We start from the raw sequence: 72,089 nt of genomic DNA on the forward strand, positions 1-72,089 counted from the left end.
CAAATGGTCCTTTTATAAGCTAGAAAAAACGGAGATAACGACTAAAACAGTTGTGCCATTTGTGGGCAGGAACGTAAGATCTCCTGACGAGGAGGAGCCGAGAGTAATCACCAAACAAAACATATGCCCCTTAGCATTTTGGCATCACTTGGTTATGGTAGATTCAAGATTCAAGAGGTTTATTCGTCACATACATATACATACTTTCATACATATATGCAGTGAATGTCAAGTCCACAATCAGCTCCTTAGTTTTGCTGACGTTCAGGTGGAGGCTGTTGTCCTGGCACCAGAGTGACAGGTCAGCCATCTCTCATTGCAGTCAGTGATCAGGCCCAGGACAACGGTGTCTTCAGCCAACTTGATGATGGTGTTGGAGCTGGACCTGGCCATACAGTCGTGTGTACAGGGAGTACGGTAAGGGGCTGAGGATGCAGCCATGGGGGATTATGTGTTCAGGGTGAGGGAGCTGGACATGTCCTTCTCCACGCTAACCACCTGGGGCCGGGCTGAGAGGAAGTTCAGGATCCAGGCACACAGCGGAGTATTCAGTCTGAGCTCCTTCAGCTTGACAGCCAGTCTGGTGGGTTCCAAGTGGAACAATACAAAAGAAAAATGCAATAATGCTAAGACACCTCAAATTGGCCAAAACTCTCTTCCCACATTTAACTAGAGAATAGTAAAAGACCAATAACAGTTTATCTACGAATACAATACACTAAAGAAAAACCTAAGTTGCACCGTAGGAAAAAAATCCTGTGTGAAGTCATTCTACAATTCTAACTAGAAAATAAAAAACATCATGAACCAGATTATGGAATAAATTAACATGGAGAGATTAAAAAAAAACCTAATGCTATGCAGATTAAGCAAAACATTCATTGTGTGAACATAATGAGTAACACATCCTATAAGTAAAGATAAACATAATTAGACATCATCAAGATCAACATCTTTACATCTCAACCTCTCAATGTCTCAACATCTCCTTCATCATCATAAGGTGGTTTCCAATTATCCAGTGATATGGAGACAACTGTCCCGCCATCACATTTGTAATCATCTTGCAAAGGATAGGTATTACGCACGCTAGACAGCAGCATAGCATCAAACACATCACCACAGGTATCAATATTTCCAAGAGCGTAGAAATCCATGGCCCAGTGCATCTCTTAGCCAGGTAAATGGGTCCCAAGTTGATGTTTTTCCAGTCCTCTGAAAGGTTGGGGACTTTCTTGCAATAAGATGCATGTACCCAGGTTGGTTGTCCTGCCAACTTAACTGCTGCTGCGGTGGTGGGGAGGATTGCCCCAGGAATCTAGCAGAGTTCCGGCTTTTCCCCCAGAAGTCACGCATCACCACCCAGTCACCTGGTCAGAGGTTGTGTAGTGGTCCTTCAAGTAGGATGGGTAGGGTCACTTGACCTGGGCACATAGACTTAAAAACTTGGGTGAGAGACATACATTATGACAACATTGTTTGGTCTAGGTCCACGATTGTAAAAGTGGGGTACGTGGAATAATTCTGTGATTCCCAAACAGTTATGTTGAATGCATGCACCCTAGTGTAACAGAATAATTTTATCACAATTTTAAATATGTAGGGGATAATTTCCATAGAATATTGATTAGGCTACAAAATAACAGACAGTGTCTAAATCATGCAGGGTTTTCAAATGTTCCTCGAATGCATTTCTCGAATGTTGCCTGAACATAATCCCATTTACACGATCCATTAATTAAGATCTAAAATAAATAACTAACTGGACAATCTGATCACAACTGGCTTACATGATATAATTCATGTGTGGCTTTAGTCAACAGAAGACAGAACTAATTGCATTGGTCCCACCATGTGATCATACTTGCATTGCCACCATTACCATGGCAGGCATGAAACTCAATCAAGCTTACCTTCAGTGGGATTCCATTAAGAATAACATGTCAGTTATCACTAAACAATATTTTAACCATGACAAGGCATCAGTTTGATAAGACCATCATGAGGTGTTTGAAAGGAGCATTTGGAATATAAGGCAGAAACTGGTGGTGGAAATGCCTGTTCCTGCATTGTTCTGAACACAATCATAATGTTTACTTAATTCCCTAACTATCCCTCATTTTTGACAAATGGTACTTACCATGTGTCAAACAAGCAAAGCAATGAAAGGCTAGCGGGGGAGATATGGCTCCCCCTGTGGATCATACAGTACCAAGTGGCTCTGGGGCGGGATGCCTGTGAGTAGAGTAAATTAAGGTTAGTGAGGAATATTGTGTCCTCATCTGTGGAGGAAACAACCAGTATTAGACAAGAGCAATATCAGGGATGGCGGCTTCACTGGCTGTATTAGCTCCAACATTTACTATAGAGATGGGGACAAGTATATTAATATAAACAACACAAATAGGAAGATCACAATGGGAGGGTTATGACATCAAAACATTAATCAGATATTCTGTATATCTCAGTTATCAGCTACACCACATCATATCACATTGGCCCTTACATATTCATTCATTCAAAATAAAACAAAAGACAGATTACAACAGATACAAACACAAAACACAACCAGTACAAAATAGACAAACACTGTTTTATACAAAAAATAGAAAACCCTCCTAATATTTGTACTCATGAGTTTAAATCATCGTAGTTGAGCTTCAGTAGCAAGAACTGGGCGGAGTGAAGCCACAATGGCTATCGCTGCCAAGCAGTCATGTGAATCTCTATAAGAGGTAAGAAGAGAAGTTGGAGATGGAGTGGTGCACCACCTCAAAGTGACATGAGCTAAGTGAAAGTTGCACATGCTGGCAATGGAGAGTTGTTGCTGGAGAGAAATTAGCCAATTTGTTCCAGAGCAAGATAAAGGCTACAGCATGTAATCAACCCAATAACCGTGGCACCAAGTTCCTGAGCATAGTATGCAACAAGACGTAATTCATCTCCATAAGAGTGCAACAACACTGCTAACATATACAAATCTCCCTTATCCACAGCAGGTGCAAAAGCTTGTTTGAAAGAGGCCCTGCAAACTCATACTCAGTACATACATCACACAATAGGCCTAGGGTTTGCGAGATGGGTGGGGTGTGAGTTATATGGGTGGGGATTTGACGGGCGGCTGCGATCTTACCCTTCACACTCCCAAAATTTTTATTCCACTCATATTAGCCGAGAACACATACACTCAACAAATCCTACTCCGAAAAACACTCCATCAGACCAGTCTCTGTGGGACAGGAGGGGCGTGAGTGATTCAGGTTCAACTTGCTTGGAGGACTTAACTGCAATTGCCAACAGAACACATTGAGCACTGGGGTTTTCCGGGGTGGCGGGTCGCTGGTAGGTTGGTGTGGGGGTGTGGTTGGCAGGGGTGGTGCTGCGGTGAGTGCTGCCGGGTGCCTTTCAGGGCCCCTGGGGGCCCCTTGCTGTTGTGGGTGTTGGTTGGGGTGCGGGGGCAGCTGTCGGCTGCACGGCTTGGGGGTGCTCAAGGGCTCATATATCTGGCGGTCTGTTGGCGTCGGCTGTGGCTAATACAGGGGATGAGCACAATCGGCTATGTGGATGGGTGCTCGGGGCTTGCAGCCAGGTGGGGTGTCTAGTCGGCTCTAGGGCGGGCGGTTCGAGCGGGGTGTCAGTCTGTCGGGACCTGGGTCCGGGCCTGAGGTCCGTGTCTGGAGCTCGCTGCGCCTGTTCTGCGCCTGCAGCTGTGTCTTGTGCCTGTAAATGGGGGTGGGTTGTATTTGTGTGCCTCAGCCTGGGACTTAGGCTCCCTAGGACTGGGTTATGCACCTCTGGGTCGGCACTGGGGCTTCCAGCTTCTCTGGGGGCCAGGGGGGTCTTATGTGGCTGCAGGGCGGGGTGCACAGGGCTTTCCTGCAGCCGTGGGGTGTCTATATAGCTGCGGGACTAAGTGGTGGCTTTGGGGCACATACAGCTGCTTGGAGGTGCCACAATATAATACCGACTTTATACACCAGAACCAATTGGGATAAATCCTGTACACCCACCAGAGGACACTTCACACACACACACACACACACACACACACACACACACACACACACACACACACACACACACACACACACACACATACACACACGCACACACACAGGCAGTCTCATCAGAGGCGCGCGGACAGCACCGGCACCTGCTTTGAACGCACCCTAGCACCCTCCTGGTTGCATCCCTCTCCTTTTCTTTCTTCATTTACTGCCATAACTATGACAGGAAGAGGCCACCTGGACCTAATTAACTTTGTTTTTCTGTGTACATGTTGTTGTTTGTTTTATTTGTCTCACACGTGGTAATTATCACCCTCTTTGAGTAGTGATTAGTTGTTTATAGACCCAACCGTGGTAAAATAGTTCACCAAAAGAGAGGGATTGGTGGCGGTTCTGTACAACAAAAAAAACTGTGCTCTTGTCACCCTACAGGTCCTCCACATGACAGAGTTATTGCAGCAGTTTTTGACGATTTAAGAATGAATAAAGAGCTGCATTACAGGTTGAGAACTTGAACTCCACTTGCAGACTAACTCTGTCCTTGATGCAATAGCATACAAATACTAAAAAGCAGGCCCTGCAAAACAGTGCAAGGGCTGGAAGAGCAAAAATTAAAACTGGAGGCCCCAGAACAAAAGTAAATGATGGTTTGCACTTTCGACCCTTTGTGCTGTTTAAGATGAATTGTTCAATTGTAACATAAACAATTGCTTTATAATATTTATCTTCATATGTTTTTGAGCTTGATGGGAGGCAGCAGCATTGGGGATGCTGTGAGGATAATCCTCCGGAAACTTGCAACTAAGGTCTGGTCATATGGCAGCCTGAAAGGCAAAAAAGGAAAGCTGCCCTTCCTGGGGACAGCACTCCACCATATTGTGTTATGTAAGATTTTCAAAGCCCCTTCCTCTTACTTATTCAGGCAACTGTTTTGAAGAGCTGGTGATAAACCATATCTGTACACATACACCACTGCAATGTTCCACTTTTTTAAACCTATAAATTAATCACTATTTTACATGGATGAATTACCGAGCATTTTATCAATTAGATTTGATTTATCAAAGATTCGATTTATTGGTAAGACTTCCTAAAATGTTGTCCTTTACATTGTACAGTATATGCTTATTAGAGAATATGACATTTATTGATTTCCTTCGCCATTTCCAAGAGTCACTGAGAAGGAAATCGAGGCATGTGTAGGGAATTCCCTTAAGCATGCACCTCACCGTGTCAAGGTGGTACCAATACCTGTAAGTAGTTTTTTCTCTGAGCAATTAACACTTAAAACTGCACTGCACATTGATGGTAGTCTTAAATTCGTAGTACCTGTTCCCTTATATCAAACAAGCCAATGTAGCTTCACACATTATGGCAACAAAGGAGGACATGCAAAATATTGGTGTAAAAGATTCCTTTTTTTTACTCTTCACTTTTTCCCCTACACCTAAGATGGAAACAGTGACTGAGCGCTCTCTCTCTCTCTTTCTCGCTCTCTCTCGCCACGCCCCTCTCTCTCTCACCCCCCCCCCCCCCCCAGTCCAGCCAAAACTTCTTTCTGAATGAAGACAGCAGCCCTCGGTGACGTGGATCCGGGTGGCAAAGCTGAACGGCTTGTTTCATGACATATTGTCTGAAACAGACAGTTTACAAAGAAGTGAGCTGTCTTATTTTCCAGTTTGTGTGTTAGTAGACCCATTAATGTATGTGCACAAGCACCTAAAAAGTGGGTCTGCATAAAAGGTCCCCTTTAAGTGCTGTTACAACGATATATTCACACTAGTCCATATACATATGGATTTGCAATAAGAACCTCCCCATCGGGTTGTGCAATCCCATCACAATCCACCAACAGATATACATGTCACCTTGACTCTGGACTGTGATTGGCTGCAGTGATTCCACTGATTGGTGGGTTTACAGTGGATCCAGGATCAGATAAATAAGGTAAAGGTGAATATACCGATTTGGAACCAGCTCTGGGAAGCAGATTCACTGTTTCTCTCAAACAAATCACAAAGAGGGGTTCATTGTGGGTTAATTAAAATGGAAAAATGATCGTATATTTGATCGTGCACGAAAATCAATCTAGAGACAGAGGATTCAGTTCAGAGTGCCAGAGGCCGACTGGTTTCCACCAGAAAACAGACCCAATATTCCGTAACAAAGCAGCACACATGATGCAAAGTGGATGAAAACAAGGAACACAACATTGAAAACTGGCACAAATTAACCAGATGGATGGATAAATGGATAGATGAACAGATAGATAGAGAGATGGAGAGATTTGACCCAAAATGTTAGATTTTTTTTAACTTGTTGCACCTTCCCTTGAACTAGTTGTGTTTCTTTCCCACGAGTAGCATAATAAACATTTTGATATAAAATACAAGCATCAAAGGTGTAAAAATAAAAGTCAAACTAGTTATGCACAGTTTGCTACTGTACTAGTGGGAAGGAAACACAACCAGCTCAAGGAAAGGTAGTTAAAATTAAAAACTACTAAAACTAGTTCAAAAATAGAAAACATGTTGTGTCAAAGTCCCAACATGCTGTGAATCAAATCAAATTAGTTGAGAGAAATTCCTTAAACTAGTTACCAAGTAAAGAAAATATATAGGTCTTCTCGGCTAGCTAGCTTTTTTTAGTCCGACTAGTGAGCTAGTAGGGTGTAGTCGGCAGCCATTAGTGAACTAGTTGCCAATGTGCACAGCTGAACATGTTGACTAGTGGACTGTCTCCTTATAAAACAGGTAGGACATGGCAGTAAACTGATATCCAATTGGTTTAGTTTTACAATCGGAACTTCTGAGCCAATATCGGGACCCCTGGCACCGTTCCTTAGTATTATTCCTTATTATCTTATACGATGGGGCTGTCTTGGGACGCCACACATTCCAAGACACCTCAATAGATAGATAGATAGATAGATAGATAGATAGATAGATAGATAGATAGAAAGACCAATAAAAACTGGAAAAACTCCAAAAACTACATGAGCACAAATGACTGAACGAAGGAGGGGTGGAAGTGACTTAGCAGAGGAATATTTTTAACTGCGCTCATCAGCAGACGCAGGTTTCCCTCCGTCACAAAGAGGAACTTGTCTGACGAGGACAATTTCGTGTTTTGCATCCAACTGTAAAACACCCATGACTGTTTTTTACCAGTTAGTGGGTTTTAGCAGGATTTAGCCTACACCCACAGGGTCCATCAACCACCTACCTCAACGTCCCAAAAACAGAGCAGTTATTGTTTGAGTGGAGTGGAGTTCGCGACTGTTCAACAAACCTGATAATCCTGCCTTTAAAGTCTGTTCAGATGACCGGATGGGGGAGAACGAGTCAAATCAGAGTGCTAAATCTGGGGAGGTTTCGGACTTTTTTTTTTGAGTCTGAGTCGAGTCTAGCAGTAGAACTACGCCGGCTACATGGTGAAGCGTCCCAAACACGTTGATGTTGTTGTCGAGAGAGGAGGAATAACAATGATTTAAATATTTCTGAACACACAGTTTGATAATAAGTTTTCTGTCTGAAAAAGCACCAATGCTTTTATTAGTTATTGTGTGAAAAATATAAATAACTTGTGATTTCTGCTCATTACTACTGGTCATGTTTAAATTGTCTGACAATGTGTCCTATGATCTCTGCACTTTAAGTTTAACAAGGTTTTGAAGTTATCTGGTCAAAGTGTTTTTATAGTAGTCTGCCATAAACAACTTTTAATAAAACTGAAATGTGAGCTACAACTGTAATTGTTGAAATTTGTCAGTGGGATGTGTTTGTACTCTGTTACATCACTTATACAGATTACATTTAAGTTTGTTCTTTGTATTTAAAAACAGGTCTTGATCAATAACCAAATCAGACGGCAGCTCAACGTCTCTACAAGTTGTACAAGTTGACTCATATTCAGTACACGAAGGGTTAGACACATTTAAATTGTTTTCTTCACTCTTTCCAAAACCAATTCTATCTAGTTTTATCTCGATTTTCTGTGGAAAAGGCTTGAGTAGCTGCGCACAGTTGGAAAAAAAAACGACCTCAAGCCAGGGGCGGAATTTTGATTTCAAAGGTGTCGGAGGCACAGTTAGTATAGGCACAAATCCTCAAAAGGGCTTTAGTTTTTCAGATACCCCTACCCGAGATAGAAAAAAATGCGACCATGTTTTTTCATGATTTGGATGTCCACTTAATGAATGGTAGTAACAAAAATATTTTATACAGCAAAATACAGAAAAAATTGATGAAATTGATCAATATACCGATTCTCTCCATAGGCAAAAAATTGCAGAATAAAACCAGATGGTGGTGTACCGACTTCATCTCATGTAATTTTTCACCTATCGCTTGGATTTTGTTCCAATTTGCACTAATAGTGCCCTAAAATCTGCTCTACACCTCAAAGCAATATGAATATCAAAAAATGTATTCATCATCGTCATCTACCATCCACCAGGACAACTAGGTGACTTCCTACATGAGACCCTCCTGTCATCAATTCCTAAGCATGAGTGTCCCATGCTCGTCCTCGGAGACATGAACATCCACTTGGACAGTGCGAGCTTGTTTGACTTCCTGTCTTTGGTTCACTCATTCGACCTAAGACAGGTCCCGACTCCACCGACTCACAAGGCTGGCAAAGAGCTTGATCTCATTCTCGCTCGGAGCTGCGGTCAACCAAAGGGTCACCCCTCTTCATCTCTCAGACCAATTCTTCATCCACTTCAATGTCCAGCTACCAGAACAACCCCGTACCTCCCCACCCATGGTTACCATCCGCCTTAATCTCCGCAACCTGTCTTCCACCCACTTCTCCTCTGGGCTCCCCTTTTTCTCTTCCGCCTCACGGCACTTTCTCCTCTCTGCAGGTTAATGATGCCACTGATTCTCTCTGCTCCACTTTGAGCTCATGTCTGGATAGCCTGTGTTCACTATCCACCAGACCTGATCGATCAACCCAGTCGCACCCTTGGCTGACTGACACCCTACGGACAACGCGCGCTGACCTCAGAGCAGCCGAGAGGAAATGGCACAAATCCAAAACAACTTGCAAGCTACCAGACACTGCTGTCCTCCTTGTCTTCCAGCATCACTGCTGCAAAGAAGGCCTTCTTCAACGATAGGATCAACGGTGCCACAGACACACGTAAGTTATTCTCCACCTTCAAGCCTCTGCTTTACCCTCCACCACCTCCTCCAGCTACTAACCTCACTGCTGATTGCCTTGCCTCCTTTTTTACTAACAAAGTGGCAGCCATCAGCAGCCAATTCACAAAACAACTTACTCACAACCTGTCTTCTCCAGCCCTAGGCTCATCGTTCCTTGGTTTTACCCCCCTCGCTGAAAGTGAGGTATCTAAACTACTAACATGTAGCCATCCTACTACCTGTCTGCTCGATCCGATCCCATCTAACCTCCTTCAAGCCATATCACCGACTGTCACCCTGCCAATCACACATATGATTAATTCTTCCCTAACTTCCGGCACTTTCCCCTCTGCTTTCAAAGTGGCTAGGGTTGCACCACTGCTCAAAAAACCTTCACTCGATCCCACTCAAGTAGAAAACTATCGGCCGGTCTCACTCCTCCCATTCCTTTCCAAAACCATAGAGAGGGCGGTCTCTAGACAGGTAACAGAATACCTGTCAAGAAACAACCTTCTTGATACACTTCAATCTGGCTTCAAAAGTGGTCACTCCACCGAAACAGCCCTGTTGTCTGTGACAGAGGCCTTAAAAACTGCTAGAGCTGCTGCCAAATCCTCGGTTCTCATTCTGCTAGACCAGGGGTGCTCACACTCTTTCGGCATGCGAGCTACTTATAAAATGAAGTCAAAATGATCTATCTAATACAAAAATGCAAAACATATATTTATTTATAAATATATTGAGGATTATTTATATCTACAATGTATGTTGATGTACATGGCTAACCGCATCAAATTTTTTTACATTTTTGTATGTACATTTTTTGTCATTACCCGAGTTTACTCTGATGACTTGCACCGAACTGAATCAGCCAGGGATGCATATTCCGGACAGTAGCTGCTGACAGCCAGCCTCAAGCACACTTCCAAATGTTCATCAGTCATGGTGGAAGATGCTGAGGTTGATTCACTCGCATCAAAAATTGCAACACTGTTTCACATGAACTCTTCTGGTCTTCTTCAGCCTTTTCCCACATGAAGATCATTAAGTTCAAGTACCAGTGAATCAACCTCAGCATCTTCCCGAAAAGGATAGCACATGAATGTAGCGACTGACTCGAGCAAAGAAAAGTCTTGAAAGCGTTTTTCAAACTCTGACAGACAATTGTCAATCTGCTCTGTGTAGCATACACTGTCAAGTTGCACACAGGCCTTCCCTTGCATCTCCAGCTCTGACGCCAGGTTCTGGAAGTTTGCCAAATCATGGCGCTGCAGCTTTGAGGCGAGATGTTGCATCTTTCGTTTGAAGGCATTAACTGAGCTGATCATATTGATTACTGTTTTGTCTTTTCCTTGCAGCTCTAGATTAAGGTCATTCAACATGTTTGTCATATCGGTTAAAAATGCCAAGTCTAACAGCCACTGACCGTCATTTAGTTGCGTGTATTCTGCATGCCCAGCTACACGGAAAAAGTCCTTAATCTCCGGACAGAGCTCTCGAAAGCTTTGCAGGAATTTCCCTCGACCAAGCCATCTCACGTCAGTGTGTAGCAACAACTCCAAGTGGTCGCAGTCAGCCTTTTCCAGATGTGCACGAAATAACCGTCTTTGAAGAGATCTGGCGCGAATAGAATAGGCGATCTTCGATGCAACATCCATGATCTCTTTCATGTTGAGCATTTTAGCGCATAACGCTTGTTGGTGGATTATGCAATGGTAATTTAGGAAGTCCGGGAAAACATCGTCCTGCCTGCACTTGGCAATAAATCCATTCAAGCGGCCAACCATTGCGGGTACTCCATCCGTGGTGATAGACACCATTTTGTACACTGGGAGCTGGGTTTTCTTGATAAAGTTTTTGAACGACTGAAATATGTCCTCTCCTCGCGTCTGTTCTTTCATGGGCAGTACTGTTAATAGCTCTTCTTTTGTAGTGATATCACTAAACACCAAACAAATGAAAATGCACATCTGGGCTGTGTCACTCACGTCCGTAGATTCGTCCAACTGTCGTGAGAAACACTCGCAATCTCCGGTGTCCATCCAAAGTTGCTGAGTTAAATCCTCAGCCATGGCTTCACAACGCTATTTCTGCCTTATTTTTAAAGACACAGAACAATGAGTTAGCTGCTTCAACGAATGCCTCTTTTACCATCTCTCCATCTTGGAAGGACTTTGTTTTTTGTGTGAAAAATGACTGCTGTCCGGACAACTGGGATTTTAGTTCCTAAACCTTTCTCTTTCTCAGCTCGCTTTTCAGCGGGAAGTTGGTGTCGTATTTTCCATGAACAATCCAAAAATGCTGCTCCACATTTCCCTTTTTTGGTATTGCGATGGTAGACTGGCAGATGAGACAAACGCACTTCGAAAATGTCATCGTGAAAAAAAAAGTCCTCCTCCCATTCTGTATGAAAGTGATAAGTTTTTGTGTTCTTACTTGGTCCAGTTCCCCCATTCATTTTTATACCCTTTCTTAGGTTTAAGAGAAAAAACCAAGGGCTAAAAATTGGAGGTAACTCGCTGACTAGCTTGTTAGTTTTGCTGCACTTAGCGCCGTTGTTTGTGCATGCGCAGTGACCTAAGTGTCAGAAAAATTCAGATGTCATCTGACTGGCTGCCCTGTATATCAATCAAGTGACGGGATGGATGATAGGCTGACATCAATTTTTTTTATGTCATCAATCTACCAATACTATCGCTGCGATCGACTGGTAGATCGCGATCGACGTATTGAGCACCCCTGTGCTAGACTTATCAGCTGCTTTTGACACTGTCAATCACAGCATACTCCAGAGTATGGAGAGAATGGACAGCATACTGTCCATACTCTCAAGTATGGGCATATCTGGCAGTGCACTTTCCTGGTTTGAATCTTACATTACTGGGCGCTCGTTCAGTGTGACATGGCAAGGCCAGCTGTCTGTGCCTCACAACCTCACCACAGGGGTGCCCCAAGGCTCGGTGCTGGGACCCCTCCTCTTTGCCATATAATCACCTCACTGGGCTCGATCATCCACTGGCATGGCTTTTCATATCACTGCTATGCGGATGATACTTAACTCTATCTGTCCTTCCTGCCTGACGATCCCACTGTCTCGACGCTCTCTCGGATTGTCTCGCTGACATCCACATGGATGAAGGATTATCATCTTCAACTAAACCTGGCGAAAACTGAACTGCTGGTCTTCCCGGCAAAACAAGGTATTTATCACAACATTGATATTCAAATTGACTCTCTATCTCTTGTTCCTACCAAGGCTGCAAGGAATCTAGGTGTCATTATTGATGACCAACTGACATTCTCGGACCATGTTGCCGCCGTCTCCCGGTCCTGCCGCTTCGGACTATTCAACATCCGAAAAGTCCGGCCATACCTGACCCAATATGCCACTCAACTGTTGGTACAAACCTTGGTGATTTCCCATCTCGACTACTGCAACGCTCTCTTAACAGGCTTGCCGGCCTGTGGGGTGAAAACACTGCAGATGATACAGAATGCGGCGGCGCGACTGGTGTTCAACCAGCCAAAGAGGACACACGTCACTCCGCTGCTCATCGAGCTCCACTGGTTACCTGTAGCCGCTCGCATCAAGTTCAAGTCTCTTATGCTTGCCCACCTACTTAAATGCTCTTGTAAAAGCACATGTTACCCCCCGGATACTGCGCTCATCAAATGAGCATCGCCTGGCTCTGCCGGCCGTACAACCACGGCAATCCAGGTTATTCTCATTTGTAGTTCCACGTTGGTGGAACGAGCTGCCAAAAACAACCAGAGCAGGGACCTCCCTCTCTGTCTTTAAGAAGCACTTGAAGACCCAGCTCTTCAGAGAGTACCTCCTCTCCTAACTTAAAATTACTTAGCACTACTTAGCAGTATCTATTGTACACTAATGTCTCTGTTTCAATGTAGCTTGAATGTTATTCTCCCTTGTAAGTCGCTTCGGATAAAAGCGTCTGCTAAATGACTAAATGTAAATGTGAATGTAATTATAAAACTAGAGCCTAGGGGCTTTTAAGTACAAAGTTGTCATTGGCAGAAATTTTCACACGGACATCTTTTTAAAACTGTAAGACTTAAGACTGTGAAAAGTGGAGGGGTCCAATACCACCTTCTGAAAAAGTGCTAGGGACATGTCTCCTGTGTCCACCCACTAAATGATGCCACTGCCTCTCGCCCAAAAATAGAAAAATGCTGCACGGCTGACGTGGCCAGTTGCTGCACATTGATATAATAGCGAGAGAAGTGTGGCTTCCAAACGAGCGGTGAAACACAAACAGAGCGACGCTGATGCTCTATGCCTCTACGAGTGTGTGTGTGTGTGTGTGTGTGTATTTGTGTGTGTGTTGTTGAATTGTCATGGTGGAATCGATCGACTTCAATCGCTTCGACGTGTTGGGGGTGACGCATCTATCGATCGTTCTTTTTTTTAATCTGTTGATCTATTATTCTATCTATTTAATATTCTATCGTATTTTTATCTATCGATCTATCCTGAACTATTTTTCAAATGCCATACCATTGACAGTAGTTGTTTTAATCCAAATATAAAAGGTCTTATTCTCCTAAATGTGGTAATCTGTTAATTGTTTTGTTAAAAACTCACATGTTTTATACTTTATTGAGCTGTCAAAGACTTTACAACTGCCATTCAATGTTTTTTGTGTTCTGCATCTGCTCCTCTATATGTGGTTTTACATTGTTGGTGGTGGGGTCCACCCCAGCTGCGGTGAATTAGCTAAGGCAGAGTAGCGAGTTGTAGGAGTTGGAGTTGAAGTACATTAGAGGGACAGCTCAGCTTGGACAGTTTGGTGGAAAAGTGAGGGAGGCCAGATTGAGATGGTTTGGACCCGTGTGTAGGAGAGATGAGAGTTACATTTGGAGAAGGATGCTGAGGATGGAGCTGCCAGGCAAGAGGAAAAGAGGAAGGCCAAAGAAAAGGTTTATGGATGGACAGGGAGGACATGCAGGCGGTTGGTGTAAGGGAGGAAGATGCGCAGAACAGAAGGTGTTGGAGGCAGATGATCCGCTGTGGCGACCCTTCACGGGAGCAGCCGAAAGAAGAAGAAGAAGAAGAAGAAGAAGAAGAAGAGTAGCAAGTTGTAGTCAGTCAGCTCTCAATGTGAAAGAACATTCACAAAAAAAATAAAAATAAAAAAATATCCACCACCACCTCAAGAGATCAAGAACAGTAGAATGTTTAGTGAGCATTGTGTTTAAGGGTTAGGGTTAGGATTAGGGTTGAATGTATTGAATTATAGATGAAGTGGTTTCTGGGTGTTGTAAGAAAAAAAATATATAAATATATACATATACTATAACTATGACATACTACATGTACCTATACTACTCACCAGGGGTCCTCACTGAGCCACACACATAGGCTCCACTACCTACTGTTCTATATGTAGCATACTGTCCCGCATACTGTGTCACTTTTCAGGGTTTTCGTGATGCCGTATTGCTGCGCCGTACTGTTGTATACTGTGCTGTATTATCCCAAACACTACCTCACTTCATTCACATGCCACTTTAATGCACATATCTGTATATACATAATTGCCTATTCCATATACATAAGCATATTCCCTCTATCTATTCCATTTAATTTCATTTTATTTGATTGTATTTTATTTTATTCTATATATTTTTATTCTATTCAATAAGTATTCAACTTACTGTATTCAGTTTTAGGAGTCAGTTAGTTGGTCTATTAGAAAGCAATTTTTCCTAGGACATATTGTGTGCTACCAACAGGTGCGTTGCATTACATTTCAGTGCATATATGTATGAAAGTATGTATATGTATGTGACGAATAAACCTCTTGAATCTTGAATCTTGAATCTACTATAACTACAACATTACAGATTGAACTAATCCTCGATAGCAAAACTATATGTGTGTATACTACAGTATACATTACATTAATTTATTTATGTACATTACTATCATTCATATTTTGGGTAATTATGAAATACAGTTTCATTGATCAGCCAGAGCCAAAATTAAAACATGTATAAAGAAACTGGGTGTAACTACGCAACCAGTTAGAAACCTGCACTGAAACGGTTAATCTGGCGCACACACAGCGGGGAGTCTGAAACTAGATACTCGGGGGAGGGGAAATAACAAAGGAGGGACCGCCCCGCAAAGGGGGGTGTGTCGCTTGGAACAAAGTGACGAGGAAACAGAGTTTCGGCGGACTCCTGGGTGAAATGTCGGCTAGATGAGACACGCAGCTTAGGACTCACTACGTCGACGTATTAAGTTGTTTTTTTTTTTTGGTAGATTCTCAAACCGTCCAATAAACTCTCCGTAGCTCAAAGTTCCAGTTTCATCGCATCATTCCAGATTTGGAAATTTTGAACAGGACAGTGTTATGGTGTGGAATGTATATTTAGGAAATAGCATAAAAGCCAATCCAACATTCGATTGATAATATGTTTGAATAATACTTGCAGTGAGGTTGGTATCGCCCAGAGTGAGAGAGGTGGCAATTGATCACGCTGTTTAAGGAGTTGGTGTTTTGCTTCAGGGAGAAAGGTTAGGCTGTGTGGCCAGCATATGTGTCTATTTATTTATTTTCCTAATTTGCTATAGTTCGATCTAGCTATGAGTTGAGCTTTCAGTTGTTCTAACTTGATCTCATTAATTTTTTTATTTTTTGTATGTAATATCGTCATGTGTATTGACCATACCATTATAAATAATCTCTTCTTTCTTTTGTGTGGCCTGATGCAGCAGCCATATGATAGGGAAGTCAGATTGGAACAAGAAAGGTGACCCCACACCACCTCTAGCATCTTCAGGTGAGCAGCCAGGGGTGCAACATCCCTTGGATGTTTCGATTGGGGGTCAGGCATTTAGTCTGGGTGTGAGATACCATGGTTGGAAAGGCCCCAGAATGCAGCCTTATTATGAAAATGAGGACATTGAACATTATTTGACAATGTTAGAGAGAATTAGACAGGCATGTCAGTGGCCTCGTGAAGAGTGGGCTTTGCATCTGGCCCCACTTCTGGGAAAACCCAGGCTGCTTACGTCTCTATGGACATTGGTGAAACAATGGAGTATAGCAAAGTGAAGACTGCTGTTTTAAACAAGTTAGTACAGAGACTTACCACATGAGGTTCCGTTCCAGCGTGGTGGTGGAAAACGAGACTCCCAAGGAGCTGCAGAGTTGCCTCAAAGACCAGTGTCACAAGTGAATGACGCCAAAAGAAAAGCCGGAAGAGCAAATTGGAGATACTATTGCCGTGGAACCTTGATCCAGAGCCACGCATGTGGGTTAAGGAGCGTTGGCAGAAGCTTTTCTTGCCACTTACCGCTCCTTAAAGAGATATGCCAGTGCTGGATCCAGTCCAACAAGACCTTCATCTGGTAAAACTTTAGGGTGGGGGGTGGGGGGGGGGGGTAGAACTAGAAATTTGAAGCCAGGTCCCTCAACCCAAGATAGCATCTATAGGACAGAGTTCAGAAACCAAGGTACCTTAGTTTATCACTCCTGTGGTCAAACGGGTCACTTCAAGGCAGATTGCCCAGGTCAGCATGTGAGCAAGGCATACACGTGCTTTGCACCCAAGTCATTTCTCAGTCAGAAAGAGGATGAGGAGCCCGAATGCCCTCATGAGGAAAAGCATACTGTTGGGTGTTTTTTTTGAGGACAGGCCATGGATTGCACTTTTGGATACAGGCAGTAACCGTACCTTGGTTAGAGAAGATTGTTTCCCTGGGGATCTATCATGTTTAGTGCGGGAAAGGTTAAAATATGGTGTGTTAATGGGGATAAGGTAAACAACCCCATAGTTGAGGTACCCATTCTGATTGAAGGCCAAGAGTACTTACTTGATGTGGGGGGTGGTGGAAAAGCTGAAGTCTGAGGAAGAGCTGGAAACATCACTGCATGAAAAAAATCCCTCAAACGGGAGCTTTTTTGATGTGCAGATCTCTTATTTCTACTTTACATGACTTTTTTTTTATCCAGAACCCATCCGATTTGGAATTGGATGTGTGTGTGTGTGTGTCTCTTTTTTTTATTTTTTGGTGCTGGAAAAGCTCCCATACCAGGTGATGTTAGACAGGGACCTCCCAACCCTCAGGGAATTGATAGCCAGTGTAGGGACAGAGGAGGCTCTTTATAGCTTTAGCAAAGGAATGGTTGCAGTCACCAGGTCTGAACATAAGAGACCATTGTCTGAGTTAGCTGGGGGGTTACATGAGTTACCTTTTGCAGATGTGGAGATCGCCAATGTTGTGGGAGCAGGACAAGTTAAGGTGAAGAAGAGCAAGAGGCAGAGAAAGCAGGATAAAGTGAGAGGAACTGGCATTGGTGAGCATGTACCAGAACCTGACAAGTTAATTAGTTCTGTAAGAGTATAATAGTAATTGTTCTGAGTTAATTGTAATCATAAGTAATGTTTCACAGTTGCAAAGAGAAGACCCATCGCTAGAGCACATTTGCAAAATGTGTCTCTGACTCAACAAGAGTGACAGAGAAGCGGGGAAGTGTTTATGATGGAGGCAGATCAGTTGTATCGCCAGAGTAGGGGACCAACTAGTGGTTCCTCAGAGTGTGAGGCCTATTGTCCTTCAGCTAGGCCATGCTATTCCATGGCATGGAATGGTAGGCCATTTAGGGCAAGTGAAAACACTCTCTTGGATTTAATCTGAGTTTTAAACACTTGGGAACTGAAAAGTACGTTTGGATTCCATCCGTGCACCTTCTTTGACTTTGGTTTAGCTATCACACACACACACACAAACACACAAACTTGGATTGACTTCATTCACACGCACGCACGCACGCACGCATGCACACACACACACACACACACACACACACACACACACACACACACACACACACACACACACACACACACACACACAGTCATGTATTTAACCATTCAGCCAAAAACAACATTACCTTGCCATGACCTGGTGTGTGTGTGTGTGTGTGTGTGTGTGTGTGTGTGTGTGTGTGTGTGTGTGTGTGTGTGTGTGTGTGTGTGTGTGTGTGTGTGTGTGTGTGTGTGTGGGCGCATGCACACGCATGTATGAATGCTTGCATAAATGCAACGTCTATCTAAGGCTGTGTGTGTGTGTGTTTAAAACAGCTCTTGTGGGAAAATGGAAATTAGATGTGTGTGAGTAGTAGGGTTATTATTACAAATTCAAATAAAAGCATTCTAAATCACTCCTCTGAAACAAACTGCAGTAAAAAAAAATCAGATTTTAGTTATTTGCTGTCTTTGTATTTTATGACAAAGTGGAGTAGAAGTCTTGTTCATTTTAGCCCAGAAAGCCCATCACAATCGGTCGGACACCACCCACCAATACACCATCCTTGCGGTCCCACTGACACAAGATTGGCCAGTGTCAGTATAGAAAATTAACCAATAGGCCACTGCCCCAGCTTTATGGGCCGGTAGGGGTATCGGCCCCAAGATGCATCGGCCCACTGGGAAAATACCGGGTATGCCAGATTAACAGTCGACCGCTGCTGTTGTGACATTAGATGGCACTGTTGCAGGCCCAGCCCAGAAGTTGTGGTGGCGGGGTGGTGGGGACTGGTTCCCATATCTCGGGAGAGGAGAAGCTCTCGGCCTCTCAACAGGTTCAGGGTTCTCCTACGGCAGCAATGCTTTGGGCTCTGAATGTTCTTGCGGCTGCAGGGCTTCACACACATTGTCAGCGTCTGGTTCCTGCCAGTTACCCCTGGTTCCTTTGGGTTCCTGCAGGTTCCTGCGGGTTCTTCCTGGTTCCTGCAGGTTCCTGCTGATTCCTCTGGCTTCTACCAGGTTCCTGTAGGTTCCGAGGAGGCAGTGCAGTGAAATCCTCCTTACTGTCCTCCGCCCTGTAGAGGGCAGTGTGGCAAACCCCCACCAGCTTGCTCAGCTGACCTGGGTTGGTGGTCAATGTCCCATCAGGCAGATGAGACATTGACCACAGGCCTTCAGCCTCCTCTAGGCCACTGTTTTTTCCAGGTTAAATAAAAACCTTAGTGGTGATATTCAGCTGTAGCACCTCATTCGAGATGAATGAGGCACTCCTGAAATCAACACGCTGGTGAAGAGCAGCGCCAGCGCTGACACCTGCACAAACAGGCTGTTTACTGAGAGGCTGCTCTCCACCACTCGGGCATCGCAGCACTCCTCATTGAAGACCACCACTGCCCCACTAATCCGGGAGGCGAAAGGACAGGTTCTGGGGCCAGACCTCCCGGGCCACAGCCTCCAGAACCTGCCCCAGGCCCAGGTCCAACGGCACCCATACTCTGTGGGCGAGAGACACAGCTGCCATTGGGCTGAAAGCCATTACAGCAAAACCTGATGCCAACAAAAAATAAAACAAACTTAATTCAAAGTTACACAAAAACATACACAAACAACTACTACCAGAATAAACAACAGAACAAAGACAGGAAAACCAGTAAACAAACATCCGACTCCTCAGAGACAGATAGAATATCCTCTCTCGCTCTCTCTCTCTCTCTCTCTCTCTCTCTCTCTATCTCTCCACCTGGACAATAACCATGCATCATCGGAGAGGAGAAGGGAGGAAAGGAAGAATGAGAGGAGGAGAGAAGGAAAGAAGGAGAGAAGGACAGGAGAAGAGGGGGGAAAGGTGAGGAGAGGGTAAGAGAGGAGGCAAGGAAAGGTAAGGAGAGCAGAGGAAAATAAGAGATGTAACTAATTCCATACAGAAAGTGAGTCTGGCTGTTGCCCTCTTTTGGTCAGATGGATAACTACTTTGAGAGAGAGAGAGAGAGAGGGAGAGAGAGAGAGAGAGAGAGAGAGCAAGAGCATGTACTTGATGGAATGTTAATGGCGATTGCTAATTATTACACATATCAAACTCTCTCTCTCTCTCTATCTCTATCTCTATCTTGTGCTTGTACACACATACATACACACACACAGAATGTAGGTGTGTTTGTGTGTGTGTGTGTGTGTGTGTGTGTGTGTGTGTGTGTGTGTGTGTGTGTGTGTGTGTGTGTGTGTGTGTGTGCGTGTGTGCGTGTGTGTGTGTGTAACAAAGCTTTATGTGAAATTAAGCCCTTAATTTGTGAGCGAGCTGATTCTGGAGCTTTTATTTTGAAAGGTTGACGACTCGGACCTGGACTTGGATTTAAAGCAGGGGTTCTCAAACCGTGGATCCTGACCCATGGGAGGGTCGCCAAATGTATTCTGGTGGTTGCCAGAAGATTTTCTGAACATGCACAAAAATAAGGAAAATGTGTTTGTGGCGTGGTTAAACAACAGGTGACGGCACTGGCTTATTCCAGCCACGGCTCATCTGTACCGGGCCAAATCGCTGGCTGCAGAAGCCCACATGGCCCACAGACAGCTGCTCAAATGCCAGGGCAGGGGTGCTGGCACTGTGGGCGACCCGGCCACATGCAGCTGGGCTACTCCATGATGGAGGTCAGGACAGGTGGTGCCGGTCATTGGTCGGCCAGGCCCCTTCCCTGGTTGGAAAGGAAAGGGACCTACAACATACCAGTAAGAGTAGGGGGGTAGACATCATGTCAATCTACACCGGTTTCACCAACTGGGCTGTTAAGGCCCCTCCCCCCAGTCAAAAGACTATTCGAAAGACTCGGTATGGAGGTGCCGTTGTGCAGTATTACGGCCAAAAATGTGGTGCAGACACTGTTTTAGGTCATCCTCCAAGTTGGGATTCTGAAGGAAATCCTGAACAACCAGGGCACTTCTTTCATGTCACATATATTTCGGGAATTTCATGAGCTGTTGGGTGCTCAATTCAGACCAGCACTGTACCACACCTGCCTGGGACAACGAGTGCAGCCGCCTACTTCTGGACCACCAAAAGGCCACCACCCGAGAAGAGATAGAATCGTCTGCCATAGCCCTTCACCAGAAGCTCAACAAGGTATGCAGAGAGAGGTGGACAGAAACAGTGGAGTTGGTAGACTTCACACACTCCAGTCGCAAAGACTGGCAAACCATAAACCAATTGACAGGGTGGATGTTGACGCGCTCCAGGTGCCCAATTACTGCAAATGCCATCGCAGCCCAGCTCCTCAGAAATGGGAGGTTCCCGAATGCAAACAGAAACTTTGCGCACACAACACTGCGAGAAGTGTCTTCCCTCTCCAGAGCAGCCAACGTCGACTCCAACATCTCAGGTGACTTTATGGCACAAGAACTAGCTAGAGTGATCGACAACCTGAAGTCGGGAAAGTCACCAGGGCACAACAACATCCACCCGGAGTTCATTAAACACCAAAGCCTGTCTTCTTCCAGGTGGCTTCTCCTCATGCCTCCGCAGGTGCAAGATCCCAAGGATCTGGCGTAGCGCTACCATCATTGCCCTCCTCCTCCTCCTCCACCTAAAGTCTACAATTAGCTCCTGAGTTTTGCTGACGTTCAGTTCAGGAGGCTGTTGTCCTGGAACCAGAGTGAAGGGTCAGTTGCCTTCTGGTCGTCGTCGTCAGTGATCTGGCCCCGCAGCTTTCCTGGTAAACAGACACTGAGAGTGCGTGGTCGTCACCAGTAATGTTACTCAAATTAGCCGCCGAGCTAGCAGTGTTGTTGCCAGCCTAAGACCGCGCATAAAAGGAGTTCAGTTTGTTGGCTAGGGAGGTGTCCACACTTGTGGCTGGGGAGGGGCTGCTCTTGTAGTTAGTAATAGTCCGCAGCCCCACGTGATACCAGACAAGTGTTTGGTATCTCATTGCTCCATCTGTAGCTCCACTGTGTCACTGTATGTCTGTTTAGCGACATTCACCGTCCTCTGTGTTTGTGGGACGCCGCTTTATAATTGTCCATGTTGTCAGATATAAGACCGTTGTTGTAAGGGGCCGTGCGAGCATTCAGAGCAACGCGGATGGATTTATCGACCCATGTTTTCCAAACTTTCACCGTAGCTTCATCTGTAAACTCGCTGACGTCACTGAAACTTTATTGGAGCATGTCCCAGTTGAAGTCACTCAGAGCGTCCTGAAGCGCAGCCTCTAATTGGTCTGACCACCGCTTTACGTCCCTGGTCACTGCTGTTCCACACACGGTGCAAGGCAGGAAGCCAAAAGTAAACAACAGAAAGCAATCAGATGGCGAAGTGGTTCGACAGAAGTAAGCAAGACGGTTTTGTATCCGTTCTTGTACAGTGTGTAGCAGTGGTCTAAAGTTATTTCTTCCTGGTGGCACACGTGATGTGTTGGTGGAAATTAGGCAGAACTTTTTGAAGGTTTGCCCTGTTAAAGTCCCCAGACATCACCACAGACACGTCTGGATGTTTGTTTTGATGTCCGCACAACAGATCATATTTGTCCGATAGTGCTGTGTTGGTGTCCACTTGTGTGTGGAATATAAACGGCTGTGATGATGACCGTGCTGAATTCCCAGGGGCGGTAGAATGGACGGCATGAGATGGTCAGCTGTTCAGGTTCGGTGAACAGGAACAGGAGAGAGTCTTGATGTTGTTGGGGTTACATTAGCTGCTGTTGATCATGAGGCAGACGCCTCCACCCTTGGATTTCCCCGACTCCCCTGATCTGTCAATGCAGAACACCGAGAAGGACTCGGCTGGACATATGGCCTGGTCCGGCACCAGCGGGTTCAGCCATGTCCCCGTCAGGCAGAGGACGCAACAGTTTCTCGTGTCCCATTGGAATGTAATCCTCGCCCGAAAGTCATCCATCTTTTTTTCCAGGGACTGGATAGTGGCAAGAAGGATACTGGGCAGAGGTGGACAGTAAGGTTTTGTCCTCATTCTGATCCAAATGCTGCCTTGTTTATTGCGGTGCTACCGCCATCGGCGCACTCATGGAACAGTGACTGTATTGTTGTTGCTATTTTCTTTGTCAAGAGTGATCGTGCATAAAATCCGATAAAATGCCCCAAAATTGTTCTTTCAATTTTTATATCCACGAGGGCATCGCGGTCCGAGGAGATCACAGCAGCAAAACCCGTCATCGCGCATTTCTAAAAACACCAGGAGCAGCCAAATAATTTGAAAGTTCCTTTCTTGAAGGAAAATTAGATTTTTCCAGATTCATGTTCCTTTGTGTTTTTTTAATCCCTCAACGTATTTTCAAAACCAAGTTTAATTTATAAATAGTAGAAAAAATTTTAACCGCGGCGTTAAATATTCCCATTAGATTGCATGGGGAAACACAGTTTACTTACCGAGACGCTGAATAGCTCTGAACAACGCAGATCGATCGTTTCCCTTAAAGCGACCAGGTGAAGATCATCCATATTCCATGTGATGTGAAGTCACAATGTGGAACCGTTTTGATGGAGTTCAACCTTTAAATCGTACTACTTTTTCACACACACACGGAGACATCGTTGTGGAGGGGGCGTGAACCAACATATACCATCAAGTAAGAATTGCTGACCTCACTGACGTCACTAGACGAGGATCCGATTTCACTTGTCTGTGAAAACTTTCATTTCCCTGTGTTGTTATGTATTAGGAGAAGTAGGTGGAGGAAGATCTAAATCATATTGCGGACCTTAATCTGACCAGTGCAATAGATCCAATTCAGTTTAAGCAGCGTGTACTGGACATTTTCCACGATGATAGTCAGTTCTCCGACAGCGATGCTGAATCTGATATTATCCCGGACTTGGAGAACATTTCAAACAGCAGATTTCAACCTGAATGTGACAATGAAACGGAATATTTTCAAGAACCACCGGAGGAGACCGACGATACGCCCGTTGATGTTACAATGGAAGAAGTTGATGATGTGATGAAGTCCGTAGAGGTTGGTGACAGATTTCAGATTTCAGATTTAGGGGGGTAAAAGCTAAATAAAAGCTGTTTTAAATTAAAAATAGTTGTGTGTTGTTGAAGCTGTTCAGCACTGTTCGTGATTGGCCCATTCAGGATTATGTGACGTAGCCATGAGTGTTTGTTTGTCCGCCAACCCCATTTGTCATAGTGTCTCGTTTGGAGAAAAATCTGTTTCTTTAAGCTACACTATACAGCACTTCATTACGATGATCATGTGTGTGGAAATTGCAGTGGTCAGTCAGCAAGTACATTAAGTAATTTTGAAGTACTTTTACACAGCAGTAGCAGTATTCAGTGCTCACATCAGATGTTCTCCCACCAGCTTTACACATTCTGTGTGGAACCCACTGTCCATTGCTACAGCAATATGGGCTTAGAATCCAGGTCACGACAATCTTTTCAGTCCTCAATGAGCTTGGAGAACCAGTCGCATTGGAGAAGACGGACAACCTAGATGATGCATGCAGACTGGAACTCCGGCGCAACATTTGCTCTTTCACTCGAACAGCAATTCTTTAACCAAGACACCACCACTCAACCTGAAGACATCTAGCTGTTAGTTAGCTAGTTAGTTAGTAAGCTAGTACACAGACGCCGCCCCATCACTAGGTTTCCAAGGTTACTACGGCGGTAGATGGTTCTCATCCGAGTGCCCTCAGGAATTCTCTGGCTTGGATCACAACACCATAACTCCTTCATCCACCTTTCATGACCTTTAGCCCATAGTTATTGCAGCATGCCTGTGGAGTCATGAATGGTCACGCAAAACAGTCCTCATCCATACAGACAACACTGCCGTGGTCAAAATCAACAACAAAGGGTGTTGCCGTTCCCTGGACATCAGGCAATTCATGCATCACCTCACTTGGATCTCTGTTTCACAAAACTTCTCAAATCTCACATTCTCGGCTTGAATAATTCCATTGCTGACTCTCTTTCTCACTTAATGTTTCAGAAAATCAGGAACTTGGCCACAGACTCCACAGAAGTCCACCCCACTTCGATCCCTCCATTTTCTGCCACAATCTTCAACTGACTCCCCAGCTACTCCTAGACATGTGATCAAGTCCCTCTTATCCAAGTCACAAACAAGTCCCAATAATTTTTCCTTGGATAAGGCAAGTGAAGTCACAGGTTATGTCAAGTAAAGTGAAGTTGAGTCTTCAGTTAAGGCAAGTCAAGTCCCAAGTCAAGTCAATTTTTTCCCCCAAGATACTGCAGTCTTACCTGCAGTCAGTGTGGCCAACTCTTTTCGAATGAAAGTAGCTAGCAGTAGCTCCAAATGTTGCTAAAATGATGTTGCAGATGACATCATGCGCTGATTTGCATATTGATGACATCATAGCGCAATCGTTTGCATAAAACTCAGTGGTTGTGTCACAAGAGATCACCTTAAGCCATGTAAAAGGTAGATAGAGAAATCTTCAGCAAAATAACCATAAACTCACGACAGGGACATTGTATATTTGAAGTTAAAAAAATGCACAAAGGGAGGGAGAAGATCAACCAAACTATTTACATATTTAAAAGATAAATAACCATTTTTACAAGTTGCTGGAACACCCTAATCCAGAGATCCAGAGAGAAAGAGTGAGAGAGAAGCTCAAACCAACTATAAACATCATCTGTAGTACAGAGAGTCAACTATTTATTATGTAAAACCATCTATTAATTTCTGTAAAACAATTTATGAATCAGTATCTATTTGCAATTTTTAAAGAAATGGTGATCAGTGATTGGTAGATGGGCACACTGTCCGGCAGGCATGCACAGCTCAGCTTGTGCAGCTCTCGAGCCATGGCCACACCTACTGACTGCCCAGAGGAGAGGGAGTGACCCCGGCACTGTTGGCAGAAGATCCGCAGCATGATGCATGGGAATGAATTACAATATAATATATTTTAATACATTTCTCGCCTTTTCCCTGATGGTTTGAATAAGTCACCATATGTGTTGCCAGTTGCTTTTAGAAATAAAGTCATTAAGAGGGTCTGAAAAGTCGCTAAATCTAGCGACAAAGTTGCCAAGTTGGTGGCACTGACAGCAGTATCTGGTCTATAAAGAGAAAAGACAAGGTATTAGTACCTGTCAAATAATGTTATTACTGGCCAATCTATCTAACCTGTTCAAAAAGTATGACAATGAACTGAATATGTATTTTAATTATTGATATTCAGTAAAATAAATGTATTCAAACAAAAACCAATTAACTTTATAAAACATTATATGTTTCTTAATTTCTTCTCATTCAAAATAATATTCCCTCCCAATGACTTTTAAACTGTGAAATTCTGACAGCCACACTTCAACATTAAACTTTGTTACATTGTCAGAGCTAATGAGGGACAGAGAGAGGACAGCACGGGAAAGGGAGGCACTGTCCCCCAACACCAGAGGACTCGGCTGGTAGGTGTTTGCCCTCCCCCGGGCCGGCAGAAGAGCAACTGTGCCAGAAAGACCAGGGGCGTCCTGTGGCACCGGTGAGCCTGGCGGTCCCATCTAGGCCACCGGGAAGGGCTGGGGTCCCATCGAACCCCGCGTGGGTCCTTGGGGCGGACGTAGCAGAACCCTGGACATTCTCCTCTGGGGGGGGCCAAGGCGGGCTGGGGTCCAGCGTGGGTCTTGGGGCTGAATAATGCGGACCCCCGGACATTTACTGGGAGGCCGGGACGGGCTGGGGACCTGTGTCCTCTTGTCAGCTCCCGGTCAGCGGTGGCGGGACAGCTGTCGGTTGTGGCATGCTCTGGCACCGCCTCTCCCCTGTGGTGCTCATGTCTCCCGGAGACGACGGTGGTGCTGTGGAAGTGCCTCAGAGCCCCTGCAGGCGGTGCAGGGCTGGGTCGGGTTCAAACCTCCTGGAAGATGGAAACCAGGGCCAGGCTCCGGGAGGTTTACAGCTCACGCTTGTCCTCCAGCCAGCAGATTGGCTCCTGGATGCCTTTCATTGGGCACCCTTCCCATCCCACGTCCCTGTTCAGGTGCCATTTGTGGAAGTCTCTACCCACAGGTACAGGTTCAGGGAAGGAAACAGCATCTTTCTGGCATTGGGGAGCCGACATGGTTATAAACAGGTGCCTTATTCTCTGTAATTAACCATGTCCACATCCCCATGCTACTCAAAGGGCTCCAACGTCAGGAACCTCGACTTTGGTCCAAACACTCGTCGCTCACCGCTGACCTATTACACCGTTGTATACATTTACTTACCCTCCGTTCCGACTTCCTCACACCCCACATAGACCTTGGAATCCATGTTTCTTTCGGCTTTCTTCGATTTCCTCCGATGCTTTGAGTCACCTCATCCTCCTCCTCTTAATACCCTCGTCATCACCCCAGCATTTCCGACATAGCGTCCACACTCATTACTCCTTCGTTTTCACCCTTAGGCGCAGCAAAACCAACCAGACAGACCACACCACTTCCATTTTTTTCCATCTCGATTCCCACCTTCACCCTTTCCTACCCCTCTCAAATTTGATTAAGTATCTACATTCCCTCGATTCCTCCCTCCAATCCCCTCTTAACCTCCAAGATATTTGTATCAAGTCTGCCATCTCACCCAAACTGTACTCCGGCCACTTTCACCGCATCAGCAAACCAGGGTCTGTCAGACCACACTATCCAGATCCTAGGACACTGGTCCTCTCAAGCTTGCCATAGATACATCCACACCAATCTCCAGGATCTCTGACGTGCCCACCCAAGCCTCAGCTGTTATTAGGAGTCTTTTGGGGATCCCGTGGTGTGGCTGAGGCCTGACGCCCTGAAGACTCCTTCCCCCATCTGGAGTTAAGACTCCTGGTGTTCCATCTTTCACCAAGCTCACCATTCATTATTCCTCATCATTCCTCAGCACGCCAAAGCCACTAATTGATCTCATTAATTCCTCTCCTCATCATCGTCATATCTTCATCATCATCATTCACATTTTTGCTTCTCATCTTCAGTAAATCAACTAAATCTATTCGTTGTGGTGTGGTCTCTAACTCGTGAAAGTTGGAATTTCCCCGGCGGGAAAATTAAGCGGCATTGAATGGCAACACCACAACAAACACACACACACACACACACACACACACACACACACACACACACACACACACACACACACACACATGATGGCAGCAGTCTGTGGGACAATGATCCCAGCTGTTCTTGGCTGTCAGGCTGTTTCACGGCTCTTATCTCTGTGCCTTTTAATGTCACTGTACGATAATGTGTCTCCATTCTCCATTCCTCCATTCCAGTCCTCCCCATGCAGTGTGTGTGGTGTGCGTGTGCTTGTGTGCATGTGTGTGTGTGTGTGTGTGCGTGTGTGTGCAGTGTGTGTGCGTGTGTGTGTATGTGTGTGTGTGTGTGTGTGTGTGTGTGTGTGTGTGTGTGTGTGTGTGTGTGTGTGTGCGTGTGTGTGTGTGTGTGTGTGTGTATCGGTCCTGATGTGGTGTTGAGCCTCTGCGCAGCCTGATGATTAACCGACTCGTTTGTCACCGCTTGTTCGCAGATTCCAGGTCACAGATGAAATGTGAAACATAGTGACTGCTAGGCGATCGAATGAGTGATTTATCATCAAAGGAACGACACTCATACAGACAACAAAACACACATTTGATGCAACACACAAACAATGAAGCTTGCAAACCTGTACAGGTGGGTGTCATTTAAGAGAGAAGAGAGGAGAGGAGGAAGAAGAGATAAGGAGGAGAGGAAGGAGGAGTGTAGAGAGGAAGGGAGGAGAGGGCATGAGGAAAGAGGAGAGAGGAGGACAGAGGGGCGAGGGGAAACGCATTTAGAAACCACACTTAACTCTCAGATCAATTATGATTATTATTGGAAAACAATGCCTAGCTCGAGTGATGCACGACTAGAGAAAGGTCAGTGCCTTGTGAACAAATCTCTTAGATGTTGGGATTTATGCACACTTTGCATTCCACCAAAATATATAATTTTGACAGAATAAACAATAATTGTGAGAATTCCATTCAGAACTCAATCTAAACAACTCTGACTTGTTACAAAGACTGAATCAAATGAATGAAGACTCTGAAAAGTGAAGGACTATTTTTACCAATTCACTCATAAAGTGCCGTATCCTACAAAAGAGCCAAACTTTTCATCACCACCCAGCTCCTTACACAATGTGATGACAGCAACACATTTTAGTCAAAGTTACAAACTATAAATAGTCCCAGCACCACTCCCAACTGAGTAGGACACACTCCTGTGTTCACGTCTTTAACCGTCCCACATCCCACAGCCATGTTCTGCAGGTGACGGCGCTGGCCTCTTCTTACCTCAGTGCAGCTGTTCCAGGTCCGCCTAATCAGCCTCATTTGCTGATTGGTTGGACCTGGCTTGGGAAGCTTTCTAATGTGTTTTTTTATCTTGCAGTGTGGATTGCGTGGTGCAGGACACGGAAAGCCTGTGGACCAGACCGCGACCGAGGAGAAACTGATTAATTAATTTGTTTATTTTATGTTTCCGGTTAGATAAGACTCACGCCATGTCGGCTCCACAATGCCAGAAAGACTGTCTCCCTCCCTTAAACCGTACCTGCAGTTTAAATGTACACAAATGGCACCTGAACAGGGATGCGGGAGAGGAAGGGTGCTCAATGAAAGGCGTCCAAGAGCTGATCTGCCGGCTGTGGAAGCGCCTCGCTGAGCTGGAGGACAAGCGTGACTTTCTCCGCTGCCAGCTGGAGCGTGTCATTGCCAGCATGAGCTGTAAACCTCCCGGCCGCTGGCACGGGGTTTCCGTCTCCTGGGAGGTTTGGACATGACCCAGCCCTGCATCCCCTGCAGGGGCCCGGTGCTCAGAGGGGCTTCCACAGCACCACCGCCACCAGCACTCACTGGTGCCACGGGACGCCCCTGGTCTTCTGGCCCGGGGAAGGGCAGACGCCTACCAGACTGTGGAGCTGTGGGACACTGCCTCCCTTTCATGTGCTGTCCTCTGTCTGTCCCCCATTAGCTCCCAGGGTGGCACCGACAGACAGCTGCTCAAAGGCCTGGGGGGGGTTGCTGCTCCTGCAGGAAACCCGACCACGTTCAACAGGACTGCCTCATAATGGAGGTCAGACAGGCAGTTTGGGTCGGTGCTCCTCCAGGGCTGTACCACCTGCGTGAACATAAAGGCAAAGTCATGCAGGCAGAATTGAAGGCCATGTGGGACATGGGGTGATAGAGGAGTCTACAAGCGATGGTGTAGTCCCATCGGTAGGTAGGCTGATAGCTAAGCCCAATGGGTCGGTCCACATCTGTGCAGACCACTGAAAGGTGAACGTGGTGTCGAAATTCCATGCGTATCTGACAGAGATGTGGACTCGAGTCATTGTGACTTGCCCTCGAGTCAAATAGAGTCACTGTTTTTAATGACTTGCAACTTGACTTGACAGAAAATAAATGACTTGAGACTCGACTTGGACTTGGAAGTAAAAGACATGTGACTTGACTGAACCTGAGACATGATGACTCAAATTACTTGTTTGTGTTCACTTTCATTCACTGAAACCTTTACCTAAAACGCGATCGGTAAACAAAAAGGTACTTTGGTAGTTCCCCTCACCTCATGTTGTCGCAGGGTGCCATCGTGCAATTTGACATTTCCTTATCAAACACAAGCTGATGTTTAGAAAGTTGTAAGTTCTAAACAAGTAACTATGTTTTTTTCTCTTCGGTGTTAAGCTCTGTGCACAGTGATTGGTCCGCGTAGCGCCATGCTCCTCCATGTTTGTTTACATTGGCTCCGACGTGCAGATTACGTAAAGCACAGGTGACTCCAAATGACATGACATATTGCCATATAGCAGTTCTGCCACTGACTTGCGACACAGTGATAGAAACAATATAAAAGCCAGACCAAAATCGGTCATTATTTTACTTTTTTGATCACATGAGGATCGGCAGTTATACAGCCGATTTTAAAATAAGTATAATAAACAAAAAAACACTGATTATTTATGCTGTACTTATCTATTTGACACTACTTTTAAGTTACTCCCCAAAATGAGCGCAGAAGTCCAAGTAGGCATGATAAATCCATCCATGTTTGTTTACCTAATTTGTTTTGGAAGTGATGTTTTGGATTCAGTATCATCTATTGATCAAAAAGTTCTTTGCGTGTTTATTTTTATTTATTTATTTGGTTATAAGTTGGATTTTCTCAAGTATAGAAACTTCATAAAAACAAAAATTTTCAAGGATTTTCAAATTGATTAGAACATTCTGCACTTTTTGACGAAAAATCTGTAAATAGATCGATAATCGGTGGGCTTGGACAGCTTACAATATATATCGTCATATCGAAACGTTTAATGTTGTCATGTGTCAATGTTCACATTACAAGTGTGTTACCCGGTATGCGAGGGCACACTTGGCATTGTCACAATTGGATGACTACCCGGTCAGTCAAGCTCCTCGCTACCTGATGTTTTTTCAACGAGAAGCACTCGTTACCCTCCCGCTGGTTCCACACACACAGTATTATCAGATCAGATCATAAAGAAGCCACCACTGTGCCAAGAGTCATCACTTTCGGATTCAGAAATTTCATTCAATCAATTTGCATTTAATCAAATCAATTTGTGCAAATCTGTTCATAACTTTTTGAGATATCCTGCAAACAGGAAGACAGGGGGCGCGATGTCACAAAGTTTTTGTTCTGTCTGTTTAAACTGTTTATAAGCGATGGTGAGGGAATATTTTTTTCATTGTGAAAAAATTAAGAAACATATAAGCTTTTATAAAGTTATTCGTATTTTGTTTGATTACATTTATTTCACTGAATATCAATAATTATAATACAAATTAAATTTATTGTCATACTCTGGTTAGATAGGTCTGCCAATAATATCATTATTAGACAGGTACTAATACCTTGTCTTTTCTCTTTATAAAGACTGGTTACTGCAGGTAAGACCGCAGTATCTTGGGGAAAGAAAAATGACTTCACTTGGGACTTGACCTGACTTGCCGAAGGAAAAATGACTTGGGACTTGGCGGCCGGACTGCTCCACAGCGGGCGGTGGGGGTATGTGACAGGGGGCGTGGTTAAGCCACGGTCTGCGGTTGAAAGCCTCTGGCTTTTTCCCACCTTGGCACGGTTTTACCAGGTCCGCCTAATCAGCCTCATTAGCGCTGATTGGTTGGACCGAGCTGGCGACGCTTTCTCATGTGTTGTTTTGTCTTGCATTGGGGATCGCGTGGTGCTGGACGCAGAAAGCCTGCAGACCAGACCGTGACCGAGGAGAAACCCAGACTGATTAATAAGCTTATTTTATGTTTCCGTTTTGGCCAGTGAGCCTTTCTTTTGATTTATTAATAAAGACTCACACCATGTCGCAGATACATGTAGTGCTGAGGAGTGAGATAGGGCTCAGCTTTGAAGCATTTTGTGTCCTCTCCTAGTTTTAATTTTTCTCTTCTGGTTGTGGTGTGATGGGAGGCCCAGCACAGCTTTTTCTATTCTATTCATTCTTTATTCTCGCTCTCCGTTCAAAATGTCAACAGATGCAGAATGCTCTGCAACCTTCTTTGTGTTTTCTTTCTTTCTATCTATCTATCTATCTATCTATCTATCGTTCGTTCTCTGCGGTGTGATATGGAGACTATTTGTGTCTCTAGTTTCTCTTCTGTTTGAAATGTGATGGGAGGCCCGCGGCCCAGCACAGTTCATGTGCTACTCTTCTTCTCTTTTTTTATTCTCTCAACAGCTGCTTAATGCTCTGCAACCTGTGTTGTGTTTGGAGTGTTTTCCGTCAGCTGATCCTCATCTGATAATCTGCAGCAAGCGAATATTGAAGTTTTAATGTTTGAACACAGTTTTCATTTTTTTCTTTCTTTTTTTCATCCCTTGTTTTCATTCATTGTGTTCATGACATCACTAAACAATGACACGAGTCAATGCAGGAATCCCTGTTTATGGATCCATTGTTCGTTTGTTCGTTCTCTATCTATCTTTCTTTCTTTCTATCTATCTATCTATCTATCTATCTATATCATATTATCATTCTATCATTTTATTGTTATATCGTTCTATCTATCTGTCTATTTATCATTTATCACTATCAGCAACAAGGGGCAGTTTTACATCAAAGAAGAAATTATCTGAGTGGAGACAGTGAAAGACAGGAGAGAGGAAGAGGAGAAGAAAGCGAGAGAGGAGAGTGGAGGAAAGAAAGAAGCGAGGAGTGGAAGAGAGGACAGGGGGAGGATCTAGCTTCTGGCACAAACGACCAAAATAGTTGTTTATAACTTCAAACTCAGACTTTAAGGTCTGTCTGTCTCTCTGTGATAAAGCCTGAGGTGGCAGGTCACACACACGTGCGCACACACACACACACACACACACACACACACACACACACACACACACACACACACACAGTCTGTGTTGGGTTAATATGACCTGTTTTTCATGTTACTAAGCAAACCAAAGTGTGTGTGTGTGTGTGTGTGTGTGTGTGTGTGTGTGTGTGTGTGTGTGTGTGTGTGTGTGTGTGTATGTGTGTGTGTGTGTGTGTGTGATGCGTCTGTGTGTGTGTGTGTGGTGAAGATGTTGGCGTGCATGGCACATTAGACCAGGTCAGTCCTCGGGGCATCCCCTGCTTCTCAGTAGGTTAGCGGTTGTGTTTCCATGGTGATCGCACACAAACACACACACACACACACACACACACACACACACACACACACACACACACACACACACACACACACACAGACACATATACACACACTCACAATAACACTATCTATCTATCTACAGTATACAGAGATTTGTTTTTAGCTGATTTCCAGTTTATTACTGGCAGCACATTAATCCAATATGTTGATGATTTCTTGATCTGCTGATTTATTGTCACCGATACACATGGCCTCCTAAAATACTAAGATCAAGATGGTCACAAAGGGGTTTTTTTCAATGTAAACTCCAGCCGGCACAAAAGAACGTTCAGTATGTGAGTCATATTTATTTTTATAATTTTTTTTCTCCTCCAGGTCACACCCTGGCATAGCCTTTTTGGGCTGTTGTGGTTATTATTGGTTTCCGATTGTGGAATGCGGCAATGCTTGCCCAGCCATTATTACCAATTATAGTAATGATATGACCATGGCTCATGGGAAGAGCTTATCATCATCAGATAGAGTTGATTTGATGCCTAAGTTGAAGGAAAGTTTTGATGCCTTTAAAACAAACTTTTTGCACCTGCTCCATGTTGGGTTTGCTGGATTACTTTAACTATGGATGAGGCAGATGGTTTTCTATTAGCTCTGTTGTTGGAATCTCATGGAGATTAATTACATTTTGTTGCATACTAGGCTCAGAGAACTTGGTGCTGTGGCTAGTGGGTAAAACAATCTACCTACCTATCTACATGCTGTGGCCTCCATCTTGCTACAGAGCAATGCACCTCATTTCTCTCCAAAACAGCTCTCCATCATCAATATGTGATAGTTTCACTTTGCTCATGTAACTTTGAAGTGATGCACCTCGCCTAATCCAGCCACTCTTCTTCCCACCGCGATCTGGATCCACATGACTGCTTGGCAGCGATAGCCATTGTGGCTTCACCTGCCCAGATCTTGCTACTGAAGCGCTGGAAAAAAAATTAACTATGATGATTTAAGTACAACTATGAGGGTGGTATTTGTTTTGTTTGTCTGCCTGTCATCTGTCTTTGTTTTACAACAGTGTTTGTCTATTTTGTACAACCGGTTGTGATTTTGTGTCTCAATCTGTTGAAATCTGTCTTTTGTTTATTTTAATTGTATGAATATGTACAGACCAATGTGATACAGGTGCAGTGCAGCTGACTAATGAGATATACAGAATATCTATTCAATGTTTTGGTGTCAAAACCCTCCCATTCTGATTTCCTATTTGTGTTGCTTACACTAATGTACCTGACCCCATCTCTGTAGGACATGTGGGAGCCGAAGCAGCTGCCAAAGCCGCCGCTGTATCTGTAATTGCTCATGTCTAATAATGGCTGTCTCCTCCAGAGATGAGGACACCGAATTCCTCACTAACCTTGCTTCCCTCTAAAAACAGGCATCCCACACTGAACTATCGGCAAAGCCATTTGGTACTGTATGATCTGCAGGGGAAGCTGTATCTCCCCCACTAGTCTTTCATTGCTTTGCTTGTTTGACATATGGTAAGTACCTAGGTCAAAAAGGAGGGATAGTTAGAGAATTACAAATAGAAGAAATCCCAGGTTTTCTAGTATTTGCAAATTTTGTATAATGTGTTATTTGTGCTCAGAACAATGCAGGAAGAAGTCTTTCTACCTCCAGTTTTTTGCCTTCTATTCCGAGTGCTCTTTTAAAACAGCTTATCATAGTCTTAAAAAGCTGACGCCATCTCATGGTAGAAATATTGTTTTGTGATAAGTGACATGCTTTTCTGTATGGAATCCCAGTGAAGTTAAGCTTGATTGAGTTTCATGCCTACTACTAGTAATGATGATCAAATGATGTGTCCCAGGATGAAGTGCTGACAGGGAGACCAATGCAATTAGATCTGTCTGCTTTTGACAAAAAACACACATGAATTACATCACATAAACCAGTGGTGATCAGATTGTCCAATTAGAGTGCATCACTTTTAGGTTTTACTTATTTTTGTGTATTATTGTGATTACAGGATTATGTTCAGGCAACATTCGAGAAATGCGTTCTAAGAAAATTTGAAAACCCTGCATGATTTACACATTGTCAGTTATTTTGTAGCCTAATCGATATTCTATGAAAACTATCCCCCACCTATTAGAGAATGATAATTATTATTATCACATATTATCAGTTGTATTTACAGTATATGTGATAATAATTATTCTGTTGTGACACTAGGGTGCATTCATTTATTTTGGTACCTAGACTGTAGTCGATTATTTATCATAAATGTTTGGGAATCACAGAATTCTTCCATGTACCCACCTTTTCCAATCGTTGACCTAGACCAAAAAATGTCTCTCACCCAAGTGTTTAAGTCTATGTGCCCAGGTCAAAGCAGCCCTATCCGCCCCACCCGACGGACTACTGCACAACCCCTGACCAGGTGACTTGGTGATGATCCATGATTCCTAGAGTAAAAGCTGGAACTCTGACAGATTCCTGGGACTGTTCCAGGTCCTCGTCACCACCGCAGCAAGAAAATCTTGACCTTCCAGAAGAGCGCACATTACATGACTGAAATTTTAGGATTTTCTGTCTCTTCTTCACACACACATTAGAACTACTGTCTTTGAGGAGCACACATTTAAAGACGGAGAACAATAAAACTGAGTTTTGTAGTATTTCAGCAAAGGATGTATCTTCTCGCAACATTCTTGCGAGATGTAAAAAATATCTTGCAATATTTTTTACACTAAAAAAAACATGGATGCCTTACACTTCACTACTGTGTTGTTTGTCCAGCAAACTTACAGCACGGACATACGCTAATCGGACCCTCCTGAGTCTGCCACAATTCCACAAGTCGCTGCTCTAGTTCAGAGGTCCACACTCGCCCACATGCCGCTTTCTTTGGCTTTGCCATCGTGCAGGCACACAATCTCATTTGCTATTGAGAATTGCCATTACGATTTGAGGCTTTGAGGCGCACACACCAAAGGATTTTGGAAAGTCTCATCCCGATAAAATCAAACATGTTTGATTGAATCGTGACCTGGCCAATTGGGATCGTATAGAGATCTGAGTCTTTCACTCACACACACATTGATGACAGTTACATTTCTAGAGCGCGACTACTGGAACTACACTGGACTACCCCAACTCAGCCCGATCTCAAATCATTGCCAATTGGTCTTTAATGTCATGTAATGTGGCCCTGGCTTTGGTTACACCATAGATTAACGAAGCGCTTTGGTAGACGATTGACGTTCATCACTGTCAATGTAGAGTCACAGTGAAAGCATCATGAACTTGATGCCTACTGTGAGAAGATAAACAGCAGGACCCGATAATAACCCCGGGATTTTGCCAGATTTCGGTCAACCATCCACCACCTTTGTTAACCATGCCATGGGGTCTGGTTGCCCCGTTGTCATATGTGTAACATATGTTGTTCATGTGATAAACCAAAAAAATCTTAATATGCATGGTATTACATTTAGCAGACGCTTTTATCCAAAGCGACTTACAATTATTCAAGCACCGACGGACGCAGCCATCAGGAGTGTCTTGCTCAAGGAAAGTGTCTTGCTCAAGGACACTACAGCATGCTAGCAGGAGGAGCCTGGGATCAAACCAGCACCCTTTAGATTACTAGACGAACAGCTCTACCTCCTGAGCTACGTATTAGATTAGTATTACTATATAGGATCATTATCACTCACAAATTATTTGAAATTCGGTCTTGGTAAGCAACAGCTGATATGGTTGGCAACTTGGCAACCACTTCTGAAAGTGAGTGTCGGGTCCTGAATGGTCTTAAAAACCAGCCTTGTAAGATATAAAAAAAAAATTTTGTAAAAATGAGTGTGATATTCTAACCACTGTGTAAGGAGAGGCCCGTTGATTTACTGGACACTTGGTTACAGAGATAACGGTGTCATATTGCCCCACCATTAGTATAAATCAAGTTTTACAAGTAGCAGAACACTTCAGATCTTCTGCAAAAGTATACAATTATTTATAAAAACCCAATTTTGTCACTGTATAGCACACACATGGTTCATACCATCTGATTTTGTTTGAACCAGTTACACACTGCTGTGCTCAATCTGAGACACAACATAACATTTCTACTTTTCTAATGAAATAGAGTAGCTAGGAAAACTGGTTTGCCTCTTGAATTCAGATAGTGAGAATTCCACAGACATTATGAGGCCAGGCTGGCTCCTATGTGTTGCCTCTCCCAGAGAATCTCAGAGCAACAAACCCTGGTAACAAACCCTGGCTGAGATCACGGTATCAGTTTTCAACTGATTTTCAATCAGGTATCAACACTTCTCTTCATTCCCAAACAATAAAGGTGTCAATTGGGACGCGCATCAGGCAGGGACACGGACCCTCACCCGCAAGACTAAACAAAGGCTGTTTTGTTGTCTCGGCAAAAACCTGGTCAACAGATCCCCTCTCTCTCCCTCTCTCTTTCATGTGGAAGACCAGCATTCTTTCGTTTGATTGAGGATCCGTCAATTGTTATTTTTATTTATATTTAATCTATCACGAATGTCATGTTGAAATGTGTGAGAATGTGTGGATGTCTTTATATTCCTGATGTGTGTGTTTATGAAGACCAGGTTATATAAGGTGTTTCAAATTGCTGACAAGACACAGAATGGACATGCCCCCTACTCACTGGTAAGAGTGGCGGGCTCTCTTTCTCTCATCAGTTCAAGCTCTTTCTGCATTTTCTTTTTAGCTTCTGCTCATTATTTTTCTTTTGGCTTTTTGTTCATTGTTTTCATACTTTGTTTAGCCCAATCATCACCCTAACCCTAACCCAGTTAATAATAACTTGTAAATCGAAGCGAACGGCCGAAGACGTTAATTACAAGTTTATACTTAAAGTCACATCTAAACAGTTCACTCTTCAACGACCAAACCAAAGGATCCAGACGCCCTGGTGGTCCAAAACCAAGACACAACAGTAATGCCACCTCTAAACGCTGACCACAGAAGGGACAAAGGGGGGCCCCGAAACCACCGCTGTCCACACCTCTCCAAACTGCCAACACCGTGTTCCAGTGGGTTTCCTCCGTTGAAACATATCTTGTCCCCGGAAGGAGGCAAGTGACAACGAAAGGGCACCCTGAAGAGCCGAGGACAACTTGTTACAAGTAAAGTTCTGCAGTGGATTCCTCTGTTGCGTCTCCAATTACGGGTTGACATCGGATAGGGTCTTTTAATCTTTAGATTAGAATTTAGAAACTTCTTTTAGTGTCTCGTTTCATCTATCTACCTCAAATCACCCATACATTCCATTTCTGCCTGTGATTATTTTTCAGTTAAAGAATCAATTTTTTTCATCTATTTGTTTTGTTGCTTTTCTATTACCTGCATTCTTTATTTACAGTTGCTTTATTTTGCCTTTTACTGCCAAACATTTCAGATATAAATAAATGTTTCATTTATTCCCAGGGTCCAAGGTTTCCAAGGTTTTCTTGTTTGTGATATTTAGCTTCAAGTAGGTAATGGAGTGCAATAGTGCTTTAGTGAGAAATTCACGCGTAGGTTATGAGACTGATTACTTCATTTTAAATTTCATTAGGTCCCCCAAACTCTTGGTAAACAGGCTACATTATTTTAATAATATATGATGCAGTGAATATTGAGCCCAGAATTGCATCTCTCCTTTTAGCCGCTGGTGTTCATTGCAGAGATTGCGTGGCAGTAAAGTTATCGACAGACTTTAACAGTTATGCCTCCACCTGTGAAATTCATTTAAAAATGGTTTAAATGTCCAGGTAAGAACCAGATGCTGCACTGGCATCCAACGGTTCAAACTAATGCACTCTCTGGCTCCACGGCCAGGTTCTGATCCACAGAGGTCTAAACTCCTCAAAGGATGTTGGAAGGAAAATTATTTATTTATTCTACGTTCACAATGTTTTGTGAGCCAAGTTCTTGAGAGATCTCTGAGAATTGTCAAAGTACGGAAGTAGGCAGCTCAAAACCTCCATAACTTGTTGAACAGGAACAAAGATGGCAGAAAAGCACGGGATCTGTCCCAAAACATTATAAAGCTAACATGGACCCTCAGAAGTGAAGTTGGGTGGTCCCTGCAGTGGTATACTTGAGAAAGACTGAAACACTGCCAGTGATAGTGATGTTGTGGAACAGTGGTGGGGCATTCAAGAGGTTCCTAAACCTACTGCTTGGCCGGTGTGTCCATGATGGGATTTCAACATGGGTCACCGGCTTGGAGATACTGTTTACCTCACCTAACCCTAACCCTATCAACCACCATTAATAGAAGAAGAAGAAGAAGAAACAGTCTTTATTCGTCACGCAACACACCACACTACAACACATGCTTGCACACACACACATGCACATGCTTTGATGGTGGCCGGTGAAATGGATCCTCTGCATTTGACCCATCCTGGCTTGTCCTTCCTCCGGGGGCACAGCCAGGAGCAGTGGGCAGCATACGTGGACGCGCCCGGGGACCAGGTGATAAGTGTCCACCAGACGATGATGGGTGCATGTTTTTGGGGGGGGGTCCTTACTGACGTGAGGTGGAGTAAATAGTGGAGATGTGTCTATACTCTAGTGTTAACTGTGAAACTAGGACCCAAACAGTCATTATTACATTTACATTTACATTTCATTACATTTAGTCATTTAGCAGACGCTTTTATCCAAAGCGATTTACAATTGTTCAAACACCGATGGACGCAGCCATCAGGAGCAATGAGGGGCTAAGTGTCTTGCTCAAGGACACTACAGCATGCTAGCAGGAGGAGCCTGGGATCGAACCAGCAACCTTTAGATGACTAGACCACCAGCTCTACCTCCTGAGATTATTAGACATTCTCTAATAATAGAAATATGCTCAGATTGGATTCCAGAGTCTAAATCAGATCAAATGGGGTCCCTGGACAAATACCTTTCAATTGGAGGATCCTTGATGTGAGAACGGGTTGGGAAGCACTGCACTAAACACTCCTGGACCTGTGATATTTGATGGTCAAAAGAGGTACAAAGGCAGGGAAGCACAGACATGAAAGTGCTACAGGGGACAGTTAATTAACTTTCTAACTTTTAATTCATCTTGACTACTTTTGTAAAAACCTCTTTCTCTGTGGAGATGAACATCTCGTAGTACTGAGCTTCAAGTATCTGTTCCGTCTCTGGGGTCAAAGCTGTTCAGCATGCTCTAACAAAGCACGAAGTGTCTTGGCTCCATTTCATTTTCGACTTTTTGAGTTAATCCCATCTGATAAGTGGGAGTAAGACTCCTCGTCTTGGAGGAAAGACCTTGATTGCAAAATGGAAGACAAGGCATTGATCTTTTCATAAATTTGCTGCGGTGTAACATGCTCCAGATGTGGGAAAAGATTCAGCTGTTGGTGTTTGGCAGCTTGTCTCCATAAAGCTGCTCAACCCGAGAACAGTTACAATAATTACAACCTACTGCTTGATCTAGGTAATTAAATGATCCCTAAACATTTTTGAGGATGTTAAGAGTGTTAATTTTCAAAGCATTTCTTAATGAAGTCCGCAGATGAGGTCATCAATAACGTCACATTTTGCAAACAAACAATAATAAGATAAATATTCATGGTATAAATGACCCAAATTATTATCAGTAAGGTTGAATTGACTTTGATTCTTAGCTGTTAAACTGGAATATAAAATATGGAATTATGATATCATATAGAGAGATAAAGAGCCTGAGGGGCGAATTCAAAGTGAATGAAATGCAGCTGCTTAAAGCACCATGAATTGCGCATCAACTGCTACCGCTATCTGCGCCCTTTTAGCGTCCTATTCACAAAATAAATTGCGCTAATGATATGCTGGTACAAACACGCCCATAAAGTTTTGCTGCTGTGTGTAATTTGCACTTGTTTTGCGTCTGATCGCAATGATCCATGTGGCAAAGTTAATAGTCCGTCTGCCGCCTAGTTCTCATCCCTTGTGTCACTTCTCCTACATGCAAATGCTAACACTAGCTAGTGGCACCATATTGCGATGCCACATAGAAAGTACAATGGAAGACTTGAAGAGATGATGTGGACATGAATAAAATAATCCATTCACGCAAATTATATATTATTTATTATAGTATAATAAATAATAATATAATATAGTTAATATAAGTTAGTAATAAAGTTAATATAGTTTTTTAATCATTTTAAAACTTTTTAAGACATTTACTCAAGTAGTATTCTAATGAGTGGCTTTCACTTTTACCAGAGTAGTGGAACATAGCAGGATCGCCTCTGATAGACTTTCTCCCTCAGAGACCTACAGGAGGAGGTGGGAGCACCTCCTGAGATCATAGGACCTGTAACACCTTTCTACATTCTCAGACAATAAGGATGCCCATTTGTGACGGAACAAAGACCGCAAGAATAACCATTTGACCCTGATTTGTTGTCTCAGCCTAGACTGAGTCAAATAAACCGCTCACCCTTTTCCCCTCCTCTCCTTGCTTCACCCATAACCCTTTTGTCCCCCTTTGATCAAGATGTACCGCCCATGGAGGGCCAATATCAAGACATGTCTGGAAGGGAAAGACCCACCTGGATAATTTGCATCTGCAATCTTTCCTTTGTGTTAAGCCTGAGTCCGAATCAATGTGAACCAATGTCAAATTTGCTAGTAATTGATGTTGCATTATTTCTGCAAATGTTTCTATGACGAATGACCCAACTCTCATCACGATACAACCAAATTTGGCAAAGTTACTAATAATACTGTTTAAATGCATAAACTTTCATGCGGCCAGGTTGCCATTTGGCTGACTGGGAAACTGCGACTACGACCAAGATTACAATTTCCCATTTTGCGTAATAAAATCAGATTAAAGATTTCATGCCTTTTATTATGAATGTTGAAATGAAGTTGTTATAGTTATCGTTGTTATAGTTATAGTTGTTATAGTTGTGCTAGGACAACCTGACACAACACCCAATATCTTTGGTATATAACAAAGTCCAAAAGATCAGTTTGTTTGTCGGGCTCCGGAGCCCCTCTCACTGTTTATGCTACACTTGAGTCTCAGATAAACAATAAACTATTTTGCGTCAGACTCTGCTTGGTTCCAGTGTTCTTTATTTTTTCTTCCTTTTCTTTTTTTTTTTCGAGGCCAAAGCAGATAGAAATGTTGTCCAGAGATCGAGACTTTTTACTCGCCCAGGTCTGGACCTTTTTGGTCACGACACTATCAATCCTTCCATAATAAGTGAAATTCCAAAACAATGGTAGTCTACAATAAAGTTTCATAGTCAAAGCCAGATTTCCTGACATTAACACATAAGATATAATGGCAATACCATAAGATTGGATTATATAACTATTACATTAGTCATATGTCATGTTGAATTGTATAACTTGATTATAAGTAATCTTGAATTGTATTTAGTCATAACATTAATATTAAAATATGTGGTGTGTGGATGGGAAGGTTTGAGCAGCCACATCTGACGCCTGTTGGTCGGGCTAACAAGCGGCAGGTTTAAAAACCCCATCCACACACATACTCAGGGGAGGAACCCTGTCATGACATGTTCCATCTGCTCCTGGCTAATTCCACCTAGCCTCCTCTCTGTAATAAACTGACGTCTACCACGCATTGTCACTTGTGTCTCTGTGCCAGAGCACCCTGGCAGACAGAACTGGCCCAATATATTCTAACCAAAATGTTTGTAATCATATGAAGTCAATGCTACATCATTTTCCATCACAGACACACGGCAAAAAAAGCATTGCCCTATAAATTCAATACATATATATTTCTACAGAAATACTTATGTCCATAATTAATTGCATACCACAGCAAACATGTTTGTGCTATGAAGTTATTGTATTTTTTGTGTTTATTCATGTTCAAGATCCCAATGAGAAGGCGAAAGTCTGAACGCTGGGCCACACCAGAAGCGTCACGTCAGCAACATGAAAGTGTTGCATCATTTGACGATTGGTCAACTTCATCCAGGTCCGTCTTCACTCTGTCTACAGCGCGTTCGTGTAAACAGCATTCTCGAGACTTAAAACTTCAATTTGTGATCTGTTTCACTGGGTAAGTGAATTAAGTGAATCTTTTTTGTCTTTGTTTTAACCTTTTACTTTTCATTTTATTCGCATTTGTTGTAATTAATGAACATAGTTGGATAAGTTAGTGAGTTTACCGTTTATTGTTTATATTTCACACATCAGCTTCTGGCTTGAATCAAATGCGCTTTATCACTGGAATAAGTAAACATCTTTAAATATGACATGTTTTATCACTGGAATGAGTAATAATCTTTAAATACAACGTGTTTTATCACTGGAATGAATAATAATCTTTGAAATCATATCTATAAATACATTGCGGCTATTGTCAGGAGGAAGGCGGTGCCAGTTCTTCTCCGTGGGTCTGAAGGAGGAGGATGCAGGACATTTTCACATTTATTGAGCTGTTTCTGTAATATAGTGTCTTCTGATTATTTTTGTTATCAGTTATTTGTGGTTTAATTTTAAAATTAAGAAAAACATTGCAATTTATATATTCTTGTACATTTGATAAAACATATGAATTGCTTAATAATACCTAAAATACCATTAATAAATTGACAGATTTCTCTACGACAACAATCTATTGCTTGACAAGTCAGTTTGACTAGAGATCACATGTAGTGACTCCAAGTAGCAAAGAGACCGTCCTGCTTCTTGCTGCCAACAGGTACGGTATACCAGACCAATAAAGTTTACAGAAGTACTTCTCAAGTTAGAATTCAAATAACAAGTTTATTCCTAGACATGATATTACTTGTCCTTCTTGAATGCTAATGTTTTCTTTACATATGTGAGGTTTAGTTTGTTGTGGGGAAAATGTATTAGCTTGTCAGTAATCCAATGGATTTGAATTTGAATGGACCTCTATCAGAATCTGCGCTCCACGTTTACACTGCAGTTTTGTGTCAAATTAAGGAGGAAGTTAACTTACAATAGTCTTCATAAATATCAATATGTTCATACAGATAAAATAAAAGGAGCATTGACCTATCTGAAAATACATAACAAATGGTATGAGGATATAGAGTTTAACAATGACTGGAATAAAGCAGATGTAATGGCAACACCGGCAAAGAAATTCTGCTTCAACGATAATGTTGCAGTCTATTTGCACATTATCACTGACAAACAAAAAACCTTTTTTGGACTTTTGTATACAGATTTCTTCTGAAGAATTTCACAATGGTGTAGTCTTCCCCCCAGAAATGCATGACAAATTCGCTAAAGTTGTCAAAGACAAAGTACTAGTACGGTTGCGACAATAAGGAAATGTTCGTGGAGAAAACAGGGAATTGCTAGAGTGCTACGTGTGTGACATGATGACGGTAATGCAGCTCAACCTTTGGGAAGACCAAATTAAACATGGCGAGAAGACTCGCCATCAGGACGACTGTGTGTATCTCACGTACGAATAAAGCGATCATTCTACCAAGATCAGATGTAGACGTCGCAAATAATGAAACAGACATGAAACTCCCAGAGGAGGAACTGTTAGAAATTGTGGAGACAATAACATCTACTAGTTTGACAAATAAACATGTATGCATCAAGTGTGGGGGAAGTCAGGAAAGTTTCAACACTGACACTGAAGACAGCGCTTGTCAAGGTTGCAATAGATTCCAACTCAAGGATGAATACAATTGCAACATTAGTGGCACTCTGGAAATTACAAATTGTGCAGTGCAACCTTACCTGGATGTTACAGTAACTATTACAATGTCTGTCATACACCGTTACCTGGTAGAATACACAATTACCCACTTAATGACAGACATTTCAGCCACCCAACGACAATTTGTTACAGGTGGCTACTTCCGAGTCACCTACACCAACAATATGGTGACTGATATTACAAATGTAGAAAATATTCCATGGAGGACTTGAAGCGACCCACACCTGTTCGCAGCCGGTTTAGTGTTGTCCATTGTCGGTGTGACAGTTCTTCACCCTTGACTCCTCCACCTTGGTCCCAGATGTGGTGATGGAGTCGCGTGGGCTCAGCAGTCACCCACTCTACCGTCTAGGACGAGGCGAGCCATGCCCTTCTTGACTGTCCCTCTGGAGCCACTTGCAGTAACCTCTGTGCCGCCAGGTTGTAGGGCTGACGTGAGACCAGTCTACTAGGGTGCGCTACCGTGGTTGTTGTCTGGTGCAGCAGGTGCTGTTTATGCATCTTGGCCTTTCTTGCCAGTGCATAGCTGGCGGCTTCCCTTCTGATGACAGCAGGGGCGATCCCTGCTAGGACAGGGAGCTGGCTGACCGGCGTGGATTTTAGGCAGCCTGTCACAGTTCGGAGCGGGTTGTTTATTGCCACATCCACCTTCTTTGCGTCTGGACTCCGTCCCCAAACAGGCGCGCAGTACTCTGCTGCAGAGAAGACCAGGGTCTGAGTTGCTATCTGTAGCATCTTGGCGTCGGCTCCCCATATTGTACCAGCGAGTCGACGGATGAGCGCTGCCCGTGATGTTACCTTGGCCTTGACTTCTTCCAGGTATTGATTGAAACCCAGTGTATGGTCTACCTTCACACCTAGGTACTTGGGAGCTTGCTGGAATATTAGTCGCTTGTTGTCGACAAACACGTCCAGTTCTCTTTTTGACTCCTTGTTGTTGAGGTGGAAGTCTGCTGATACCGTCTTGCCTATACTGAGCTAAAGTCGCCACTTCCTCAGGTATGTGGCCAGGGTGCCCATGTCTCGGTTGAGCCCGTCCTCAGTCATAGTCCATGACGGTGTTCGGAGCAAAATAGCCAGGTCGTCTGGAAGGTCGTGGATGTAGATGCTAAATAGCATCTATGCAAGGACTGATCCCTGCAGCACACCGTTTTTTAGTCTTCGCAACCTGCCTTGCTGGCCGTCACTGGTCTTGAGGATGAAGCTGCGGTTTGCCAGAAGCTCCATGATGAAACACACCATGTGCTTCTCAGGGTTCATCTGCAGCAGCTTCAGGGGGAGACCACGATGCCACACTGTGTCATAGGCGGCAGTTAGGTCCAGGAGCACCACTCCAGCTTTCTCGTCGGCTTGGAAGCTGTCCTCGATGTCTTGGGCGAGTAGTGCTACCTGGTCTACCGTTGATTTTCCTTGGCGGAAGCCTGCTTGCCCCTTGGGCAGCTGTGGATCCACCACCGGATTGATCCTGCTATAGATGAGCCTTTCCATGATCTTGAATGGTATGCAGAGGAGCGAGATTGGTCTATTTGACTTTGGGTTGTCAGCGGGCTTGTTCGGCTTTGGGAGAGCAATGATGGTAGCGCGACGCCAGGTCCTTGGGATCTTGCACCTGCGGAGGCATGAGGAGAAGAAGGAGAACAGCCACCTGCTAGATGACAGGCTTTGGTGTTTTATGAACTCCGGGTGGATGTTGTCCTGCCCTGGTGACTTTCCTGATTTCAGGTTGTCGATCACTCGTAGCTAGTTCTTGTGCCGTGAAGTCACCTGAGATGTTGGAGTCGACGTTGGCTGCCCTGGAGAGGGAAGACACTTCTCGCAGTGTTATGCGCACAAAGTTTCTGTCTGCATTTGGGAACCTCCCATTTCTGAGGAGCTGGGCTGCGATGGCATTTGCAGTTATTGGGCAACTGGAGCGCATCGACGTCCTCCCTGTCAGCTGGTCTATGGTTTGCCAGGCTTTGCGACTGGAGCGTATGAAGTCTACCGACTCCACTGTTTCTGTCCACCTCTCTCTGCGTACCTCATCAAGCTTCTGGAGAAGGGCTGTGGCAGACAAATCCATCTCTTCTCGGGTGGTGGCCTTTTGGTGGTCCAGGAGTAGGCGGCTGCACTCATTGTCCCAGCCCGGGATGTACGTCTTGATGAAGCCACAGGGATGTACTATTTTGCCACACCTACAAGGATCTTGCAGTATGCTGCGTACGCCGCATCCACGTCATCAGCGTCCGGGTCCAGGAGGTGAGCAGTTCCTCTCTCTGTCTCGGTGGTGAAGGAGTCGCAGTTGGCCTTACGGAAGTTCCAGCGTTTAACGGGCTTCCCAGCTACTGGCTGCACCAGCGATGGCATTTTGATGACTGACGGTCGGTGGTGGGAGTGTGGAAACCTGTCGATGACTCGTCTCTCTGGCAATGGGTCGCAGCTATGGTACACAGCGAAGGCCAAGTCCAGGTTGGTGTATGAGTTCCAGCGTGCTTCGTGGAAGCTTGGAGGTTCCTTCGATTTGTAGAGCAGTGTAGCCTCTGCGTTGGAAGCCCAGTCGACGAGCACCTTGCCGTCTTGGGTAGTGTAGTTGTAACCCCAATCTGTGTGTTGGCAGTTGAAGTCACCTGCATAGATGGTTGGTGCATGAAACAGCGGAAGCAATGTTGTCATCAGTGCTGTTAGTGGAGGCTTATATACGTTTACCATGGTTGTGTCATCTACCCTTGTGGCCAGCCACTCAATTTTGGAGCCAGGTTTGTGTTGGTTGGCTTGTTGGTGATCAACTGATGTCTGTCTTAACGAAAGTTGCAAGACCATGTTGTTTGCTGTGTATTGAACCAGAGAGAAGGAACCCAGGCAGCTTCAGGTGGTCGTCAGCTGGTCTTGTGCGTCTCTTGGAGGAGCATCACTGATACCTTGCTTGCATTGGCGAGCGTGCGGATGACATCGAGTTTGGCAAGTGTTAGGCCCTTGACATTGAGTTGAAGCACTGATAGTTGTCTGTCGGTATGATGTTGGCGTCATTAATTTCCCAGGTTGTGGGCCTGGTACTTGCAGGGAAGGCCACGTGGAGGCTGAAGTCATCTTCCCAAGTGGAACATATTTACACATTTTGACATGGTATTTCTGATGAATAAAAATCAATTGCTAACTATTTGATGTCACACTTAATATTTGTATCATTAACGAAAGAAAATAATTTAAATAAAACAAACAAACACATTAAAGCAGTAAAGATCCACGGCAAAAATACATCTAATATACAATTTCAAAACAACTCGAGACTCAAGATGTAGAGAGCTCAGCACAGATTTTTATCTGCAATACAATACAATAAAAATATGTGCAATTAATCAATAGAAAAAACAACTTTTATATCAATCTACGTTTTTATTTAAACCATTTAAGTGTGATATTCCAGAGAAAACAGCTTCTACCGGCTCCGTGATAGTGTGGTGTCATTTGAGCACGATTTGAATCTTTGGGTGAAACTAAATGAATTGAATCCTTCCTGAAATTATCCGTTCATCACTTAGATCTCAGTCAGTTGGGAGTGAACGTGATTCGAAATCACGTTCACACACACTCACTTAGTGAGGTGAGTGAGTGAAACTCTCTTTTCGGCCAAAAGTTTGCAAATGACACCACACCATCACAGAGCCGGTAGAAGCTGTTTTCTTACTGAGATATTGTACCGATCAGGGATGATAGTAAGAAAAGCTTTGAGTAAGGTTAGATATTATGCCGATCAGGAAAGATTGAAGGAAATGGCTTTGAGTAAGCTTAAAGATAGTATCGATCTAGAGGATAGTTGAAGAAGCTTTTGTAAAGCTTAAAATAAATGAATATGTATATACCGTATATATATTTATTGGGGTATATATATTTATTGGGGTGTATATATATATATATAAGTAAATGAATAAAATACATATACATGTATTTAAACATGTCTTTAAAAAAAATATATAATAATATGAAGAAATGATGAAAGCCTGGACGAGTACTTGTAAGGCCTTCAAAGTATTCATCAATCAACATAGTGGCCAAAGGCAGCCCCCCGGAGATGTCGATAGCAACAGCTAAAGAATGCTCTTCTTGAATGTCTTCAGCTCAACCGTTTTTATATGAGAGGAACCAACGAGGTCGCGGAAGAGGACGAGGACAAGGAAGACCAGGCAGATGAGAGAATGCACCAGGCAGAGGAGGACCAGGATACAGCAGTGACCGTACATTCATGTGCTACTACTGCAACAAACATAGACATTATGCCCGTTCCTGTCCTAACAGACACAACAGGGACAAAGAAGAAGAGAAGGGCGACTGGAATGAGGACGAAGGGTCTGTTCACGTTATGTGTCATTGGCAAAATTATCGAATTTATCATGGCAATCTATTGGTCCTTCGGTTGCCAAATGTGCTAGCATAACAGATTGGCAGGTGCATCCTGACAGGAGTCAATTTAGCCAAAAAAGTAATGTTTGGTGGTTTCCTTATCAATCCACCATGACAGGTGTATGATCAATCCACCTCCTCCCTGTTGTTATGACAAAAGAAAACGGAACAGGGATTTTTGCTAACTTTAACGCTGAGGAACACCCTGCATTAGAGAGGGTGCCAGAGATACTCTCGGCCAAAACCAAATATGATGTTGGACTAATGAAGTGGCCAACTCCCCTTGTGGTCACACCAAAATCCTCCTACCGACTGCATAAACCACAATATCCGTCGCGACCAGATGCCGTGTTAGGTATAACCCCAGTGTTTGAATCGCTCTTAGAAGCAGGCATTGTTGTACCGTGTCCCTCATCTCCAGGCAATACACCAATACTGCCTGATAAGAAGGCGGATTGAGTCTCGTGGCGTTTTGTTCAGGATTTGCACGCTGTAAATGACGCTGTTCACCGCAGGGCGTCTGTTGTTCCAAATCCCACTACGATTTTGTCTCAAGTCCTGGGTACATCAAAATGTTTCACTGTTATTGACCTTGCAAATGCTGCCTTTAGCATCCCAAAAGACAAGGACTGGCAATCTTGGTTCACCTTCACTTTTCAAGGGAAACATTACACATGGACCCGCATGCCACAAGGATATGCAGAGTCTCTGGCAGTGTTCTCTGCTGCATTAGGTGAAAGTTTAGCTGGTTTCAAATTTATGAATGGCAGCACATTGATCCAATATGTAGATGATTTACTGATCTGCTCGCCTGATGAGGAGCCAAGTATCGCGGATACGCAGGCCCTCCTAAACGAATTAGCATAAAATGGTCCCAAGGTTTCTCAAACTAAACTCCAGCTGGCACAAAAGAACATTCATTATCTGGATCATAATATTTCATCACAGGGTCGCACCCTGGATGACCCAGAGTTGCCTACATTTTGGATATGCCTAAACCAAAGATTAAAAGGCAGGTGATGGCCTTTTTAGGTTGCTGTAGTTATTGTTGCTCTTGGATTGTGGATTATGGGATACTTACCCAGCCATTATTAACAATGGCTCAGCTTTGTTGCTCTTAAACAAGCTCTTGCATCTGTCCCATGTTTGGGTTTGGCAGATATGACGCAGCCTTTCACTTTGACGGTGGATGAGAAGGATGGTTTTATGTCTGTTGTGTTGTTGCAATTCCATGGAGATAAATTATGTCCTGTTGCATATTACTCTCAGGTACTTTGTGCCGTGGCAAGTGGGTTGCCTGCTTGTATGCGTGCGGTGAGTGCTGAACCTATGGCAGTAGCAGCATCTGCCTCTCTTGTAGCCTACCGTCCACTTTCTGTTTAAGTACCACATGCTGTAGTCTTTATCTTGCTATGAAGCAAACGGGCTGATTTCTCTCCGGCAACACTTCTCCATCATCAACATGTGCAACTTTCACTTTGTTACTCCAACTTCTCTTCTTCCCTCTTATGAAGATTCACATGATTGCTTGACAGTGATAGCCCTTGTGGCTTCGCCCCACCCAGATCTTGCTACTGAAGTTCTTGAAAAGTTCAGCTATGATGATTTAAACTCACCAGTACAACAAAAAGGAGGGTTTTCATTTTGTTTGTCTGTCCGTCATCTGTTTTTTTGTATACAACAGTGTCTATCTTTGTACAAACGGTTGTGTTTGTGTTTCTATCTGTTGTAAACTGTCTTTTGTTTTATCTGGTTTCATGAATATGTGCAGGGAATTTTGTGATACAGTGTGGTGTAGCTGATATATGAGACATACAGAACATCTGTTTAATGTTTTGATGTCATAACCCCCCCCATTTTGATCTTTCTATTTGTGTTGTTTACAGTAATGTACTTGACCCCATCTCTATAGGAAGTATTGGAACCAACACAGCCAACAAAGCCACCTTACCTAATATTGCTCTTGTCTAATAATGCTTGTCTCCTCCTCCTCCTCCTTCCTCATGCCTTGCCTACAGGAAGAGGCGTTTCTACCGCCAGTTTTCTTTTATTCCAAGTGCTCTTCTCAAACAACTCATGATGGACTTATCAAGATGACTCCCTGTCATAGTTAAAATATTGTTTGGTGATAATTGACATGTTTTTCTTCATGGAATCCCAGTAAAGCTAAGTGATCACATGGTGTGACGGAGATGTCTCGGCATGAAGTGCTGACCGGGAGACCAATGCAGTCAGGTCTGTCTTCTGTCAACAAAAGCCACATATGAATTACATCACGTAAACCAGTAGTGATCAGATTGTATTTTTTCATATTTAGATTTTACTTTATTAATGGATTTTGTAGATGGGATTATGTTCAGGCAACATTTGAGAAATGTTTTCTAGGAAAATTAAAAATCAACCACCCCAATGATGCGTGCCAGCACTCACGTTCACTGCGTCACAGAGTTTGTTTAACCCTCTAAATCGCGCGTACGAACCAATCTGCCAGGCCGAGCACATCTGGTACCTACACCCTGGTTGCAGGGGGTGTGGACTGAGTGCTCGCTGAAGCGGTGAGGTCCGTGCAAGGGGAGGTGTAACCTAGGTCTACATAGAAAACGTTACCAATTGTTCAGGTCAAATTTGTCCGGTAAAATAAACCTTTTTTGGACACCGGGCCAAGTTTTACGACAGTGGTGTAAAAGTGCAATTACACTCATAAACTGTAGGGGCGCCAAATCCCAAACACTAAAAGTTACATAGTGCTGCCTGAACCAAATTGAGATATTCTGTCAAAAGTGTTCCTTGTATTATTAGGTATCTACCTGCCTTATCGGCAATTACCTTTGTAGTATTTACATTTATGGATGAGAGTCTGACCCCTAACAATACCTTACCATGCCACCTCCTCCTAATCCTAATGCTTTCATTTAATGAAAGGTGAATTTCTTGAAGAAAAGATATTTGGGAATTAATACTTTTTTAACCTCCCCATCACCTGCTTTACCTTTTTTCATTCTTTGCAACCCTCTCCAATTCCAAGAAGTAAACATAATCTTTAATTCACCGGTGAAAGACAATTATAAATATGGGAATTTCTCGCACCAATCGGCAATAATGTACCCAAAGAAAAGATTTAAAAAAAGAAAGAAATAAGCAATATCTCTCAATAAACGAACCTTACCAACCCTGTAGCTCCAGAACTGAGCACCCCCTCCCCTGCTTGTTCACTCCAGTAATGCTGAAAACTACTCCCCACGGAGAGAGGAGCTCCTCTATGGAGGAGCTCCATAGTTTAGCTATGAATTGCAAAAGGCAAGCAATGCCTTTTGCAATTCATAACTAAACTAAGTCTCACTTCGTGCGACATGAATAGCGAACGGAATGATTCTGGCAGTCCCTTCAAAATCATTGCTTCCAACAGCCCGTCACTCTGTGATGGTTGTCTCTGCAGATATAACGTTTTCAGTCATACTTTCATTGCTCGACTTTTGAAGTGAAGTCAGTCCTGTATACAGGCTAATTGCACACAGCTTCCCTTTGCCTGCGCAATAGTCTGTCAGAATCTCTAGCACTTTCCACCGATGTCTGCAGCTTCCCACCTTACCGACAAATTTTTATCATCCAGAAACTGGATTAGCTCTGCATATGCCTCTCCATTTTTTGCCCTCTTCTGCCGGTTCTTCTTCCTCATCATCGGTAGACTCATTTAAAATAGTGTCCTTTAGCTCTTGCAACTGAAGATGACCCAAAAATGTAATCTCCCATAGTTCATGGTTCCTTTCATCTCCGTCTACTCTACTCGGTAAGATTGCGGCGGAATAAACACACGGTGAGGCATCAGTTCTGCTCCGATTGGAACTCACACAGGAAGAGAACTTTATTGATACCCGGTCATTATTATATTAATGCATATCACATGTCAATCTCAGTGCATCTCATTGGCTGTTATCATTGTCCATGTCATAATGACAATTAGGAGGGACCCAACATTCCCGAACTGGGAGCACATTTTTATGTATGTCAACAATGTTTATTGTTATTAATGTTAAATAGGACATTTTCATTAATCTTTAAATGAGACGCTGAATGGGACATTGAGGGTTTTAATATCGATGTCCTCATTCATCTCTTCAAGTCTTTCATTGTAGTTTCTATGCAGTGTCACCCGATTGCACCACTAGCTAGCATTAGCATTATCATGTTAGCGGAATGATACGGTTATCAGTTATCATGATATATGATAACTGAAAGCTTGTTGATGCTATCAACCAATCAGATTGGAGTATTCCACATAGCCACAGTATATTCACTTCAAAACACACTACGTCTTATTTACAACCCAGTGCCCTTCTCTCCAGGATGCACAGGGTTTTCACTTTTTTTACACACTGGAACAAAAGCTTCATTGATGGAGAGAGAAGAGGAGTGATAGAGGGATGGAGAGACTCCTCTTTCCATCCCTCCGTCCTTAGATCTCATGACTGGAGCAGAGGGAGGTCAAAGGTCATGTAACTGAGGGGGGGGGCATCCTCTTAGTCATCATAACAGAGGGGAGGAAGGGAGGGAGAGAGGGAGGTTCACAGATAGTCACTGGTGTTTTTACTACATGAGGAAGAAATCTGTCTCCATCCGTCATCGTCTGGCGAAATCTCCGTTTCACACAAATATGCAGAAAAGTTTTTATCTCCCCCCTGGAAGGTGTTTTTCAAAAGCTTTATTTTCAGTGACCTGAAAGGCCATTTTGGTGTGGAGGGGAGGCAAAAAAGAGAAAATATTACATTTTAAAAAATACCCATATAAGTGTGGACGAGGCCTTAATCTCATCTCAGCCCGCCTAAAAAAAATTATAATAAATAAATAAATAAATAAATAAATAAATAAATAAATAAATAAATAAATAAATAATAGTTATTATTATTATAATTATAATTATAATTCTTCTTCTTCTTCTTCTTCTTCTTCTTCTTCTTCTTCTTCTTCTTCTTCTTCTTCTTCTTCTTCTTCTTCTTCTTCTTCTTCTTCTTCTTCTTATTATTATTATTATTATTATTATTTATTAATTATTAATATTATTATTTTCCAAAATCCTTTTTACCCTTAATCTTTTTACTTTTAACGTTAGATTTTGCAAACTTGTCTGTTAGTGACAGAGGACAAATAAGTACAGGTTCACAGGGTTTTATTTAAACAGTGTAGTGGAACTTTCCATAGCACGCTGAATTTATACTAATGTACCCAAGTGTGAGATAAATTTAATAAATATTGATTACACACCAACTTCTTGTCTTCTTGTCTTCTTGTCTTTGTTTATTTTAACTTTAAGTTTATGAGCATCAAAGACACAGTGCAGTCCCAACAAAGTGCCTCAGTGAGACCACGTTAACTTACGGCATTTATCGCTTTTCCTTCATGAGATGCCCTTGAGTGGCTAGATCGTTTGCTCTTGTTCTGTGGATACAGGCCTTTACTGCTCTTGGTCTTTACTACAGTTTATCTGTTAAAGATTCCTATCGGATGAAGGAGTGTCACACAAGCGGTATCTTCACACAAAAACACAGAATAGTATTTTTCCATTTGTACTTGGTCAAAGGTGCTGTGTGTGTCTTCCTGTAAAGTGGGCAAACGCAAAGGGAGAGTTTTCAGTATTGCTGGCTATTCCAAGACAATATCTATAAATTGCCATCACATTCCCCCCTTTGATCATTCTAATGATAATAAAACACAGTAAACCACATCATCGATATAAAACATTTCATAATATCATAAAGCATCCGTAATTATACATTTCCCTAATCACCATAGTTGCTTCTTTCCTATGCAACACGTTAACAAAAATCACTTCAGTCATTGTTTCATCATCATCGTCACTGGCATATGGATCACCTAGGATCCATGCTGGAACAGGGTATAGGTCAGGGTTGGACAGGTTCAGAGTGGTATGCTCAGGGCAGTATTAATCTGAACCACCACTGAGGTAGTGACTTTTGTCACACAGGCTTTCATGCAGACAACAATAATAGCTTCAAAAATACACACTATACGTTTGACAACAAAGATATAGATAAGATCTTTTAATATTGAGCCACCCCATGATCCAAATATGTTTTGAATTCCATCAAAAGGGTCAGAGCGATGAACCTTATGTGCTTCGATGAGACCAGTCTCTGTGTCATGAGCAAAGTCTTTGCTTCTGCGGCTGTGGTGACAGAGCAGGTAATGTGATGATGGTGTTACCTTGTTGTGGATCAGGAGATTGTTTGTCGTGATACCATAAAAGTGACAGGAGGATGGGGTGGATGAGGTCCATCATCACATGGTCAAATGGGGCGTCAGGAGTTGGAGGCTGGACTTTTGAGCTCTGTGGTTACATCCCACGTCGTTAGTGGCACAAAAAAAGCACTTTACACAGAAATTGGAACAAGAGCAAAAATTGTATCTGCTGTACCATCCTCACTTTTGACACATGGTCTTTCCCATGTGACAACTGAGCATAATGAAGGGAAAACAATTTAGGTAGGCAGGGTTTACCTAATGGACTATACCACACACATTCTCGACGACAGCCATCGGGAATGTTGACTACCGTGCCTTCTCAGCATGCTGGAACTTTACCAGATCAGAGAGGGATAGTGATGGTGTAATTTGTGGACACAGGGGAACAATGTGTGAGTTGGGGCAGCTTTGGCAGGAGTTTCAGTGCTATGGTTGCCGTCAGAGACTGGATCTGAAGCGTTAGTATGTGTGGCACATTTGCAAAGAGCAATTTCAGCAGGGAGCAAAATAACATGCAGGAGGTTATCAACAAACATTCCACTCAGAATGGGAGAACTAACAGATAACCATATCTTCATTACTAAGGGCAACATCCTTCATGTCCACCCATTGGTGGTGAGTTGTTAGATAGCAGCCAAACAGTCATGGAGCTTCACGTCGTTTCCCATTGGTAACAGTGTCGCGGGATTGAGAACAGAGCAGCCTTAGATGGTAACACTGACGCTTCCGGAAGCTTCATTTGGATAACAGATGATCAGATCATCAATGTATTGGACTAGTTTACTGCCGTCAGGGAAAGCTAGTCTAAGTTTTTTGGGGGGCAGTACTGAAGACTGCTAGGGACTCAGTATTGCGGCATTCGCGTCCACGTGTAATGCCTCCCTTTCAAGGTGATTGCAAACAAATACTGGGATTCCTTTTCTACTGTTATGCTGAAAAACACGTTGGCTAAAGGTATGATGGAAAACTACCGGAATAGGTACTACCGGAGTTCTGTGGTGTACAGCATCATTTACCACACGCAAATCAAGTTCAAGTTCAAGTTCAAGTTCAAGCCATTATTTGTCACATACATATCCATACAGTCATACATGTATGCAGTGAAATGTCATGACACCCGGTGATTATGCACAATAAGCTCTGTATGCTCTAAAACCACTAAAAAATACTAAAATGTGTGTAACCGACACAAAACTTGTACAATATGCCAGGACACTCCATCTGGTTGGTTGTGCTGTATGGAGAGGAATGGACACAGTATAACAATGCATCTTTCCAGGAGGCATTAAAACACTGCAGTTATTCCCTTTTCTGCATCAGGTCGAAGGGGTAATATTATGCTCTTATATTAGCTTTTTGGTTGTACAAAGAGAGGTATAGCACCCTTCATAGTAGGCTGGACCCAGATCTACCACAAAGGACATTTCTTGATCGTTAAATGTTAATAGAATTTTGGGCATTTCTTCATATTCTGTAATTAGTGGACAACAGAAAAAACCTTATCAAATTCCTATTGACTAATTCTTTATCTCGTTGTGTAATGTGGGTGTTTCTCTGGGTGTTCATGATGAGTGGTTCATATCTACCTGTTTCTGTTGTGTCCTCAGGCCCAGTGCCGCATCAATCTCCCTCATGCCCAAAACGTCACCCTCTGGTTCGTATCATGACCTTAGTTTTGGTTCTGAGGGCATTCTCAGGCATAATGTACTGGTTTTCCGCTATGGTAACAGTTCCTTTTTTTGTCGTCCACGGCCGGAAGCCCAGCCTCTCCCTCTCCCTCAACCTTGACTGCGGCCGCGGTTCGGCAGTGGGTGATGTATGGCTTGTTGGGCCATCTGCAGCTGCGCTTGTGTCCTTTCAGTCTTCAGTTTCTCATTACGCTTTTTATCTTGTGTCTGCTTCTTTGTATGGATGGTGTGACAGTGGATGGTGTCCAACTGCTCGAGATTATACCTGTTGCATGAGGCTTTCACCAGTTTAGTGATTTCTGGTTTCATGCCCTCCAGGTAACAGGCTTAAATTATTGTTCGTATGCGGAGTCACCAGCGGCTTACTGGATGCCCCCCATGGGGTGTGGGATTCCGCTGTAAATGCATAAAACATCCCCCAGCCTTGCTAAGGTAGGAGCTGCAGGTCTCTCTGTCCTCCTGTCTGCAGTCTTTTACTCGCCCCCAGTTCATGTCTATCACGTAATGGCGTTGATACTGTCCACCAGATGCTGTATGTTGTTTCAGTAAGCTTCGTCATTTGTCTTGGGACGTTCCCACGGGAAGTCCCCCCTCACTTGGAGCCATTTCAGGCCCAAGACCTTTGCCAGCAAAATGTTCAGTTCTGTGATAGTTGGCTTATGTAGTTCAAAAGGCTAAGTTGGCAAAAGGCTGCACCTGCCTTAGTAACAGGATCAAGGGGAGTGTGGCAGCTAATGCAGCAAGTTCAGTCATATTGTATCGTATAAAGACCTGCAGGGTGTCTTGTTGTTGGACACCAGCGACGTCTTGTTGTCCTGCCCTTGGGTTGGGACACCAGGTCATGGGTCCATGGAAGACAGCTGAGTGTAGAGGACTGTGATACCCCATCAGTATCTGATCCAGCAGCCTCCTGGTACGGGCTGAACTCGGGGAGGACAAGTCGTTATCCTCCACCAGCCCCTGTCTGGTTCTGCTAGTTGGGCGGCAGGTCATCTAGGTTTGGCTACAGCGCTGATAGTGGTGGTGGCAGCTGTAGGGATGGCATTGGCGGCTGTTGGATCTGTGCTGGCGGCTGCTCCTGCAGTTGGTGCGGGAGAGCTGGTGCATTGGGCACCGGGGGAGGTTGAGGAGTCGCAAACCGGCCATCAAGGAGATGTTCAAATTTGGGAGACTGGCTGTAGCCATGGTTAGTGGCCATTTAACATCTTTTCCATTCTTTGGTTCACATTTTCTTTCTCTCAACATCATTTCTTCCCTCCCTCTTTTTTCTTGCCTTTCTTTTTACTATTCTTTTTAGCTGTATTGTATGATGCTTCTTTTATTTCTTGATGATATGGACTGTCCCCATGTGGATCCGAGACTGAAACAACGTTTTTCTCCTCATATCTGTATTTCCATAACTTGATCTTTTACTTACTTTGGAAAGTTCCGGTCATTATGATTGAGTCTTTGCCTCAAGTTTCATGAACGAACTGAGGGGCCTCTCTAAAATAGGTGTTTTATATTGAAATTTGTTATTGTTCATTATCAAATCTTATTATTATACACAACAATAGACCACCCAACGAATTAGGTTGCTTCTGAAGGACATTGTACGTTGTGTATCAAATTGACTTGGGGTTTGGCAAAGGGAAAGGGGTTGAATAATTTTGCAAACATCATTCCATTTTTCCCTTTCTTAAAAAATATTTTGTAGTGTAAAACTCATTTTACTAACTAGTAATTCATTAAACAAATTATTGCTGATAATTAAAATATCATATACAGAAAAATATAAATGTATTAATTGTTATCCAGTGAAATTAGTGATTTAGCAGAGGGTTGAACACTTTTGCAAGGCACTATACACATGTCACATTGTCATTAGGGGCTAATAGAGGTAGAGACGGGGCAGAGTAGAAGTAGAGGTATAGTAGAGGTATAGTAGAAAAGAGGGAGAGTAGGGTATAGTAGAATAGAGTTGGTGTGGAGGGGAGCAGAATATATGTAGAGTCACAGTAGAGGTAGGGTATAGGTAGGGTAGAGATATAGTAGAATAGAGGCAGAGGTAGAGTAGAATAGAGGTAGAGGTACAGTAGAAGAGAGGTGGGGGTGTAGTAGAATAAACGGCGCATAGGGGCATAGTAGAAGAGAGGTAGAGTAGAGGTATAGTAGAGTAGAACACAGTAGAGGTAGAGTAGAATAGAGGTAGAGTAGAGGTAGAGTAGAGGTAGAGTAGAATAGAGTTAGAGCAAGGGAAAGTAGAAGAGAGTTAGAGCAGTATGTATTTACCACAGTTGTAGTGTTTTCGTTTAATAAATGTATTTTATTAAATCTTCCAACATCCACCAATCACCATTGAGATATCTAAAATCTTTTGTTCTATCACGCAATCTATCCTACACTCTTCTATTTTTATTCTCTATCTCTCATCCTAACTTGACTCCAACCCCTCTCTCTCTTAGTTTAGGGTTAGTAACCCTAACCCTAAAAAATTATGAGATCGTTATTTCTCTTAAAGGAATAATTTGACATTTGAATGAGTCACCCTTCCATAAAATGAACCTTGGTATATATCTGAAAGTATGAAGTCCACCACACTCCATCCATCCATCATTTCATTTGATGTCATTCATTTCTCTCTCCCCTCCTCCACATCCTGCCTAAAAAGATTGACGTGGGAATATATGAAAAGATACAGAGTTCAACGAAACTAACAGAGATGAAAAGATAGATGGACGCTGTACAAATGTGTGGACAAGCTGGAGAAAATGGAGAGGAGGCTTATTCGGTGAGAGAGGTCGAACACCATTAGTGCGGACAACAGTCCAGTCAAGCCGCAATCCCTCCAAATCGCCCAAACACACACAAATAAAATCATTCTTCTTTTTCTTCTTCTTCTTCTCAAAGATGTCATTTAAAAACACAAATCCAGCTGTTAACTAGTGGAATAGGAACCATCTAGAACAATAGACCATTGTTTAAAAACAAACAGTAAAACAGTTAAATACACAGACATAGCAAAAACTTAAAATAATTCTTCAACATAAAACTTACAGCTTGAAACAAATTAATTTAAAAAAAAGTTTGATTTCCCAAAACAAGTGAACATAAAACTCGGAACAACTCCCCTCGTTTCCAACAGGAGGCGCTGTTACTTACACCAGCTTAAAGGATAGTTTCGCAGTTTCTTCGGCAGTTATAAGTTCTCGAAAGAGAACTTAATTTTTTGTAAAAAAAAAATATTTTTTTTTACCTTTTTATGGCCCGTGAAGAGGGCTCACTAAAATAAAGTGCTAAACAGCGTGAAACTTACAGTTTTTGACTTTTTACGAATCTCAAAACTGTTATAATGTGAGATGTTTGTTGCTCAATTATCTTTGAGAGAAACAGAAACTTTTTTCTTTATTAATCATCTGATTTAGTTTAAACAAAATCAGAACAAATTCAAAGCGGCATGTTCAGCATTTCACGCTGTGTTTAACTTCTCAATATTGAGACTCCACCCAAATCTGAATCATCCAGCAGGAACCAGGAAGTAGAGCGTTTGTCGCCCCCAGCAACAAGGAAGACAAATCTGTCAGTGTTAAAACTACCACCAGAGTTGATTTACATCCAAAAACAGGGAAACAGAAATTTCCAGCTAGAATCTATATAGAAGGAGATTCATAATGTGCATATACTGTATACATACTGTATATATTTTTTTTCTTAAATATATAGGAATCCTTTGTAAATACCGTTATGTGAATCCTCTAACTCTGATTTATAAATCATTTCAAGTTTAATCATCCAATAATTACCTTTTTAATTTATTTACCTTTTACATTATTATTTATTAATATGTTATTTACACTCCTGACAATTGCATCAAATCAGTTTCTGTACTGTCTGTAGGGGGTTCTGGTCCAAGTTCTGTTCCAAACTCAAGTTCACATCAACCCCATAACTCCTAAAGTACCAGGACGTGCTCTGACTCCGCCCTAAATATGGATGATGCACCCAGATATCCCATAACACATTGCAGCAGCGATGCTATGACTGAGGGAAACCAGGGAGTTTGAGGACCTTTCCAGAACTTTCCAGTCTGTTCTTCCAGGACTTGATGGTGTGGATGAACGTCGCAGTCTGCTCCATCTCACAGTCTGAGCGGTGGGGCCATAGAGGCCACACCCCCCCCACCTCCCAGCCAATGGAAGCTGCCGTTACTGGCAGACTCTCCGAACCTGTCGACCAGTTTCTGTCCTATTTCCCCTGCCGGCCACACGACATTGACGGGAGACCGGGTGAGACGAAGCCCAACCTCCTCTTCCTCTGTCTCCGCCTCCAAGATGGCGGTCAGGGGCGTGGCAGGAAGTCGGCAGCGAGCGGCGAAACGCCTTCTGGCGGAGCAGGGGGGCGTGGCCGAGCGTGAGGAGAGTGGGAGGAGGACGAGGAAGGAGAGGTCCAGCATCAGAGCGCCGCTCGGTTTCCGTGGGGACGGCAGGGATGCGGGGACAGGAAGGGATGTCGCCCCCTGGGGGCCGGAGGGGGCGGTGCCGAGCCGCTGGACGGCCGACAGACGAGAGGAGTGATCAGAGCGACTGCCTCTCCTCAGGAGGAGAGCTTTGAAACCCTGAGTGCTGCGAGAGGAAGAGGAGGAGGGGGAGGGAGAGGAGGAATAGGAGGAGAGGCTCTGTCGTTCATCTGAAACTCTTCTTCCTCCAAGCATCCTCCTCTTCGACCTGAGACACAGAGAGAGAGATGGAGAGATGGACAGACAGACAGACAGACAGACAGACAGACAAATAGAGACAGACAGGTAAAAGAGGATAAAAGGACAGAGTTAAATGTTTTATTCTGATATTCTGTTCCAAATGTTGTTCAAACTGTTTCATCTCAAAACAGAATGTCCTTCATTTTAGGTAAGGCACTTGTCTCTCACAGAGGCCAAAAGATTAAACATTTCAATGGAGAAAAAATAAACCTTTTCAAACAGTTTTTTTACTGTTAGTTTGACACTGAACCTCTGATTTGAAAAACCAGTCACTAAAAAGAAATCGTACCTATGGATGTTTCTGACCCACTTTTACCAAATCTAGATGTTTAGAATTATGGAGGGGCTGCAGATGATGCCTGATTACCTGGAGAGTACCTTAGTAGAAACTATTGTAGATAATAACAATGAAAACAGAAAAAGAAAATGGCAATATGCAATAATAAATATTAACATATAGTAAATAAAATAGGATATAATACTATATTAGTACAACACGTATACAATCAACCTCACAATTAACAATAAAAAAATAAACCCACCCTAAACAACAAACCAGAAAAATTAACCTCGAAATAAGTTAAATAAAACTGTGGGAAATATGCAATAAATGTAATGATAACCAATTAATATAAATCTTAGAAATCTAAAACTGACCAGATCAAACTAGATAAGAGATCAAATCAGATGTTTGGAAATGGTTGCTGATTTCCTCCTGAAGAGGCTTCTAGGACCATCTAGGCTGGAGACTACTGGGACGGCTGGCTCCTGACCAGTTCGGGGCGTTTTCCATCACAAGGTAACTCCACTATCACTACCCACAATGCTACATGCTATGGGTCACGACACTCAGGAACCAATTGCAGCGTTACCTGCCGACACATCATGCCCTTCCTTCCCATACTGCACTGCTGCAGGGAATGATGGTGAGACGAGGAGAAGGAAAAGGTCAGAAAGAAGGTCAATGCTGTGTGTGCGTGTGTGTGTGTGTGTGTGCGTGTGTGTGTGTGTACCTGTGTATGACAGCAAACAGGTCTTCAGTGCTTCTGGGTTGATGGGAAACAAACATTTGATCGGCTGAAACATGAATGAACGCATCGTCTGGAGAGAGAGAGAGAGAGAGAGAGAGAGAGAGAGAGAGAGAGAGAGAGAGAGAGAGATCAAATACAATTATGTAACACTGACCATTGTGTTGGAGACAGCCTCACAGCTATGGGACGGTCTAGGAGCTTAGGGACAATCTCGGAGACAATCTAGGAGCTAGGAGACGGTCTAACACAGTCCCAGATCTTGAAGTGAGACTAGCAGATAGTCTAAGAGGTAAGAGAAAGTCAAGGAGCTAGGAGACAATATACGATATAGGAGACAGTCTAGGAGCTAGTACACAGTATAGGAGCTAGGAGACAGTCTAGGACATGCTCCAGGGTCTAGGAGACCGTATAGGAGAGCATCGTTGAGCTTCCTGCTCTACATAAGGACTACACACCCCAGTGACGTCTGCGATATCTTCTGCATTATCGGCATCTTACTAGCTAGCTAGTTAATGATCCTGTTATAGTTCTGTCTAACTTAGTGAGGGTACAACTATTCACCACTTTGGCAAGTATTAAAACTGTTTTTGCCCTTGTGACTAGAGATTAGAGCTTTCTAGCCTCAAAGGGATACTTTACCCCACTCTTTTCAATGATTTCAATGTTGCTTTTCAGTGAAATTTCCCATAAATAGAGTTGTCTGAACCTCCATGTTGACCTAAACACTGTGTTGAGTCCAACTCACCATCTGGTGGGAGGCCTGTATTCTGCCCTGCCACTGCCTGTCCCCTTTCCTCTTCATCCTCCTCTTCCTGGATCCTCAGGTCTGGTAGTGACAGCATCAGGCTCTCATTGGACAGTGCGCCGCTCAGAGAGTATGTGCTCCGGCCAACAGGAGCGCAGGAGCTGCCGCCATCGCTGCTGTCTTCCTCCTCCACCCTCCCCTTCCGCAACATCTCCTCCTCCACCACCCTCCTGCCCCCCTCCTCGGCTCTCTCTTCCTCTTCTGATGAAGATGATGATGATGATGAGGAAGAGGACGAGGAGGAGGAAGAGGGTTCCGCTATTGAGGATATCATCATCAGTTGCCTTCCTGGCTTGCTCTTCCTCTTCCTCCTCTTCTGTTTGGTCTCCTTAGGCAACGACATCATCATCATCGCCGTATTTATTGGTTTTGTTGTTTTCTGCGTCACTCTCTCCTCCTCTTCCTCGGCCAGAGATGACCTCATCATCCTCCTCTGAGCTCCTTCCCCTTGGTTCCTATCGCAACTCCAGGACTCCCGGCATGAGGATCCCCAAGTTAGACCACCTGTCACTGGGAAGCCTGGTGCGTCCGTCTGGTTCCGGTTCTCTGGTGCTTCTGGCAATAGTAGTGTGGAGTTCAGCACCATTGGGACTTTATGTTTGTAGGTTGGATCTGATTTGACATTCATCGAACCCATGTCCGGCTTTTTGTGTGGGACAGGCGGCTTCTGCCTTTGAGGTGAGGTGTGGACAGGCATGCTTTTTAACGTATGTCTTGAAAGAGAAAGTTTGGAGTGCGTTGTGCGTGCAGGTGAGCATGCACACGTGGAAGGATCGCTGCTAGGCCCTGATTGGATTCCATGGTTGACAACATCTGGTAAAGTTGGGGATCCCTTCCTGTTGCAGTCCTTGGGAGTCCAGGCTTTCCTCCCCAGAGGCTTTCTGATGTCAGGGGGGCTTCTGAGCCCCAGGGTCCTGAAGTCTGGCTTCTTCGGAAGCGTGGGTCTCTCCAGGGAAAGGTCGCTTCCTGCAGTCCCTAACCTGGCAACACTGTCCCCTTTATCAATGACAGATGTGCGTTGTTTATCTCTCTTTCCTGTTTCTGCAAACATTGTCAGACAGGCGGGACTCTGGTACAAGAACTGTGCTTGCCAAATGTCCTCAGTGTCCTCTTGTCTTACCTTACTGTGCGCTAGAATGGTTTCAGTACACTGTTGTGGCAGTGTTGTCTTGTCGGAATTTGGGTTGGGTAACAGATTAAATGTTGGTCTGTCATAACTGGATAATGATTTCATACTGAGCATAGCACTTACAAATTTTTCTTCTTCTGTATATGTGTTGCTGGGAACATTCTGAGCAGTTGTGCCATGTTTAAACTCTGTTCCAGAGCTTTCTTGTGCAGCTAGTCTAGCAACAGTACCACCCCAGCCCTGAAGATAAGTTGTTGAGTTGCTTGCCTTGGCTAGCGGGATCTTAGCTAGCGTAGAATCAACTCTACTCAGGGAGTGAAGATCAGGAGCGACTAACGTATATTTGGCAGCAATGGTATCACTGGTTGTTGAATGTGTAGCAGCAGACAATGTTGTGCCAACTGTCATAGCATCAGTGCCGGGCAGACTATTAGCATTAGCATCAGAGCTGGTTAGCATGATGCCATCAAGCAGACCTTCCTGTTTGTTGATGGAGCGGAGTCGGACGCCTTGCAGGGCCTGAGCTGTGACCAGCGGATGGAGGGGACTGGCAAGCCTAGCATGAAGGGGAAGAGTCTTGACTAGAACAGGAGGAGGAGGAGGGGGAGGGCAGAGGGCGGAAGCTGGGTGAAGTAGAGGCAAGGGAGGAGGTGGCAGGGGAGGCAGTGGGACCTGCTCACTGATTGACAGATCCTGGAGCTGTGACGGAGGAGGTGGAGGGGGGAAATCGGCTGCTGGCGTCATGGGTGACAGCAGAGGATGGCAGGAATGTCTGACGGCATAGGAGTATGGAGGAGGAGTGGGGCGGGGGGGCAGAGGAGGAGAGTTGGAGGAGAGAGGGAAATTGGGTGGAGAAGGTGGGGGATGAGATGGAGGCGGTAGGTGTCTAGAATCTGAGGAAGTGCAGGATGAGAGCGAAGAGGTGGAGGACGAGAGGGAGGAGAGGAGGGAGGACTTCCGCTCTGGTGGAGGAGGTCTCTGTTTTCCAGCCCCCTTTGCTCTAGCCCTTGGGAGGGAGGACATGCAGGGAGCTAGGGGGGAGGCAGTGGGCAGAGAGCAGGCACTGGGTGAGGAGAGGGGAGTCCCAGGGGTGGGGGTGTTGGACTGGCTGGAGTATCCACTGGAGGTGGAGGCCAGGCGCTGTAGGCTACCTAGGAAGGGTGCAGCAGGCTGAGAGAAGTCTGTCTCAGGAGTTTCCTCAAAATGGAGAAACCCTCTTTCTGGAGGTTCCTCAAGTCTGTGGAACACTGTCTTAGGAGGTTTCTCAAAGTATTGGAATTCTCTTTCAGAAGGTTCCTCAAAGTGAGGGGATTCTCTATCAGGAGGCTCTCTGCAGCCCGGCATCTGCCCAGGAATACTTATGGGTTCAAAGGTCGTCACTGTGCCACAGTTGACTGCACTCTGTCGCCTCTTGGGGGGGGTCCGGAGCACCCAGGGGTCATTTGAGTCGGAGGATGGAGATGCTGGGCTCTGGAGGGCTCTGCGATCCTTTCCATGTGAGGCTGCTTGTCTTAGGGATACAGAGCGCTGCGGGGGTGGAGGAGGGCGCCTGGACTTGCGGAGAGAGATGCTGTATTTCACAGGATGAGGGTCAAGGCCTCCAGAACCCGTCCGCAGGTATGGAGACGATCCACCGTAGGAAAAAACAGAGTTGCAGTCGGAACATGATGGAGAGGAGAGCAGAGGCTCGAAGCTCCAACCCTCCCCGCAAACGGAGCCTGTCTCTTGGGTGACACTGATGCCATCTCCACCGGTGAAGGAGAGGGGTTGGAAGTCCCAGTCCTCCCGAGGAGCAGAGCACAGACTCTGGGTAGAAGAATAGCAGGCTTCCTGGTGGCTGGGAGTCTGCTTCTCCACAGCATGACTGATTGAGGAGACCAAAGAGGAGGAGGAGGAGGAGAGGGGGGACTGGGGAGTGACTCTGGTCATGGAGTCAAAGGGCAGCAGGGGTTGGAGGTCACCGGGAAAACCCTGTACAGTCAGAGAATCAGGAAGAGAGGACAGAAACACGGAGTTTAAAGAGGCAGTTATCACTCATAATAGAAGTTTAATTTATTGATGAGTGATGACCAGATGCAGACTGAATCGACTGAACAATCTCACACACTTACTGTTCGATATAAGTTATGGATCAGATTGGCAGATCAAACTTGCCTAAATATAAAGTTTAGACTAATTGTATTGGCGGGGAAACCATGGTATGTGTCCAAATTAATTATCTGCGGTGATAGAAGAGCGTTCGCTGCGACTGAGAGTTGATATTCAGGAGGCCACTTTACATAAAAAATAGGGACGCTCCAATCCAATACTCAGTATCGGTCTGATACTCACCAAAAACACTGGATCAGATGTCGGGAAAAAAACCCCAATATAATCGATCCGATCCATTAGCCCAAACTATCACGTAAATGCTTAACTAAACTTTGAGTGACATGCCGTGAAGAGAGATGTGTCACAACCAGCGCCACGGTCCAGCACACACTCCTCCACAGAACATGGGAAAGCACGGTCAACCTGGTGAAGTCTGACATTGCTGCGGACCCCCAGTACCCCCCACCAGCTGGATCTACACACTACAACTAATGAAAAAAATACAATGCTACCAGTACTATCTTTTTGTGCCCGTTTAGTAGCCGCAAAAGCCACACCATCCATTTATGAATTCGCTCCTCTGTGTTTTCAGTTGCATGCTTTGATGTTTAAAATTTTTTTAGTTTAAATTAAGCTAATTGTCATTTCACAGAGTACAAGTATATGGCAGCCCACTGCTCCTAGGTACGTCAGTTATCTAGGATGGGTAAAATACAGAGAAATGCATTTAGTTTCCTCTGTGTGCATGCAGCAGAATACCTCCTTTTGGGTACTATAAATTACACTATTTGCTTATATTAATTAGTATGCATATAATTAACAACAAATATTAAAGTATATTACACAGCAGCACTGTGTGTTTAGATCAGCGGTATTGGCGGTTTAGATCAGCAGCATTTTGTGTTTAGAACAGCAGCATTTTGTGTTTAGATCAGCAGCATTGTGTGTTTAGATCAGCAGCATTGTGTGTTTAGAAAAGCAGCATTGTGTGTTTAGAACAGAAGCATTGTGTGTTTAGAACAGCAGTGTAAGTGGCAGACATCTCCTGAGCTCCCGTCCACGGAGAGTTTCAGGTCCCTGAAGACCAGAAGCTGAATGAGAAGATAGGTACTCTGACTCTGCATAACTGAGTCATGTTATTTGTATATATTTATTCCTTGACGGGTGGAGTATTTGTTTCACAGTTTGAGCATGATGTTTTTTAGATGGCTAGGTTGAAAAAGTGCATCCAGAAAATGTATTACGTATTAACAGCTTAGTTGTTTAAAAGAGGGGAAAAGACGGTATCAAATTGCTAATTGTATCAGCAGATACTCAGGATTGTGGTATCAGTATCGGACAAGAAAAAGGGGTATTGAGCCATCCCTAACAAAAGCGCAGTGGAAAGGTGATGTCAATTGTCATTGGGGAGTTATTTTGTATGATATTAATTATTATATTGTTCATAGATGTCCCTTATTTTGGTTGGTTAAGTGGGATTGTTTGTTTACATTGCTATAATAGTCGCCAGTCAGTGCAGATAGCATTAGCTAGCAGCATTGGTTAGTAGCCAGGCAGGAGGCTTTTGTAATGTTTGGTAACGCTGTGGTTAATTTAGTGATTTAATTTGACAATCTTATGTGTAAATATTGTGAGGATTGGATTTGTTGAATTTTCATTAACTGCCCACCTGTGTGCTGGTGGAGCATGCTCTGAGCCTCCTGTAAGGGGCGCCAGTACTGCTACTTCCCTCAAAGTCCAGGGAGGAGGTGGTGCCATGGCGGGGGAGGCTGTGGGAGTTAATGCAGGGCTTTGGGGTGAGGGTGAGGGACGCCATCAGGCTGCAGATGCCATCCCCTCTCTGGGCTCTGATTCTCCTCATAGAGGAATTCATCAGCTTCCTGCATCCTGGCCCGTCCTCCTTCCCCACCTCCACCTCCTCTATACACCTCCTCCCATCCCCCTCTTCCCCCTTATTGTGGGAGGAGGAGGAGCTGGCAAGACGGGACCGACCAACAGTTGAGAACTGGCCTGGTAGAGCGACTGAGATGGACTGGTGGTCTGAAGAGAGAAAGGGAGAGATAGAGAGAAGGTTACTGTTAAAGCCGGCGTTCATCAGGGTTCCATTCTCGGGCCCTTGTTGTTTCTGTAATAATGTTTTGAACGCTGACACACATGTATATGCAGATGACACTATCATTTATTATAGTGGAGCCTTCTAAACACAAAAGTCCAAATGATGGTATCTGAAAAACGCAAATACAGACAAGTACAATCTGGTAAACGGTTATCATCAGTACTAGCTGAACTTTATATTCCCATTTCAGAGTACTATGAGTCAGTGAGGATGTCATACCTATCTTCCTGATGATGTCATATGATGATGATATCATACCTATCTTCCTGATGATGTTATATGATGATGATATCATGCCTATCTTCCTGATGATGTCATATGATGATGATATCATGCCTATCTTCCTGATGATGTCATATGATGATGATGTCATACCTATCTTCCTGAGGATGTCATCAGGTATCCCGTTAATGGTTTTGCGGCGTGTTAGCTTCCGAGGCCGACAGTTCAGAGTGTCGGTGTACGATGCTCCCCGCCGAAAACTGGCCTGACGCTCAAAACTCTCACCTGACACACACACACACACACACACACACACACACACATATTCATGAGATTTTCTATGTATTCATTTATTGAATTTTCAGTACCTGTATTAATAGGTCACGAATATTCTTCAACCTGAAATAATAGTACAATATATACTGTTTTGTGACACCGCCACAAGTATAAGTGGGTTAATACAGATGATTTGGTTAAAAGTGCAATCTCTTTCAAGGTGTAAGCTTTATCTGTGTAATTCATTCAAGCTTGAGTATCCTGCTTTAGCACATAAACTAACAACCGGTTATCATCACGGTCATCACACGCCCCTTCCCTGTGAACTGTGCACTGTCCCTTGAAGCAGGTGGAGGGGAAGAGAGCAGGGTGGATGAAGGCGGAGGGTTTGGAGTTTGTCTTGAGGGGAAAAAAAGGAGAGAGAGACAGATGGTCTAGGTGGGAGAGTTTTGCCTTTGCTGTCTGTGCTTAGAACCCCAATTATAATAATAATAATAATAATAATAATAATAATGATAATAATAATAATAATGATAATAATAATAATAATAATAATAATAATAATAATAATAATATTTGGTCAAATTCAGCCCAGTTCCTGCTGCATCATTGGCATCCACTAGAGACCACAGTGCCTGAGCAACCTTGTCATGCCAGACGAAGGCCTGGTTATCATTTTTGTTTTGGAGTTCAAATTTTTCTTTTGGGGGGGAGACTGCAATGCATTGCTTTTTTTAACTTTAAAGGGGGAATTCTGTAGCTGGGCCCTTTGTATAAATTATTTTTTTATGTGTGATTATTGAACAAGGACAGCGACGGGATACTTACTTTCTCAGAGGGTGGAACTATAAATACTATGTACCTGTGTGAGTAAAATTACTGTATGTATACTACCTGTGGTAGTGTTAGGAGTACTATGCATGTATTGCGTACCTGTAATATTTATCGGTACAATATCAGCAGGAACTTTCTTCGCCAGTTGCCTCATCTGCTCCTCGGGTGTGGGGAGGGGCAGAGGGGGGACCCAGTTCGTATCCTCGGCAACGGACAACTTCAGGGAAGTGATGTCACCATCCCATGAAGTGACCTCACCAAAGGAAGTAAGGTCATCGGTGTTCGAGAGCGGGGTCACAGGTTGCACAGCATCAAGCCTTTCCTCTTCTGAGGGAGCAGACTGCTGAGAGACAGACACAGAAATTTGTTTGGAGTACAGGGCTGAGCCTAATCTAGTAGCGGGCAGTAGACGGCCAGGTGGAGGTTTAAACTTGTGAGGGGGCGGGGTCTAGATCGGGTGGACTCTAGATCCCAATGGGCCGGGCCAGGTCTATCCCAGGTGGAGGTTTAAAATAGAGTGGGGGCAGTGTCTAGATCCTAGTGTGCAGTGTCTAGAGCATGGTGGATGGGGTCTAGATCATATTGGGAAGGGTCAGGTCTATCCCAGGTGGAGGTTTAAACTTGTGTGTGGGCATCTAGTGTAGTCAATCTCTTTCTCTTTCATTTAATATTTACATCCATCTATCTCCCCATGCATGCATCCATCCATTCATCCATTCCCCCCACTAGTGTGGGGAGTGTAGATCCTGGTACCTTTCTGCTCCACAGTGTGAAGTGGAAACACACTGAAAAACATGAGTGAGAGAAACAGTCCAGCACCCTGAATCTCTAGAGAGAGAGATGAGGGGATGAAGAGAGGGAGGAGGAGATGAAGAGAGGAGGGAATGACAAATGAGTACACGATGAAGAGTAGGGAAAAGGAAAAATGAAATATTGAACAGAATTGTGAATAATAATAATGAGATGAGGAAACAAACAGTTGATCCCGAATATTAAGCAGTAGTAGTAATAATAATAATAATAATAATAATAATAATAATTATTATTATTATTATTATTATTATTATTAAAAATATAGCTGCAGGCAGCAATACACAGGGTCTAGTTTATTTGTTTTAGGTACATGTTTTTTTTGTGAAATGCATCAAGATTTACTGAAAACAGCTTTTGTAATTACTTTTCATAACAATAACAATAAAAACGTTTTAGAAATATATAAATACATGTTATTTGTAATTGTCACTTTATTGTA

Source organism: Zeus faber, assembly GCF_960531495.2.
Source record: "Zeus faber genome assembly, chromosome: 2".
Lineage (NCBI taxonomy): Eukaryota > Metazoa > Chordata > Actinopteri > Zeiformes > Zeidae > Zeus > Zeus faber.